General features: G+C 38.1%; 2 protein-coding genes, 1 non-coding gene and 4 pseudogenes across 7 annotated transcripts; 3 read left to right on the forward strand and 4 right to left on the reverse strand.

Annotated features, from left to right (window-relative positions):
• Positions 1 to 9,778: 9,778 nt before the first annotated feature.
• LOC142636037 (F-box/kelch-repeat protein At3g06240-like) lies at positions 9,779 to 11,197 on the reverse strand (annotated as a pseudogene).
• Positions 11,198 to 16,558: 5,361 nt separating this feature from the next.
• On the reverse strand, positions 16,559 to 17,823 carry LOC142634910 (F-box/kelch-repeat protein At3g06240-like; annotated as a pseudogene).
• Positions 17,824 to 17,864: 41 nt separating this feature from the next.
• Positions 17,865 to 21,652, reverse strand: LOC142634911 (cellulose synthase A catalytic subunit 8 [UDP-forming]-like; annotated as a pseudogene).
• A 5,576-nt stretch (positions 21,653 to 27,228) lies between these two features.
• Positions 27,229 to 29,426, forward strand: LOC142637024 (uncharacterized). 5 transcript variants are annotated; one of them, XR_012844501.1, is made up of 6 exons: positions 27,229 to 27,365; positions 27,448 to 27,580; positions 27,668 to 27,714; positions 27,827 to 27,914; positions 28,053 to 28,159; positions 28,722 to 29,426. XR_012844501.1 is itself a non-coding variant. In XM_075811315.1 (5 exons), the coding sequence occupies exons 1-4, from the start codon at positions 27,315 to 27,317 to the stop codon at positions 27,875 to 27,877; spliced, it is 282 nt and encodes a 93-aa protein (XP_075667430.1). In that variant the 5' UTR covers positions 27,229 to 27,314; the 3' UTR covers positions 27,878 to 27,914; positions 28,053 to 28,288. The 5 variants fall into 5 exon arrangements, 2 of the variants coding, with proteins under 2 accessions (XP_075667430.1, XP_075667431.1); XR_012844502.1 differs by having other exon boundaries at positions 27,827 to 27,894; XM_075811315.1 differs by lacking the exon at positions 28,722 to 29,426 and having other exon boundaries at positions 28,053 to 28,288.
• A 10,576-nt stretch (positions 29,427 to 40,002) lies between these two features.
• LOC142634912 (F-box protein CPR1-like) lies at positions 40,003 to 48,277 on the forward strand (annotated as a pseudogene).
• On the reverse strand, positions 48,164 to 48,294 carry LOC142637754 (small nucleolar RNA snoR2/U65). Its single transcript, XR_012844879.1, has one exon. It is a non-coding gene; the product is annotated as a small nucleolar RNA snoR2/U65 (small nucleolar RNA).
• A 16,333-nt stretch (positions 48,295 to 64,627) lies between these two features.
• On the forward strand, positions 64,628 to 66,682 carry LOC142634913 (uncharacterized). Its single transcript, XM_075809151.1, has 4 exons — positions 64,628 to 65,070; positions 65,305 to 65,582; positions 66,015 to 66,239; positions 66,477 to 66,682. Exons 1-4 carry the CDS (start codon positions 64,628 to 64,630, stop codon positions 66,680 to 66,682), a joined length of 1,152 nt encoding a protein of 383 aa, XP_075665266.1.
• The last annotated feature ends 5,407 nt before the right edge of the window (positions 66,683 to 72,089 follow it).

Raw genomic sequence — 72,089 nt, forward strand, 5'->3', positions numbered from 1 at the left:
TATTAATTGACAAAAGCTTATTTGATTAATAATAATACCTTCTAAGATTATTTACATTCCATGGACGTAGTACAACTCGTTCATCTAGGTCAGCTAGCCTATACGACCCTATGCCTGCTATTGAAACAATGCGATAGGGGCCTTCCCAGTTAGGTCCTAGTTTACCCGATGCTGGGTTCTTAGAAGTGCCTACAACTTTCCTTAATACAAGATCACTAGGTGCAAGTGGCCTTAGCTTCACGTGGGCATCATATCCTCGTTTTAGCTTCTGCTGATAATAAGCCAATTGGACCATAGCTGCCTCACGCCGTTCCTCAAGTAAATCAAGATCTTTCTCCAAAAGTACCTGGTTATTCTTGGGGCTAAAAGAACTTGTCTTTAGAGTAGGAAAACCAGATTCTAGTGGTATCACCGCCTCGGCTCCATAAGTCATAGAAAATGGTGTCTCTCCAGTGGACCTGCGCGGTGTGGTCCGATATGTCCACAGAACATGAGGGAGCTCTTCTACCCATCTGCCTTTCGCATCATCCAACCTCTTCTTGAGCCCATTGACTATGACCTTGTTAACGGCCTCGGCCTGCCCATTCCCTCGAGGATAAGCTGGAGTAGAGTATCTATTTATGATACCCATGTCACCATAATATTGCCTAAAGGCGTTGCTGTCAAATTGAACGCCGTTGTCTGAGACAAGAGTGTGCGGTATACCAAATCTAGTAACAATATTTTTCCATATAAATTTCTTGGAATCAACATCTCGGATATTGGCTAATGGCTCAGCTTCAACCCATTTAGTGAAATAGTCTGTTCCCACGAGCAACCATCTTTTGTTGCCAGCAGCTCTCGGAAATGGCCCGACAATGTCCAGGCCCCATTGTGCGAAAGGCCAAGGGCTAAACAGAGGGTTAAGAACCCCTCCAGGTTGGTGGATATTAGGAGCGAACCTCTGACATTGATCACACTTTCTGGCATAGTCCTGAGCCTCCCTCTGCATATTGGGCCACCAATAACCCTGAGTAAGGGCTCTATGAGCTAAGGACCTTCCCCCAGTGTGACTCCCACAAATTCCTTCATGCAATTCCTCCAGTAATGATTCTGTTGATTCAGGGTGTACACACAACAAATACGGTCCTGAAAAGGATCGTTTGTATAGCTTCTGGTCCTCGGACAACCAGAAACGCGGCGCCTTTCGACGTACCTTTTCTGCTTCAACTTTGTCTTCGGGAAGGATGTCATTTTTGAGAAAAGATATGATCGAATCCATCCAACTAGGACCAGGCCTTATTAGATGGACGCGAGGTGCGTTAGCAGCTATAAGAGAAGGTTCTACCAAATCCTCAACGAGAATAACCCTTGGTAGACCTTGAGCCGAGGATGTTGCCAACGTAGCCAAAGAATCTGCATGAGTATTTCCACTCCTAGAGACATGAACTAAGGCAAAGGAGTCGAATTCAACTGGCGACGCTTGACCTGGGCCAAATATTCCTGCATTCTGGAATCTCTAGCCTCCATGGTCCCCATGACTTGGCCGACCACTAATTGAGAGTCCGAGAACACATGGATTTCCTTGCCACCCATCTTATGTACCATTCGCATGCCTACCAAGACTGCTTCATACTCGGCCTCATTATTAGTAGCCGAGAAAGCCAATCTCAAAGATTTTTCAAAGACAATTCCTTCAGGGGACATTAGAACAAGTCCAACGCCAGACCCTTTATGATTAGCAGCCCCATCCACATAAACTTTCCAAACCGAGGGCGATACGGCTGTGATCACACCAACTGATTTTTCACCCATGTGCGCTACCTTTGAAGTTTCTTCTAACAATGGCTCAGCAAACTCTGCCACCAAATCAGCGAGGACCTGACCTTTCACCGAGGTGCGAGGCTTGTACTTAACATCAAAGGCTCCCAAAATGGTTCCCCATTTTGCCACTGCCAGAATAATCAGCACTACGCAACACAGCCTGGAGCGGCAAAGGGTCAAAACAACCACAGTATGAGATTGGAAATAATGAGGAAGTTTGCGCGTGGCGTGGACTACAGCCAGAAGTGCTTTTTCCAAGGGCAAATAGCGCACCTCGGCTTCATTCAAGGACTTACTAACATAGTAGATCGGCCTCTGCACTCCATCTTCATTCCTTATAAGGACTAGACTCACCGCATGAATAGCCACGGCCAGATAAGCGAATAAAACCTCGTCCACCTCAGGGCGAGATAAAATGGGTGGCCGAGATAGATATTGCTTAAGCTGTTGGAAAGCTGACTCACAATCCTCGGTCCACTGAAACCCTTTCCACTTGTTCAACAACTGAAAGAAAGGACGGCACCGGTCAGCTGACCGAGAAATAAATCTGTTCAACGCAGCAATCATTCCGGTCAATTTCTGAATCTCCTTTGGGTTCCGAGGCGGCTGCAAATTTTGAATAGCCCTAACCTGCACTGGGTTCACCTCTATGCCCCTATGAGTGATCATATATCCTAAGAACTTTCCAGATCCCACGCCAAAAGAACACTTGGAGGCGTTAAGGCGCAACTTATACTTCCTCAGCATTTGGAAGGTGTCGGCCAAATCTGTCATGTGCGAAGGTACCGTCTTACTCTTTACCACCATATCATCCACGTATACTTCTATGGTTTTCCCCATTAGATGTTCAAACATTCGGGTCATCATTCTTTGATAAGTAGCCCCAGCATTTTTTAACCCAAATGGCATGACTTTATAATGATAGTTCCCCGTTGGAGTAATGAAAGCAGTCTTTTCCTGATCCTCTAATGCCAAGGGGATTTGGTGGTAACCCTGAAAGGCGTCCAGGAAACTCATCCGAGGATGTCCGACAAGAGCATCTACCAGTTGATCAATCCGTGGCATTGGGAATGAATCTTTAGGACAGGCCTTGTTCAGATCAGTAAAGTCTACACATACTCTCCACTTGCCGTTCTTCTTCTTAACGACAACAGTATGAGCCAACCATTCAAGGTAGAAAACTTCTTTGATAGCCCCCGCCCTTTTGAGTTTAAGAACCTCTTCCTTCACAGCCTCAGAATGTTCTCGGGAAGATCGCCGAGGTGGCTGCCTCCTCGGAACAATGGCCGGATTGACGTTTAGATGATGACAAATAAAGTTCGGATCCACACCTGGAGCCTCATAGGGGTCCCATGCAAAGACATCTAGATTATCCTTCAGAAATTTCAACAACTCCATCTTCTCTTGGTGTGGCAATCGTATGCCAACTTGAAAGAACCTCTCTGGATCGTCGGTTATTACAAACTTCTCTAACTCCTCGCAAACAGCCTCATCTTCTGTCATCGCTCCAGGTGCCTCCGGAGCTGTTAATTGCTATGACTCCTGGATGGGCAAGGTTGATAACTCGACTTCTGACTGACGAAGTACTGCAGCGGAGATGCATTGCCTGGCCACTACCTGACTGCCGAGGATTTCCTCAACATGTTCCCCCGAGGGGAATTTAACCTTAACGTGCAAGGTAGAGGAGACGGCTCCCAGGGCGTGCAGCCATGGCCTGGCGAGGATGGCTGTATATGGAGAGTACGCGTCAACCACAATGAAATCTACTTCAACCGTTTCTGTGCCGGATTGAACGGGTAAACGGATCTGTCCTTTTGGCACAACGGCTCTCCCTTCAAAGCTAATAAGAGGTGAGTCATAAGGAGTTAAATCTTCCAACTCCAACCTTAACCCCTTAAATAGATCAGGGTACATGATATCCGCACCGCTGCCCTGATCTATCATTACCCTCTTCACGTCATAATTACCTATTCTGAGGGTAACCACAAGAGCATCGTCATGGGGCTGGATAGTCCCTACTTTATCCTCCTCGGAGAAACCCAAGACAGGTAAAGTGCTCTTTAATCTCTTCGGCCTGCTACCCACATCCTCGGCCTGCGAATGGGAAACCGCCATAACCCTAGTAGGACCTGAGCCTGTCCTACCAGGTGCAGCGAAGATAACATTAATCGTCCCCAATGCTGGCCGAGATGAACTATTCCTCTGGTTGTTTGAACCAACTTGACTGACTTGCCCAGTGGGCTGACACAAGTGCTGCTTTAACTTTCCCTCACTGACGAGCTGCTCTAGATGGTTCCACAGGGTTCGACAGTTCTCAGTAGTGTGGCCCACATCCTGATGGTACTGACAGAAAAGGTTTTGATTTCTTCTCGCAGGGTCACCTGCCATTTTGCCGGGCCATCTGAAGAAGGGCTCTTTACGAACTTTTTCTAATAACTGATGCACTGGTTCTCGGAACACAGTATTTACAGCCTGGGGTGCTGCCGAGCCGGATTGTCCGAAGTAATCCCTCCTCGGCTTGTTGTTGTGATATCTGTCCGACCTGAAATCCCTTCTCTCCTGCGGGATAACCTTCTCCTTTCCTTTTCCCTGTTGCTGGTCTTCCTCTACCCTTTTATATTCATCAATACGATCCATAAGACGACGTACGCTGCGGACGGGCTTTTTCGTCAAAGACTTTCTTAGGTCGTGATCAGTAGGGAGGCCTACCTTAAAGGTATTTAGCGCCACCTCATCAAAGTCGCCGTCTATTTCATTAAACATCTCCCAATATCTGTCGGAGTATGCTTTCAGTGTCTCCCCTTCCTTCATGACCATGGATAGCAATGAGTCCAGTGGCCGAGGGACTCTGCTACAAGTAATGAACCGAGAAGCAAACGCCCTAGTTAGTTCCCCAAACGAGCCTACAGACCCCGACTTGAGACCGTTGAACCATCTCATAGCCACAGGTCCCAAGCTGGAGGGGAAGACTTTACACATCAAAGTCTCGTTATGAGAGTGCACTGCCATCCTTTGGTTGAAGTGACTCACGTGCTCCACCGGATCAGTCCGGCCATTATAGATGGTAAACGTGGGCTGGGTGAACCTCCTGGGGAGCCTCCCCCTCTCAATCCTACGTGAAAACGGAGATTTAGAGAGTTGGTGCAACGCCCTACTCATGGTATCGTTGCCTAAACCCCTAGGACGAAACTTCTTACGTCTGCGGATTGGCTGGTCGTTCTCCTCACCAGAGGATGTTGCACTGGTGGGGGAATATGACCTTGAATCGTAGCCATGTCCCCCATCCTTCTCTGAGGAAGAACTAGATGAGGACGGGGAAACCTTACGTTTAGCACGGCGTAACTTCCTCTTCAAACGATTGATTTCCTTCTGCATGGATTTAGAGCCCTCATCGTGGGTAGTGCTACCCCCTCCATGAGTATGGCTAGCCCCTGGATATTCTGTATGGACGCTTCCCTCACGATCCCTACGTTGTTCAAGACGTTCGAAATGATCTTCAGGTTGTGACCCTTGTGACTCTGCATGATGAGAGCCTAAGCCTGCCATAATATCCCTACTACTTCTAGACTAGATTTCCCACAGACGGCGCCAATTGTAAGTGCACAATTGCACCTGGACCCAAGAATAGTTATGGGCTCAGGCCCAATGAGCCTTAAACAATAAGAATTTGTAGAGTGTGGGCTTGAAACCCAGGTTAGAAGTGTATGAGGATGAAATGACAAACTAAAGATTCCAAGTACTTAGAGACAAAAAGGAGTAATGTAAATAGGCCTCCTCGGACGTAAGCCGAAAGCTGTTCTTATATTATATCTCTCTCTCTTTTTCCTTGTTCTTTTTAGGTTACAAAAAGTTCCGTTCTGTTTTCGTTCCAGGTCCCTCCTTAAATACTCCTCTTTTTAATACTTTATCCACGTGTTGCCCCCCAATTCCTCCCTTAGCCTAGATATTTCTTTTCTTAGTGCCTTTGAACAGTAACTAGAAGTTTCCCTTCCACTGTTTAAGTGTCACTTCCTCATTAATGCGGCCAGGGTGGTAGGTGCAGGGTCTTTAATGTGGAGGTAGCAGCCTTTACCTTTGATATTCTTCCAACATCGGCGCTTCTAGGACATTCAAGGGTTCTCTCCCTTTAACCGTTGGTCTTGACCGTATCATTCCCTAATCTTTACCATGAAGTCTCAGGTTCTTTGATATCAGTCCGAGGGGAAAATCATCCTCGGCTGGATCCTAGGATCCTCGGCGTATAGGCCGACCCATAGCACCAACAATCTCTAACCCCAGGGTCAGGTCGGCCTTCTTTAACAAGGCCCAAAAGGCCCACATTCCCACCAGGATCCTTTTGCCCCACACAAGTATTTTGGTAATTTTTTAAGTTTTAGGAGTATTTTGGTAATTTTAATGTTTTAGGGTATTTTGGTTATTTTCTAAGTTTTGGGGGTATTTCAGTCATTTTCTAGAAATTTAGAATTTATGTTGTTTATTTAAATTTTAGATGGGTTTTAGTGGGTATTAGTGAGTTTATCCATTAAGACCCATATAATTAAATAATCTAATGGGTCTTTACCCATTTAACCCAAATATAAATTGAAAATTTCATTCCCTCATTTTCCTTATTTCTTTCTAAATGCATGAGGTTTTAAACTATCCAAGGAATCAAACACAACCATCAAACCCTTAGTTCCAAAATTTTGGAATTGATTATGGACAATGGCAGAATTAAGTATCGTACAAAAGTCAAATTTTCATTCATTAAATTTTTCAATTTTGTATTACAAGTTTCTATCAAGCTTTATACAATCTTATTTGGAAAAAATCATTATGTTAAGAAGTTATTATAAGAAATACAAAAGAGATTTAATCAATGATTCAACAATCTTCTTATGATGTTAGTTTACTAATCTATCAACAAGTATGATATTAATCCTTATGCTTCCATTTAAAGTTCATTTCATATTTTGCTTGTTATTGAATTTTAATGTTATGACCCCCACCCACAAAAGAAATGAACTAACCTGTAGAGGGGAACTGTGGTATTATTGGACCCAGCTATATGGTCCTTAAAGGTGGGGGGACTCAAAAATGTCTTTGAGCTTTTCATCACCCCTGAAGCCAGTAGCCACTATGACCAAATCAGTCTTCAGAAGTTGATCCTCACCATTAACCATAAAAACTTCTTTGCAGAAGCTGAAGCTTGTACCTTTTTTCAAAACGATGCTTCCCTCTTCAACTTTGTCATAGAATTTTTTTTAGCATTATCCAGTTTAAACAAGATCTGAATTGTTGAAGGAAACTATGCTTTGGTACCATTCCTAACTTTGCCAACCGAAGCTTCTTTTTTATATAACTTTCAATAAATTTGGAGAATGTCCATCTCTATTATATGATAAAAGGTTTTTGAGCTTCAACTCTTAGGAGAGAATTGTTGCCAGGAGACTCAACATAAAAACAAAAAAAACAACAAAAAACTTCACCAGGCTTATGAATTGATAGCTCCGCAAATCGATTAAGGTATAACAAAGGTAAAGGTACACCCCATGGAAAGAAATCAGGAACAATCCAATGTTCGGTCTTGTATAGTACAGTGCATAGATGGTCAATGAGTGTAAACCAATGAAAACAATATGTATAAATCTGAGTAATGGAGCAGAGAATTAAAAATACTTTTCATGCGTATGCCTCAATGAAAACAATATGTATAAAACTTCATTCTAGTGATACTGGAGATAAAGACAACTGATGTGTTTTTTCTTGTTTCCTTGCAGGTACATATTATATATTTTTCAGTTAATACTTAATCATAGTATTTGTCTTAATCTGATTTCACAGAAAATAAATGCAGGATTGGTGCTTCCCTATGTTGTTTGTGGAGAGTGAACGCATCTCGGTCCAGAGAATATTGTAAATTCAAGATAGGAGTTGCCAAAATCTGGTTTATAAGTTTCTAAAAAACCAATTGCATTGGTAGTTTATGGTCAAAATGTCCATCTCTACATGTTTTTTTTTTTTTTTTGTGGGACTAAGCAAAACCAAAAGCTACAAAGGAAAGCAAAAAGAAAAGAAAACAAAAAAAATATAACTAACTACAAAAGAGGAGAGAACAAAGAAAAGAATGGAGAGAATCACTAATTGTGAGTCCCCAAGCTCTAGACCAGTCAAAACAAGATCCACTAAAGGAAGCAAGCAATTGATCTCTAAAACAATCTGCGTCCTCAAAAGTTTGCCAATTACGTTCCTTCTAGATAGACCATAATAAGCACAATGGAACTAGATTCTAAATGTCAAATGAGTGTTTTCCGAATTAATTCCAACATCTAAAAAGTAGATCCGGCGTTGTTTGTGGTAAGACCCAAAAAATGCTACAACATCAGACTTACAATTTCATGATACCGGATTGGTATCACTTTTAGTATGGACAATTCAACAGGAGGACTAAAATTATGGTTCTGAGATATTAATCCTCATAATTTTCCAAGGGATCCGATTAACTAGTGCTGAAGTGCATTGGTCCTTTGTGACATGGAGATGATTCATATGACTCACATGCATGAGCCAAAATCTCTATTCCCTTTATTGTTGGGTCTCAAACTTTTCACATACTATTCTTGAACATACATTTAAGTACTTTTAATGGGGTGGAGATGGAGATGGTTCATATGTTCCTCAGTACTACAAAAAGCACAAGGCATAGAAATTTTGAAGTTGCAGGATATGATTGAAGGCTTGTATCTTGTATGTAACACTTCACTGCCAGGACATTCCAGTGCATTCCCACTTCCTTAGAGGCTAATCTATAGGATTTAACTATAACAATCATTGCCATAGACTAGAAGATAAAGCCAATTATCACTTAAGAAACCAGTAATACTCCAATCATTGTGTGTAACTTTATAAAGTAGTGGAATAAAGAAATATTAATGAATCAACTTTGATTAGAACATTTGCAAATGTCCTAAGTAACCCATCACTATGTAGAGACTTTCCTCTCAAACTTTGCAAATAATTTTAAACCCAAAGACCATACCGTGTAATGCATACAACAATATATCGATTTGAAAAGCAAAGCACTGACCAACCAACACTATGAAGGGTAAAGCAGTAAACGTATGTACAACATTCACAGTTACCAACATCAAGTACAAAATATTCAGAGGAACATATAAAACTTTGAAATACACTTATCAAAAAGAAAGAGAAGTCAGTTAGATTTAAACAATGAAACAAAGACATTACATAAATCAGGAGAAAGGTCCAATGATAGTCAAAAAACCAGTAAATGAAACATGTTGCAAGGGAATTCCAAAGATAAGAAAAGATTAATGGAATGCAATGCACAAATCATTATTATAGGGCATTTTGCATATTATTCAATCAAAATAACGCCGCTTAGCTGTAGATAACTTGGGCTCTGTCAACCCCAAGCAACCAGCACTTGTACCAGAAACAGGCACACTGGCTAAAGTGCCCATACAACCAACCAGTTAGTCACATGCTCCAACAATTGAAAAGATGCACTAATTCTAATATCTGCTACACTACTAAGCTTGCATAATACTGCCCTTATCAACATAAACGTGTGCCTAAGTAATTACAACAGGTATTGTATTAGTTCATAGTTAATAAAAGCAAGTTGTTATTACATAGTCACAACTTAATACAGCCCCAGAGCAGCTCTTAGGCTCAGGCAGCACCACATCAAAGCACACAGCAACACAGCAGTAGCTCAAGGATTTAGACTGCAGAAATATGAGACAGAATATGAGAATCCTAACAAGCATTAAGTTTTGATATAAATCAAGAATAAAATTCACCGACATTACATCAGTACTTTTCTGCCTACATCAAAACAAAATGATACAAAGGAAACGAAATGATAATGGTCTCAAATTTACAACACTTTACATAAGAATCCTATGATTTTTTTTTTTGGTGATAGGTATAGCAAAATCCTATGATTATCGATCACTAATGATTTCACTTCTTATCCAGATAGCTCAGTTGCTCCATCAAGTAACACAAGGCTTTCGATGTAAGTATTAGCTATAAGTTCAACATTTTGGATACCAAGATCCTTCTCATGTAAATTTTCAGGGTCAAGTGAAACAATCATGTAGTAGTCAGTGTGTAGCCACCACATTTTGTAATCCTTACGACTCGGGCCAGTGTCCCTCTCAACTTCCTTTCTAACTAGCAGTTCACCATGACTGTTGCAACCGAAGAACTGTAAATCGAAAACTTCTTCAAACCGGACAAAAAAGAGTTTACTCCATGATTTATGGACACCATACTCCCTCATCACCCAAATGAAGCATGACTGGCAATCCGACATCATTAAGTATTCATTGTAGTTGTAGTTGTCGTTGTCATTGATGTTGTCGTCAATCAAGTGGCAACCAAATGTAATGAAGGCCAGTTTCCCCTTGAACTCCATTAGACTATTTGGTTCCGGCACTACTAGACCTTGTGGTAGTAGTTGTCGTCCGTAAGGGAGTGCTATCTCTCCAAATTTATCATTATTGACATTAAATGACAAAATCATGTAATGATATGTGATTGCTTCACCATTACTAACAGCTCCCAACCAATGCAAAGCTCCACTAACAAATGTGGTAGGCCAATCTTTGATACAGGAGACCCTAACGTCTTTTCTAAATGAGATTCCAACCCTTCTCCAAGAGTTGGAGTTTAATGTGTAAACCTCAGCCTCATCCTCCTTCTCAATCTCAATCTCAACTTCACGATCAAGAAGAAGATCAAGCTAGGTGGGATGACGCATATAAGAGATCTTTACAACCTTGTAATCATTTGTCTCGGACTGATAAGCAAATTCAGTAGAAACCCAAATAAATCTTGTTAAGGAAAAATCAGGCAACCTCTTAAATTTTCTGATGCTGGGGTTCCACAGATCTATAGCATGGGCAATAGTGGAACTGCATCCATATTGAGCGACACAAACTAAGCCATTTCAGGAACTGACTATTTGAAAAGAAGATAAATGAAAAGCAGAGGGAACTGGATTCTTGGAAATCTCATTAAACGTGGTGCTGTCATGAGCAACCATGTAGCAGATTGGGGTGTTGCTTTTAGAAAGCCGAGAAGAAACAGTAGTAGGCATGTATACATCATCATCTCCAAAGTCTCTCAGGTCGTAAGAAGGATAAGAAACATCAGGAGGCATGTGTATGAGATAAGCGTGATCATGAAGATGATGATGATGATGATGAAGATGGGTGGAGATAAAATTAGGAGTGGTGAGTGAGGAGTACTAGGTTTTGGACAAGCACCTGAATCTTATCACTGATTTGACAGGTAGGTTTGCGAAGATATTGAGTACGAGGTGGTCTGGGAGATAGTCCTTCCTTTGTTGGAGGATTGTACAAGGTTTTCTTGTTTGAGACATTGTGACTTTGTTTGGCGGAGGAGAAGGGTAAAGATGTTGTGTTTTATTTATATTTATATTACTATTCAGGGCTTTCTTTGTTTGGACCAATTTTTTTTTTGTTTTTTTTTGTTTTTTCAGAATAGCCCCATACATCAAACTTATCACGTTTTAAAATAATAGGGTCAATTTAGTACATTAATATTACTCAAGTAACTCAACCCCCTAATTCAAGTTCTCATCTACCCACTCCACACCCTCCATTCAGATTTCCAATTTTTCTTTTCCACCTCTTCTTATGTGCCTTCCCCTTGCATGCTTATTTCTCTCTCAATTGCAAAACTGCACACTTCAAACTTCTCCCTCCAAAAGTTAACTGATGGTTGTAGTGTGGAACCTATTATGAGATTCAAGTTTGCAAAAGCCAAACCTTAGAATTATGGATTACCCCATCTAAAAGGTATGATGTTTTTATTGTGATTTTTTTTGGTGGTAAACTACTGGTATTTTATGAATGCTGATTTTGTGTGCCATTTGTTTGTTTGTTTTTATTTTTTATTGAGTTTATAATATAGGGTTTTGCTTTGATGGAATTTTTTTCTTGGATTTTCACATTGACCTTCGGTTCAGCAATCAACATGTAAATCTTGAATTTTTTTTTTCCTTTCAAGTTTTACTTATTTTCTTACAAATCTGAGATTCATGGAGAAAATGAGAGCTTTGTAGTTCTAAGACTGAGATTCAAATTATTAATATTTACCCAGAAAAATTAGGAGAGCCTCTGAACACGAGCGTGAGCGCATGTTCAGAGACTAGTATATATGTGTGTGTGTGTGTGTGTGTGTGTGTGTGTGTGTATATATATATAAGTTGGAAGAGATGAGTAAAAGGAAATTATGGGTTTTAATGCGTTTTGCCTCTTGGGCCTTGGCTTGTTAATATGTTTAAGCATTGGTTATGGGTCTTATGGTAGTCCACTTGTTTTGTTCTCCCAAAACAACTTCATGGATTATCTCCCAAGAAGAAGAAGAAAAAAAAAAAAAAAAAAAAAAACCTCTTAGCTGTGCTTTAGCTTAGGCTCTTATTCTCCTTAAAAAGAAGAAGAAGAAGAAGAACTAAAGAGGGTTAGTGAACTGTGTCATATAACAAGATTTCATTGGGTATAAATTGTCACAAAACTTAGAGCAATTGCATTAGTCATGGTAAAATACACAAAGTGATGAAATTTATACAATATGGTACAAAAAACATAGTATCAGTCTTTGTAAATATAGAAGGTTGCTATAATAATCGTGTATATTTACACAATTAGAGCATTCACATCAATTCGTGTAAATTTTCCGTCTATTTTAACATAATAACTACTAGTTTGTATTGTTGCTTGCTTGTAAAATGTTGGTGAACTTTATTTTTTTCTTTTTTCCTCATATATGTCAAGTTGTGTACTTCACAGCAGGTAAAAAACCCAAAGAGTAAAACCTCTTCTTTCTAATCTAATGGGACAAAACTGATAGACCACCCAGTTCCCTAAAAAAAAAAAAAAGAGCCATATTTTTTCATCACGTATGTCCTTTAATTAGTTTTAGTAATATAGACATGATTTGATTGTGATCTAATTTTAACGTATTGTGGCATTTAATTTCTCTCTCTTGAAACAGAATCTTTTGCTTCTCTCATTTTGTAATTACTTGATGGAAGAAGCACTACAATGGTAAAACTTGCAATTTCATCCTTTAGTATTATCAAAGATGATATTAAGTATTTAACATCCACTCTGCTTGCCACATGTGTGATGTGTCCTCTGTCATGGATGCTTGTCTGATATGTGCATTTTGAATGAAGGCATGCATAGAGAACAGTAGCACCAAACCTATTTGTTAATTAAAAAATTTAAAGTATTCAAATTGTTCCCTACTTCGATCCTATTCGGTCTATTTAGTCCATTTTATTCTATTTTGGTCTATTTTAGTCAAATCCTGTCAAATTAGGTCCACTTTGGTCTATTTTGTTTTACTTCAGTCCAATATGGTCTCATTCCATCCATTTTGGTCCATTTCAGCCATGTCTGTCTCATTCAATCCATTTCGGTTTATTTCGGTCCATTTTGGACTAATTGAGCATTAAATTGATTTTTTTTTTTTGAGATGCTAAATTGATTCTTTTTGTACGTAGCATTTTTAGTTTTTGGCTCGAAAATTCTTTTTTTTTCTTCTTTTTTTTTTTTGAGTTGAAAAGAGAAAAGTATGAAATTTTATTCTATTAAACTCTTTAATTTTTAGCTAAAAATATTTAAAAAAAAAAGAGACATTAGAAATTACAATATAGACCCTAAAAAAATCAATAAATTGATAAATATTCAAAAAGATTAACTTAAAATTCTTTTTTTTTTGTTCAAGACAAAAATTACCTTACAATTCAAGTTAATTGTAATCAAGCCCTTCTTGCTAAGCTTGATTGGCAGGTATTGCAAGCCAAAAATACTTGAAAAACAATAATTTCCTCTCTTCTCCGTTAATGCAAAACTCTTCATATATTTGGAAAAGTATTTGCAAAATCAAACCTCTCTTAAAGCAAGGAACTTGTTATTTAATTGGTACAGGAGCTACTGTAAAAGTCTGGGAGAATCCCTAGTCCTGGATACCTTTCATATATACTCTTCTTGCCACACAAATGCAGCCACAAGTTTCTTCTTAGGTAACTTGGGTAAGTGAAAAAATTGATCCAGCTAGTGGTCTATGGGACTATGCCAAACTTCACCAAATTATCACCCCTCAAACTATGCAGATCACTTGATATGGTTTCCAAATTCTAGTGGGAAGTTTTCTACAAAGTCTGCATACTTGACTGATTACAAAGCAAGGTTTTTTTTTATCAACTGGCCCTCTCTCTTCATCACATTGGAAAGCTCTTTGGAAGTTGAAAATCCCTGAAAGGCTTAAATACCTTCTTTGGAAAATTTCATGGGAAATTCTTCCCACAAAATCTACTTTAAATGCAAGATTTGTGCTTCAGATACTGAGATACATCCTTTCCTAGATGTTGTAATCCTATGGAAACTCATGAGCATATCTTCTTTCTTTGTCCTTATGCAGTGATTCTTTGGCGTAGCTCACAATGGCCTCTTAGTTTTGCAGAGACAAGCTCCCAACCAATGTCAAATTGGATTAAAATGATTTTACATCCAGCCAAATTCTTGGGAATTGAAAAATCCAATGAATCCTCCTTTACACTCTTTGCTTCCATCTTATGTGACAATATATGGAGATCCAGGAACTCATTGCTGCACAATGGTGTTGATATTCAACCAATGGAACTAGCACAACATATAAATAAAAGTTTTCTATCTCATCAAACAGCATGGGACTACTTGCAACAGAAGTATTCAAATGGTATTTCATGGTGTCCTCCCCCATGGGCTGGTATAAATTTAATTTTGATGCTACCATTAGAGATAATGGCTCCTTCTTGGCTGTTGTTGCAGAAATTGGGAAGGTGGAGTTTCATATTGCTTGGACAGGTTGTGAAACACCAATAAGTATTCTATGGGCAAAATGTAAAGCGGTCACGCTAGTTGTATCTGAAGCATCTAGACTTAACTTCAACTATATATTGTTTGAAGGGGATTCCCAGCTCACAGTGAAGGCAATCAATCAAAAAATCCATCCGGATTGGGAGATTGTAATTTGTAAATATAGTTCATGATATTAGAACTATGCTCAACTCTTTTGTCACTTGGTCTTTTTCCTTCTCCCCAAGACAATTTAATTCTCTTGCTCATAATCTAGCTTATGGGCATCATCTTGTAATGCCTGGGTCTATTCCCATCTCCTCCATAGCCTCTTGGGTTTTTGTTGAAGAGTGAGATGTGCTAGTCCCTTTTGGTTCTTGTCCTTGTATTTATCATTTTTTCTTCTTCTAATGAAATAATTTATTCAGCAAAACAAAAAAAGTGATAGAATTTGTAAATAAGACTTCCTAAAAATTAGAGATTTTCTGAATTTGTTAAGTTATTAGTTCGTTAAAATAATTCAGTTGTATTGAACTAATATCAGCTGTATTTTTTAATCAAATGCATTGTAGTCACCTTGAATTTGTCTAAATTTCTCTACTAGATAAAAGTCCAGTTCATAATAGATTTCAAATGAAGAATTTGACTTAACGAATCTATCGCAGAAGTATTTTACTTTTGGTTGCATCGTCACTTCCTAGTTTCAATTCATTAGAAATTCTCTTTTTTCTTTTTAAAGCAAAAATTTCCTGCAATTTGTACGGCGTGCATTGACATTTTTTTAAGAAGAGTTCCCAAATTCTGCTGCATTCAATAAGCTTGTTTAAACACATTGTAACTACTGTATATGACTACTATTTTTGCCATTTTTGCAACAGTTGAAAAGATCCAAGTTGAAGATGATTAAGCCAATCATGCAGCAAAACAGAAGATGATGATACAGCTGAAGCAAGGAAAGTTAAATTAGCCAATAATGTGTAGAAATAATTCATTTTCGAAAAAAAAATTACAAAACTAGCAACTCTAAAATTCTCAAGAGTCAATAGAGTTCACTGTCACTAACATCAAGAACAAAATATTCAGAGGAACAGATAAAACTTTGAAATACACTTACAAAAAGAAAGAGAGTTCAGTCAGATTTAAACAATGAAGTAAAGACATTACATAAATTAAAAAGAAAGGTCCAAAGATAGTAAAAAAGAGCAGTAAATGAAACATGTTGCAAAGGAATTCCAAAGAGAAGAAAAACTTGATGGAATGCAATGCACAAAGCATTAAAGTGCATTGCGCATATTATTCAATCAAAATAACACCGCTCAGCTGTTGATGACTCGTGCTCTCTCAACCCAGGGCAACCAGCACTGGTACCTGAAACAGGCACACTGGCTTAAGTGCCCGTACCACCAGCAACACTTCTAACAACCTACAAATTAGTCACATGCTCTAATATTAATATCTTCTACACTACTAAGCTAGCATAATCCTGCCCTTATCAGCATACACATGTGCCTAAGTAATTACAACCGGCTTGAATTAGTTCATACAAGCAAGCTTTTATTACACAGTCACTACTTAACACAGCACCAGAGCATCTTTTAGGATCAGGCAGCATCAGATCAAAGCACACAGCAGCACAGCAGTAGCTCTAGGATTCAGACAACACCCAATCACAGCACACATATGAGACATAATATGAGATTCCTTAAAAGCATTAAGGTTTGATACAAATCAAGAATAAAATTCAACTACATTACATCAATACTTTTCTGCCTACCTCAAATCAAAATGACACCATAGGAAACAACATGATAATGGTCTCATTTGTATCACACTTAATAACAACTTCCTATGATTATCGCTAATGATTTCACTTCTTATCCAGATAGCTCAGCTGCTCCATCAAGAAACACAAGACTTTCCATGAAAGTAGTAGCTAAATGTGAAACATTTCGGATACCAAGATCCTTCTCATGTAAAGTTTCAGGGTCAAGTGAAACAATCACCAACTCAATCCACTTCTGATCGGCATTGGATTTGACCACAACTTCCTTTCTAACTAGCAGTTCACCACAACCGTTGCAACCATAGAAATGTACATAGCAAGCATTTTCAAAATGGACAAAAAAAAGTCTACTCCATGATTCATGTACACCATATTCCCCCATCACCCAAATGAAGCATGACTTATGAGTATGCGACTTCATAAAATCAATGTATTCTTCGACATTGATGCAGTTGGATGTGATGTAATCAAATGTAATGAAGGCCAGTTTCCCCTTGAACACCATTAGATCATGTGGTACTGCCACTAGACCTTGTGGTATCAGTTGTTGTCCATCAGGGAGTGCTATCTCTCCAAATTTATCATTATTGACATCAAATGACAAAATCATGTCACGATTTGCGAGTTGCACTCCACCTTTAACTTCTCCCAACCAATGCAAAGCCCCATTAACAAACGTGGCAGGCCAGCAATTGCCACTGTTGAACGCAACATTGTTTCCCAATGACATTTCAACCCTTCTCCAAGAGTTAGAGCTTAATGTGTAAACCTCAACCCCATGGTGGTTTGATGCACGCATTTGAGTGATCTTTACAACCTTGTAGTCATTGGTCTCGGACTGATAAGCAAATCCAGTAGAAACCCAATGATATTGGGTTTAGGATCAGGCAACCTCTTATATTTTCTAATGCTGGGGTTCCACAAATATATAGCATCAGCAATAGGGGAACTGTGTCCATATTGAGCGAGACACACTAGGCCATTGCAGGAACCGACTATTTGCAGAGAAAATAAATGAAAAGCAGAGGGAGTTGAGTACTCGGAAATACTATTAAACGTGCTGCTGTCGCGAGCAACCGTGAAGACTGGACCGTTGGAAGGAGAAGAAGCCGTACGAGTAGGCAAGTGTATGAGATGAGCGTGATAATGATCTAAGTTGTTGTTGTTAAGATTAAGACTAAGGTAGGTGGAGATGAAATGAGGAATGGTGATTGAGGAGTCCCAAGTTTTTGAAACGCACCTGAATCTTATGACTGATTTGACAGGTAGGTTTGCCAAGATGTTAAGTATGATGTCTTTGACCGGTAGGTTTGCTAAGAGAGCCGATTTTGCTATTACACTTATATATCCTTCCATTTACTTTTCTTCCCTCCAAAACCTTTTATCAAATACAGAAGTTAAACAGGAATGAAAGAAATGCAAACCATTTCATGAGCCTCATCTTCTAAACCATCAAGTTGGTCAATCTCCTCCTCCTCTTCCTCCTCAAAATCATCTTCCAAAATGCTTCATCTAGGTTCCAATGAACCTAGTGATTCAAGAGTCCATCTGTAGGCAAACAAAAAGACATCAAACACGCATTTTCAAAGAGTCATGGAAGGCAAAGGAAGACAGAAAATTACAGCAGGAAACCTATGTAGGAGATCAAATTCACAAATACATGCCTAGTAAATACCATTAGGCACCATGTAAAAGCATTTTTCTAAGAAGATCTGTAAAAACATTAATGGACTAATAGTTGCTAAGATTGTAATTTGGCGAGAGAAAAGAAGAAATGCTATTTACTCAAAAATTATTTTCCATATATATAATTTCAAGTAAATGCCAACGAGATCTTCAAGTAATGGCCTTAAGCTTCAAAGTTTACAGGCCAAGAATTAGTTTGAGAAAAAGCCTTGTTTTATTCTATATACTGAATGCTTCCTGAAATGTAAGATATTAAACATCTAAATGTTACACTATTAATTGAAATTTTATACAAAAAATATAGCTAGAAGCTACATTTACCTGAATCATTCCTGTGCGGTCATTACTGTCATTCCCTGGCCAAGGTCTTCCATCTTGCACAGTCTTCTGGTTTTTTCTGAGCCTTCGCTACTAAAGCATTAATGCGCACTCTAAACTCTTCATAATCTCTCTGTAGCAAAATAGAACCAATTTTGAGACTGATTAGTTCTAGAGACACAATAATACATAAGTTTGCCAACAATAACACTTAAGAGAGGCAGAATCTGCTGGCCATAAGTTTAATGTGGATTGAATCAAAATCCTTAATTAAGATGTCAAAGCGGAATTAGTAATTGAGAAGTTGTAGCTAGACAGCATTTGAGTTGCTTACCTTTATTGCTCTTCGTTCTTTCACAAAAGAAGGTTGCACTTTATCCTTCAAATAGTCAAACTTCTGTGCAAAGTAGAACTCAGGTGTACGTGGTTCAATAGCATTTTTTTTTTTTGCAGAATGGTACCCACTTTCTTGCAAAGTCAGCCGTTCCAACAAGAGATTCAAATGAAAGCACGGAAGCTCACTTTATCCACGGGGTGGTCCATTGCAAGGATGGAAAGCACAGTTTTGGCAGTGATCAATGGTGGTTCTTTCATTGGATCAACAGTGCTCACAAAGACATCCACAGAAGTGAGCTGGGAGGGTTCACCTTCTCTTTCAAACTGATATGTTAGTGAGTTTAACCATCCCATGTATGTATTTTGGTTCAAAATTTAGCTTTCATATTTTTGTTCTAAGTGTTCATCAATGAATAGGTCCATTTATATTTTAGTTGGAAGTTTTACTCAATACATATTCTCTTCTTATGCAACCTTACATGTTAAATTACCTGCAGATTCAGCCTAAGCCTACATAAATGACACCTGTGATTGGGGGCCAAGATATAAGCACAGAGTTGAGATCAACTTCAGAAACATCAGTTGACAATGTTTGTAACCAGGTTTAATTAAAAAAATGACAAGACGCTATTGAACCCGCTTTGTACATGCATAAAATCTTATTGCACTAGTAAACACTTTCAAAAAATTATAGCTTGCATCTTTGACATTGAAAGCCACAAGTATGTATACCTTGCAGACAGTTTGTCGATATATGTCTCCCTATTGATTACCTATATAACAATATTGCCCCCTCTACAATATATTCATAGGTGTTAGGAAAATTTTGATTGCCTATATAACTATATTTAAGATTTGGTTACGCCTACATTACAGACTCCTCAAACCAGAGTCTGATATTAAAAAAAAAAAAAAAACAATTCTGCTGGTGCCTTCAGCCTTGTACACGTTGATATCACAAGCATTTGATCAATACATGTGAAGACTGAAGAGATGTGCACTTTGTGACTATTTTTTTTTTTTTTTTAAATTCAGACAAGTGGTATCTCTGTGCCCTGCCAATCCCTGGGATGTGGCTTCACTTGTTGCCTCAGTATTTAATAATTGTTGCAGTTAGATTTCATCTCATATTGTCAATTTATTTCTTGATAGATTGTTCTAGCTTGTAGTTTCTTAGTTTCTCTTGATGGTCTTCTGCAGTTTCCTTTGTTGCTGATTACAACAGAGAAACTGTAGCTGTGATTGGCTTGGTATAATTACTTATGAAATTTAGCAATTTATGTGTAACGTTGTTGGTTGCAGCTATGTACTCCTAGCTAGAGGATTTTAAAAAGTAAAAAGTCAATATTTGTCTAGACACCAAAAAAAAAAAAAAAAAGACATTAGGACTTCCTTTGCCAATTTTAAATGCATATGAATATGATCATCACTCTCTCTGAATCTCTGAATGATGCTTGTTTTGCCTCCCATTTGTTTTTAAACTTTTAATAATGTAGCCTTGCTGCTTAGACAGGCAATCTGTGTTGGCTTTCTCCTCTGTTTCCTTCCTCTCAATCTCAATTCAACTGTTGACAAGAGACGGTTTCCAATTTATGTAAACCTTGAATCTTGTTGTAATACCCCCAATTTGATTGATTGTGTGATGTGTGTGTGGGTGTATTCACAATTCTAGTTACTTGCATTGCTGCCACCGCTCTAAAACTTCAACTCCTCTTTAGGCTCAGGTCGAGTAAATTTGAGAGCTTCAACCATTATACTTGCACCTCTTTGTGACGGGTGAGTGGGCTTGGCAAATCTCCCCAACCCAAGGTTCCTTAAAAATACACGATGGGTTCAAAATAAAGCCCAATATCCAGCCCATAAACAACTTGACTATTTAAGTATGCCTAATCCTGTCCTTATTTTATTTATTAAATAAAATTTAGTTACAATTCTTTAGATGTAATTATTTTAGATTTCAAAGTTAAATTCAAATACATGGTTATGCTGTCCAAATGAAGAAAAAACATTTTTAGCTTCTCCATGGATTGAGATTCGAGGAGGTTGGAGGTTTGGATGGTGATGATCTGGTCATTATATTCATGTGCTTTGCATCCGAGGCATTCAAGCTGCTACCTACTATACCTTTTTCTTTAATTACATGGGCTTCATTTACATCATTACATGTTTGCTTCTACTTGGGTCTAGACTGGGATTGTAATTAGCTTCATCTCTTGTAATTTAATTACAGGCTCTAGTTGGTTGCTGATAAATTCAAAATGTAGTAGAAATACTCAAGGGAACCCAACAACAAAACAACAACAACAAAAAAGAAAGAAAAAAATACCAACCAACCAACCAAGAAAGAAAGTAACGGGGTTTTTAGTATGCGTATGATTCATTCATCGCAATTTGTTAAAACAAAAAATACATAACTCTTTTTTTTAATTATCATGTCAAAGATTGGAGTATTATTCATTACAGTTTTTCTCATTCCTTTCTTTTTGTTTGGCCTAACATCACAGATTCACAAGATCCAATTATCATCTTTAACCAAGGAGGAAAAATTAACATATTATATATATTTGCTAGAGTGGAGTGGGTTTAGCATTGGTATCAAGTACGAAAAATATTCATGGTTATTTTAGTAGAAGAACCTACTTTTTTTATTTTACATGACATTTTTTTTAAAAACACCAACATAAGCTTATCTATTTTATACTACATTAAAAAAAATATTTATTTATCAATTCTCTCTATCTCTCTCTCTCTCATTGTGTATACTACATTAAAAAATTACATTCTCATAATCTTCTCCTTTATCATTATCCACAAACACATTGAATACATTAGTTGAAACATCCATCAAATTAATACAACCAGATCAAAGGAAAAAGTATATTGCATAAACAAATAGTTTTGCTTACAACCAAACTAGATAAATGGAAGTTACAGAAACAATAATGAATTATAATTTAAACTCAAGATATAAAAAAGGGGGGAAAATTTTACCCTCTCAATTTTACTGGTGCATGCAACAATTTCTAAATTGAAAAAAAAAAAAACTTGTACAAAATTTGAAATGTTTGTTTTTTAAATTTATATATATACATATATAACTTGGTGCTTGCCTTTGTAAGTTTGTAGTGAGGATAGTGGAGCTTGAAGTAGTGAAAAGGGTGCAATTTGAGAGCTTGGATCCCAACAACACCTCCACCTCAGTTTTCTTAACCTGATGAGACTGTGCAACAAGTATTAAAGGCAACACAAAAAAGAAGAAGAAAAAGAAAGAATTTATAGTGACCCAACAAATCACCTAACTCATTCCTAATGATAAGGAGGAGAATTGGCAACAAAATGAGTTTCTGCTACTGAGAATCATCATCATCATCAACAACAGCAAGCAAGTTCAACCCGAGAGCAAAACATTAAGCTAGATGGGTATTTTTGAGAGGCGTGGATGATGAGACCAAGCAAGTCCAGAGTCTAGACCCAGAGGGTATTGTCAGTAGCTACGGGCCAACAAGAGAGGGTTCAGGCCCTTCGGAGTGTGGGCTTGTTATGCTTGGGCCTATGGCACTAGATTTTTGTAGGCTTGCACTTATTGTTTATTGCCCTCATAAGCATGAATAGGATGTTAAGAGCTGACCCACCCATCGGAAGCTACCCACAACGAATTAAAAAACAATATAAGTTTTACATTGGTAATCATTGTGGTCTCAATTAAATTTGAGAGTGCACTGTTCATTCATGACAAATATTTTGGTATTTACCATTGTTATTAATACCGTTTCGGACCCCGTTTCAGTTTGTCTAGTGGAATGGAATATTTCGGTACCGGCCGATTTCGGTGTACGTTTTAAGGTGTTTCGGGTTCCTAAAAATTAAATTATATATATTCTTGTAAAACATAAAATTGTCAATTCTAATAAATAAATAACTAAATTTCAAATAATACAAATCATTTAGTCTTAACTCTTAAGTCTTAAACATCAATATAACATCTATTTAACATCACACAATAAAAAGATTTAGAAGACAATAACTAAATATCAAATAATACAAAACATTTAGTCTTAACTCTTATGTCTTAAACTTCAATACAACATCAAATAATAAGAAGATTTATAACAAGTCATTACTCATTACATAAGCCCATAATAATTAATAACTAATAAGCCAACAAAATTTATAACATAATATTAGCCATCAAATAATAATTTTTTTTTTCTTCCATAGGCCAAATCAAGTACCGGCCGGAATTCACATCTCGGCCGGAATTGGCCGGAATGGTCGGAATGGACCGGAATGGCCCGAAATTTGGCCCGAGGTGGAACGTTAAGTATCTCGGTACCGGTTTGCATACCGGAACGAAAAATTCCGGCCGTTCCGGCCGGAACGGAACGAAATCAATAACAATGGTATTTACAACCTCTCATGTAAGATGTTTTATAGTGTTTAAGGCATTTGACACACCTAATGTTGTGCATTGGCATTGGGAATTGTAAACCCCCAAATTGTAAATTTATAGCATCTAAATCCTAAAAGTGTGCATTATTTAGTACTCTAATGATGCGGCTTTCGTGGGTTCCAATTAGCTCAACTGATAAAGTCTTTGATAGTTGAATAAAAGATCTGGAGTTTAATCCCCGTTTACACTAAAAATTGATTGGTCTCTTGGTCTGATGATAAAGAATAATCGTCTGGAGCGAACGCCATATGTTGAAACTCTTAAAAAAAAATGATGCGGCCTTCGAATTTTATGCTTGAATAAGTTTGTTGTTCACCAAATTAAGATATAAATAATGATAGATTTCTAACATTTTCTTTTCAATATGCACCGTAGCTTCGCCATGCACATTGCACAGTATTTAATTGGGAGGGAGGGAGCACCAATCACAATAATAAATTGGGTGACTAATTTATGTTTTAATTTTGGGGGACCAAATATAATTTTTTGACCTATAATTTAAGAGTAAAAAAAAAAAAGAAAAAAAGAAGAAGAGAGTTAAATATATTTGTTTTGGACTCATGATACGCTGGAAGGTAAAAGATTAAAAAGGGAAAAAAGTAAAATGAAAAATGAAATTACGAGTTGAGACTTGAGACTTGAGATGAAATAACCGCACCTTATTCTACATTCTCAACCAAAGTGGCGGACATTTTTCTCAATATCCTCACTCTTACACTTAAAACACAATGCTAGTAAACAAGGATCTTCTTACAGTTAATGGTACTTCTCATGAGGAAACACTAGCAGGCTGTTGTTCAAACAAAGCAACATTGAGAGGGCGTTTGGATTCAGCTACTGCGTTTCCACGTTTCAGTTTTCACGTTTTGGTTTTTTTTTTTTTTTTTTCTCTGCCGCGGGGACAAGCGCGCAGTGCGCGCACTGTGCGTGCACTGTGCGCGTACTGTGTGTGCACTGTGCGCGCACTGTTCATGTACTTTTTTAGCAATTTTTTATTAAAAATGGGTCCCGCAGTACTATTTACACATTTAAAAATTATTTTGCTACATTATTTTCAGTTTTCAGTTTTCAACAATAAGTTTTATCCAAACGGACCCTGAAAGTTCAAAAAGCGTGTAAAACACATTTGAATGTTTAGACCCACAAATTACAAATTACTAATTCAAGCTTATAAACAAACAATGTATGTGCAGAAAATGTAAATAAGCTAAAACAAAATTGATAACATAATCTAAACCAAATAAAATCACATCCACAGCAAAAGTTAAATGACAAAGATTAAGGGAAGAGAGATGCAAACACAAGGACAACACAACGATGTGTTATCGAAGAGGAAATCGAAGCCCTCGGCGTAAAACCTCTCCGCCGCCCTCCAAGTGGTCAATAATTCACTAAAGAATGTAGTTGGGATACATGGACAACAGAAGACCCTCCAAGCCTAATCCACCCAATGTACCTAAGCCTTCCAAGCTCCTACTCCAACGAGGTTGCGCCGAACCTATTTCTTATTTAGCTTACCGGATTCTGCTACAGCCTATAGCATCAACCAATGTGAAATTGGTCCCTTCTTAACTCCTTCCCAAAGCATCAAACAGTCTTCTCACAGATATGAGTATGGTGAGAAAAGGTGTTGGTAATGTACCTCTCAAGGATGTAACAATGGAGAGGAAGAGAGTAGAGGAATTTGAAGAGTCTCTATGTGAAGATTGTGGATGAGTCAATCTTATTTTTCTCTAGGGTTTCTCTCTCAAAATTCTCTAGAGAAGCTTTCTATATTTCGTGGGTATAAGGGGTATTTATACTGGAGTGAGAAAGGAATGCGAAGAGTCAGGTTTTTCCAAACAGGACTGGCTGGCGACTTGGCCTCGCGACTTGACTGAGTTGCGAGTTCAAGCTGCGAGCAAACAGAATGGCCAGACTGGACTTTTTGTCTTGTAGTGCTCTAGTTAGCGTGACTGTTCAACTTTTCAGCACGCTTCACTGGTGTGCATCATCTGGCGGCTTGCAAGCCGCGAGCCACCTGCGAGATCCAACCGTGAGTCCTTGCTACTCTACACAATCTGGAGCATTTCTTCACACTCTTTCACACACTATCTTTACATGAATCCCACCTAAATACAAGGTTTCTAAGTGCTGAATTACAAGCAAATTGGCACGGAATAAAGCCAACAAAATGGTTGATAAGTTTCAACCTTACAAACATTTTGGCTATAGCCTTGAGTAACCACACCTCATTCTACGTTATCAACCCTAGTGGCAGACATTTACTCAATATCCAACCCAACAGACATCTATCCTTATCAACACAACTCAAGCTCAACTTTATTTTAGCCTAATATAGCTCGGATAGGTTGGGTTCATTTGGTTGGTTTGATCAAAGAATCAAAATGTCTCACACCAAGAATAAAATTTAATTGTTAGAAAATGTCTGAATTCCTATATGGATTTGGTTAACGATTGGGCTTTCCTTAGTGTAGAAGGAAAGTTGACTTGATTTCCTTTTTTGGATTTTCTTTATGTGGAAGGAAAGTATATTCCTTGTCAAAAAAGTAACTAATATTTCTTGTTCACCTAGGAATGGGATTAGTGGCCTTGGCCCAAGAGTCCTCCCATGAGCGAAGAAGAGAAGTGAACTGTATTGATATCTTGGGTCAAAGGATACATTGATCCAATAAATTTTTCATTCCCTAACTCACTAATCCACCAAAAATTGCTCATGTGATTCTTATCATAGTTTACAAACCACGTAGAAACTCAAAACAAGTTAGAAAACAACGTAAGTTAGAATTGCTTGAGTAACAAGTTTGATCAAACACTACAAAAAACGCGCTTTTGGGCCACGTTTTTTAGCCGCGTTTTTCGAAAACGCCGCTACAGACAGGGGTTTTGAACCACGTTTATGAAAAACGCAGCTCCAGGAAACACGTATAGCCGCGTTTAGTAAACGCGGCTATAGACCCGCACTGAAGCCGCGTTCTTCGGTGTTGAGGCTGCGTTTGGCTGGTAGGATTTCAGCCGCGTTTTTAGAAACGCGGCTGTAGGGATTTTTTTTTTCTTGTTTTTCATTATTTCTGGAGCGGCGTTTAAGAAACGCAGCTCCAGACATGTTGAAGCTGCGTTTCATTAAACGCAGCTCCTAAATGTTGAAGCTGCGTTGAATGAAACGCAGCTCCAAAATTTAGTATAAATAAAAAAAAAAAAATTCTATCCCTAAATCAGATCGCAAAAAACCTTAAGTGTCTTCTCCTTCCTCAATCAAAACCCACCATACCCACAAACCAACGAGATCTCCTTCCTCAGACCCTATTTCTCACGTTCCCCTTCTCCTCTCTGCCTTCTCCTTCCTCAATCAAAACCCACCATACCCACAAACTAAAACCTGATAAACACAAAACCCAATCTCTGCCTAAATCATCTCCACCCGCTCTCTGTCACTCACCTGCCTAAACCCAAACTCTATTCGAAGCTCTTCTCAAGGCCTCACCGACTCCTCTTCCAAATCCAACCCATCCAACGGCCTCCCTCGTCTTTCAATCTCCGCCGTCGATTGGCCTCGCTTTCAAGTTCGCCGAGTTGGAATGCGTCTCCAAGGTTGCTTCCCTTCTATCCTTCAACGACTCTCTTTCTCTTTTTTTACCCAAAACCAATAAGAGTTTATGTTGATTTCAGTTATTCATTAATCAATTGAAGCGAAATTTTTTTAACTCTTTTAATGTTATGATTATGAACACGGAAAAGAATCTAAACACAACATATATGTTCTTCTTGCTTGGATTGTGATTATAATGTATTTAATCTGATGGTATGCCAAATGGTGAGAAGCGTAGATGGAGTTCTAGAATTATATAAATATTATATTTGGAATTCTAGGATTTCTAGGATTTGGTGAAGGTATCTATAACAATTATTTGGAATCATTTAACTTTGATCTTATAGGTTTTGTTATGCTATCTGTGTCTCATTGATTTTCATTAGGATTATTTCCCACTGTTTTGTTTCGTTGTCTGAGTAACTGTTGGCTTGCAAAGAACAAAAAGCAAGGGAGTTTGGAATTCACATGTATACTTGTCTGTTTGAAGAGTTCATAGATATTTACTCAAAACAGGAAGTAAGCAGTTTCAAAATAATCTAGTTTGTTAAATGATGAAAAATATGTATTTTGGGAAATCTTTGTGGTGGTTTCTTTGCAGGTTCTAGGCGCACTAGTTACTCATTTTGGATCAGGCGTTACTTTTGAAGTTCAGTCTGCTTTGGAGACTATGACTCTGCTGGCCTCCTCCAAATATGCACAAGATTTGATTCCTCTTTCTTCTCATCTAACTGGTGCCTTGTTTGTTCTAGATTCATGTGCATTTTTTGAAGTCATTTGTTTCCAAGATTTCTTGATGTGTTCTTTGTTCTGAAACTCAGGTATTTTGGATTACTTGGATGGATACAGTGTTGAAAATCTGTACAAGGTATTTCATGGTATTGTGGGCATTCTTATATAAGTGGTTCTACATGACATTGTTTCACTGGCTTTCCTATTTGTGCAAGTTAATGAGGCTTTTAGCCATTTGGCACTTTCAGCTTGATCAAGTGCAGATTCATATGGATCTTCCATTGCAAATAAACTATTGATGATAGTAAGGAAGCAGGTACTGTAAAAGCCTTTTTGGTAAGTAATGTATACATTAATTTTTTAAAAAAATTTTGATGAATTTTGGAATCTTTGTTTTGGTTGTATTCATTGTCTTTATACTGTTACTGTTACTTGTAAAGCAATTTGATTTGTTCTGCCCCTCCCACTGAGTAGGTAAGCAACCAGATCCGAGGTACAAGAAGATGAGCTTAATTGGAACTCTACATATAGTTTCCTGCTTTGGAGATGCAAATAGAGTTTGCTGTGCGTCTGCATCTCAGGTTGGACCTAGTAGTAATTCAATTAGAAATCTTCCATGGGTGATGGCGCCTTGTGTTAATGGATTAGTTTGTTGCTCAGTGTTCTATGAATTTTGTTATGATTATTATAATAGAGTGTTTGCATTCAAATGTATGTTGTTTTCATTGCTAAAATATTTCAATGAGCTGATGATTTTTAAATTTTCTTGTTTGTGAATGATTTCTTTGAGACGCAATCAGCATTAATTTCTTAGGTTTTGTCATGATCTGTATCTTACGAATATATTCTAGATTGTGCATTCACCATTCCTGAACATCATTTCACACAGAAGTCAAACTGAAAAAGAGGCCTTGGAACTCTTAAAAACATCTCTGGACTCTTGCAAACAGTCGTCCTTACCTTTGATTTTATTTAATGATGAATTGACTGTAATGTTAGATAACCGAACTCTTCATCCATCAATTATGGAATGGTAAGTTTAAGTTTAACAACCTGATACTGGTACTTTTATACTACATAGCAATATGGAAAAATAAACTTGTAATTATGTTTTACTTTTTAAAACTTGTCTTTATGTTGTAGGGTTGGGAAACATTTAGGAGAGTATGAATCTGTTTTCTTGTCTGATATTGAAGGTGGAAAATTTCCTTTTAAGGAACCAGGAACCATAATTTGGTTTAGAAGGTGAGTTTTGTAATGTGATGCAGTGTGAAATCCTGTTTAACTTGTAAAAAATTTATGCTGGGCTACCTATTAAAGTATCTTTGTGCTGGTGAATTGTTGATGAACTTGGATGGTGATACATCTCCTGTTTGTTTGAACATTTTGCCATTGTCTTCCTCTTCGATGCAGTAATATTTTTTGCCATATTCTCCCATATTGTACTAGTCAAAACTTGTCTAAATGACTGAATGTAGTTGAAATATTTTTGAATGCTGGTCATCTTCTTTACATATTCTTCCTGCTAACTTCCTTATACTATCCACTGTAAGGCATGCTCCTTTGGAAGTGAGAAGAGTAATACTCAATGGGATAAATAATATGTCAATCATCAGATTGAGGGGTTGACAAATCAAGGATCCCTTTGAGGAATTGACGCATTGCTTGGCTTCCCTTTGCACCTTCCTTCCTCAAAGGTTAGAACCAAAAATGAATTTTTTGTTTAATAATAATTTTGACACCATCTATTTAGAATACTCTTCTTCAGAGATTCAATCGCTTTTGTCTTGATCAAGGATTCAAATATCGTATAATACATAAAAGTTTAGGGAAGGGTTTAAAAGCCTAAAAATGATTGGATGAAGCCTTTGAAGCTATCCTTGTAGTCTTGAATTTTCATCTTTCTTTTTTATACCTTAACAAAATTTATTTGTTAAAGGAATAAGACTCGCCAAATTGAAACTTTTGTTTTACATAAAATCGCCTATACAAGAAGTAGAGCGTGGGCCAGGTATCATCACTAGGGTAGTAACTTTAACCCAGGAAAAAGCACACCCTAGATGATAATGTCAAAGGCTTGTAATTGCTTGCTAGGGTGACAGATCTTGAAAAATCTAGGTACCATGTAAAGCAGAGTTCTTATTTATTTAATTTTTTTTAAAGAATGATTTTTAATATAAACAACAACAACAGCAACTACAACAACAATAAAGCCTAAGTCCAGAATATTTTGGGATTTGACCATGGATTCTTCACAGATTAATAAGGGTCAACCACTTGTATTCTTGTTTGTCATTTTATTCTATTTAAAGTCGTACGCTCTATTACTTTCATAATTTATTTTTTACTATTTTTAGACAATAGTTTTCCTTACTTTTTTTTGTTCCCTCAACTTGAAAGAATTATTTTTAATATAGCTTTATATATTTTCCAAAAACAAGAAGATTATGGAAGTACCTTTTCATGCTTGAAAAGTTAATGTTGCAAGTGAAGGCTGCGTAATTGCTTTGGAACAAATCCAATTGCCAACTTTTAGAATTAACTTTCTGCCAGTACTAGAAAGGGCCCTTTTATATATATATATATATATATATATATATATATATATATATATATATATATTACTCAATGTACTAGAAAGAATAGATGTAGTGATGAATAAAATATTGAATATTGAGGTATTTTGGCCTTCTTTCTTTTCTCATTTCATTTCTCTTTGGTATTTTGTTACTATTTGTTCACAAAGGACTAAATGAGTGTATTTTAAAAATTTTGAATTTGAAAAAGAACTTTTTAAATTCAAGAGCTAAAATAGACGCTGAACCAAAATCTAGGGACCAAATGTATATTTTTGCGATTTATTTATTTCTTTCTTGTTCTTGGACTTTGGCAATCAGAGTTTTAGAAAAAGTTTGAGTGGCTTTGGCAGAGTGAAAAAGGGTATTGTTTGAGCTGTTCAATTGTGCTTTAATAAATTTAGACAGACAATAGCAGGCAACTTCATCATTCTCTTTTGAAGAGCTTCTGTTGCATTTTTTTTTTTTTTTGGTAGGTATTATTAGTTATGATGCCGAAAAGATGATGTAATACTTCTTCCTAATTGTGCATGAAAATTAAGCAGTAGCTCTTGAAAATTTGTGATTCCGTATAGTATATTTTTCTTATGATTGTTGCGTTGATTGAAGTTCGTGATTGGGCTTCATGTGGACAGGTTTTTGGGCTGGAAAATAGGCAGAAGAGGCTAGGAGTCACCGTGAGGGCAGAGTGCTAATGAAGATACAAAGTGCCTAGGTTAAAGAAGGGCTTCATGTATTAGTATTACGTTGTTTTTATTTTTTATTTTCTAAAAGAAAGTAAAAGCTTTTTAATCAACCACAAATCGTGCAATACCAACATTGCCCCTTTTTGAGCTTTCTCTATACCTATTTGGCTGCTTCATGCCCTGTTAAATTGGCTTTGTGACATGATGAACAAGCTTCTGGAAGTGGTTGTATTAATCCATGAGCCACATTGTTAAATTTAATTGTTCTTGAGATAGATAACACATTTGTGACATGTTGGAAACTTGCTGCTGTTGGATGCTTGTGTTGTGTTGGAACTTGTTTATTTTGGATGGTTGTGTTGTGTTGGAAACTTGCTGCTGTTGGATGGTTGTGTTGTGTTGGAAACTTGTGTTGTGTTGGAACTTGTTTATTTTGGATGGTTGTGTTGGAACTTGTTTATTTTGGATGGTTGTGTTGTGTTGGAAACTTGTGATAGCAGGGAAAAATTCTTCAGTTCTGATAACAGGGAAAAAACAGCCAAAAAAGAGGGCAAGGAAAAAAAAAAAAAAGAGAAGATATAGCCGCGTTTTAAAAACGCGGCTATAGTTTCTATGCAAGGTTGGCAAACGAACTGACAGAGGGCTATAGCCGCGTTTTTTATAAACGCGGCTATAGTCTGCAGCCTGTAGCTGCGTTAATAACCGCGGCTCAAGCGGGTCTGTAGCCGCGTTTTCCAAAAACGCGACTATAGACCTGACGCCTATAGCCGTGGTTCAAAAACGCGGCTACAGACCCCGCGGGTCTGTTGCTGCGCCGCTTAGGCCGCGTTTACAAACGCGGCTCTAGAAAACGCGGCTATAGGATATAGCCGCGTTTTCGGGGTCTATAGCCGCGTTTTCGGGGTCTATAGCCGCGTTTTTGAAACGCGGCTATAGACCCCGTTTTTTGTAGTGAAAGTTTCCCTCTTGCCCTTAGTCTTGTGAGAGAGGAGCTTTTCATGCCGTTGTACCATGCACCTGCTTCCAAACTCATGTTATTAATTAATTAGCCCTTTGTGTAACGTACCATATAAATATAAATATAAATATAATGTGAAAACTGAAAGTCCCTTTAATATTTTACGATGGTAAACTTGATGAGCTCTCAAATCTCATTAGTTAAAAATAATGTAACGTTTTCATTAACGTTACATGCCAAATTTTTTTCTTTTTGTTTTTGGAGAAAAAACGTTACATACCAACTTAAACAAACTTCCCCGTTCAGTCTAAACGAAGAAAATCTTATAACTTAAAAGAGTTAAGAGTAATTGAAAATTTGAAATCAACTCCTCACATCAAAAAAAGAAGTTTTCTATATTATACTATAGGATTGGTGCTACTGCGTGCATGTCTCTTCCAGTGCTCCCCACCATTCCAATCTTGCCCCTCCTGCCCCAATCTAGCTCCCTATCATGACCATAATCCTTTCCATCTCCTAGGCGGCAACAATCTCGGTCTCTATCCCTGTCCCTATCCCTGTCTCCGTATGTCCCTCTCTCTCTATCCCTATCTCTTTCTCATCCATACCCACATTTGCTATCATAATCCGCCATATTCTCTACCATAGTATCGCTACCTCTAAAACAGGAATAACAAAATGAATAATATAGAAAACTAATATAACTTTTTAAGGATTGATGATGTGGTAAATTCATTACTTAAAATAGCACAGAGAAAAATGCAGCAGTAAAAGAAGGTAAAACCCAAGGGAAAAAGCACTGCATAGGGACTTCTACAAAATTCAAGGTAAAACCAATATGCTAACACACGCGGATAATTATTAATTAAAGAAACCATCATATTAAAAATAAAAAACATGAATCTTATGTTTTTATCCATATTTTCATTTCAGCATCCAAATGCTCTTATATACTTCATGAGAAACTCCAACCCAATAAAAAAGATTAAAAAAAAACTATAAAATCAAAACTATATTATTAGTTAGCCAAAGTTTGAAACTATTTTGCTATCTAACAAATCGAGTCCAAAAGACACGATTTTGGAATGCTAAATCAACTACATTGAACTCGATTTCAACATTGTTTGTAGCTGATGTGGATACTTGGTCCACGTAGGCATAGAACTTGAGTCCAGAGGACTCGATTTAGTTTTGCTTAACTGCAGATGAACCCACAGACCCAAACCCAAACACAGAGATCAAAATGCAGTAAAAAAGGCAAAACCCAGATGCAGAGATCAGCAAAACCCAGAGATCAAAACGCAAAGATCAACAACCTGAGATCAAAACGCCGATCAACAACGAAGAAGAAAGAAGCAATGGTGCAAAACACAGCAAACCAGAGAAGCAATAATGAAGCAACCCGGGGGCGGTGAAAGCTTCAGGCAACGGAGTGGAGAAGATGATGCAAAACCTAGGTTTCTTACCGCCGCTCCAGTGGAGGAGAAGAACATGTTGGAGTGGAGAGTGGGTTTGATTGTTTTGGGTTTTGTATTTGGTTTTGTTCATGGGTTTTTGGGGCTTGGAAGTGGAGAATAGCTCGCATCAGAAGAAAAAAAAGGAAAGGAAGAACAAGGTTCAAGCAAAACTAAATCGAGTCCTACGGACTCGATTTGTAGATCAACTGAACTCGAGTCCGTTTGACTTGAGTTCTAAGTCTACGTGGACAAATTTCCACGTCAGCTGTAGCTTGATGTTGAAATCGAGTTTAATGTACTTGATTTAACAATCCAAAATCAAGTTTTTTACACTCGAGCTGTTAGATACGAAATTAGTTTCAAACATTGGCTAACTAATAATATAGTTTGGATTTTATAGTTATTTTGAAAAAAAAATCTCAATAAAACAAAGCCCTCTAATTGAGTTGAGCTTCTATCAAAATTTTTTTCTAAATCTAAGCAACCCAAAGAAAGAATAATATTCCTTGTCATTTCTTTCATACCATGTTCAGAAGCATGAAATTGGATGCAAAGAATAGAAATCATGGTTGCCAATTTCTTAAAATTCCAAATTTCCAATACCAAAACCCTTAAATTTCCACCATTGGTAATGGTGGTCTAGGATGCAAAATGCTGTCTTATACCGTTCTTCTGGATGGATTCCTAATTGCCAAAATCCTGCTTTAAGATCAAACTTTAAGAACACCTTAGCATTTGAAAGGTGCTGGAAAAGAGTACTTTTGTTTGGCAAAGGGAATTTGTCGTCTGCAAGAAAATGATTAAGATCTTGGTAATTGATTACCAATCTAAGCTTTCCTCGAACTTGCTCAGCATGCTTGTTGACATAAAAAGCTTCACACGCCTATAGGGAGGTTATGGGTTCAATGAGGCCTTCTGAAAGAAGAGTAGATAACTCTTGCTTAGCCAAGGACAAATGTTCTGGTTTCATTCCTCTATGACTGGCTTTTGTGGGGTTAACATCTTCATTCTTTTTTAAGGGTAGAGTTATGAAGAAAGACGGATTTTTCCACAAAGGGTTTGGATTTTTAAGGAGGAATTCAGAGTGAGTGGTTGCACAACATTCATTGATAATCTGAAGTCTCAAAGAGTCAAAGGAGTGAACTGTGAATAATTGGGGCACTTGGGTCTAGGTGAGAAGATGTTGTGTATGTAGAAGTCCTTTTGATGACCATCTGAGACTAGGTATTTGATGAAGGAGATCAAGCCCAGATTCATGCAGATGATACTCCCTTCTCAGACGTAGAATCACTCTTCTCACTGGATGATGATTACTCTCCCCAAGCCTTGATAGTTATGGCTTATTCTACCTTAGAAGATGATTCAGATTTAGATAAAGATGGTGATTCAGACCTAGAAATCTGAACCATTTATACATCTCAGCCTCTTATAGCCCCCCTAATTGGCCCTACACCCATAGCCCAAGTGCACATCCTCCTTGACACTTACTCCAGACCCATTCCAGTAATAACCTTGTTTGACACAGGAACAGCATCAACAATTCTCCATCCCAAGATATTACCTGAAAACTTTTGGCTACCCCATCATCAGATGTTTAGAGTAGCTAATGGTGAAACATTTCTAATCGCCCAGAAAAGTAAAACATTTTCTTTTTCTTTATTTTTTAAGTTAATATGAATGCCAAGTAGGATTTCAAACATTTTGAATACCAAATTAACCTCTAATGAATTGTGTTTCTCTTTGATTAGGGTTTTTGAAGAAGAGAAAGAAACACTGGAAGAGGGCTTAAGAAAGATGACTTGTATAGATGCATGAGGTCTTTATTCTCTTGTCATGGAAATGTGACTAAATTACTAAAATTAGTACAAGTAAAAGAATAAAAATCAAATGTAACGTTGAATTAGTATTATACTTTTCTACTCACCAAATGCAATATGCTATAAAGTCATTATATATATAAAAAGATGGAGTATTTAAACTTCAGTCATTTTATATTTAAAAAAGTAAACGTGGAAGGTTGTGACTTGCAATTGGTAGAACATTAAAAAAAAAAAATGATATGTCCATAATGTTTTCATAATATATTTTAAGTGATAGGCTGTTATTGACTGTTACTAGTGGGTAAAAAAGTAATTTAAGTGTTTAATTAAAATTAGAACTAAAAAAAAAAAACTAACCATCTAAGATTCGTTAAGAAAATATTATGGACGTAGTATTTAAAAAATAAAAAAAAAATTAAATGACTTTTTTTTTTTTTTTTAATGAAGTTAGACAGGAAACAAATACTAAGAAAAACACACACAAGTATCTAGAGTTTTTTCTCCAACAAAAAATGTATCTAAGTTTATACCTCTGAATCAATAAATTATTGGCTGAGTATATTTTTTTTTCTTTCAAAAAAATGTGCATTATAATTTATGATTCAATATTCAATATTTTTTTAGTATGTACGCTTGTGACACTCACTTAGATATTCAATTTCTTAGGTGTTATACGTTAAGTCCTGTAGTTAAATTCAAACACGAGGCGGTATTGACTATTGACTAATGAAACATAAACAATGTTATTTTTTTCAAAATATAAACTCAATGTAACCATATATTAAATCTAATTAAAAAACTTAATGTATTTCACTTATATATAAAAAAAATTAAAAAAAAAACACATAAACCCCATCTTTTATGTCCAATAAGAACGTAGTCCAAAATTGAGGAAATGGAGATTGAAATAGATTCTAGGGACTCCAAAATCCAAATAGGGACAAGGAGAGACCCAACTAACAAGCAAGATATAATGGGCTAAGTAGTTGAAAGAAGACAATACATCGGAGGCATGCACAACCCAAAAATCTAAATTGCATTTATACTGGAGGATTTTAAATCAAGGCATTTGATAAATAAAAACAAAAACAACAACCAAACATTGTTACTAAAATTTAACAACACATGATAATTTGAGTTTTAAAGATTTTACTAACAGTTAAAAGAAAATCTGATATTATAGATTTGATGAAATGATATCTTACATGTAATCATTTTAAATTCACATATTAATAAAGCTTAAATAGTATAATAGATACAGCCAAAATTTTCATATATGAAAAAAACAAGAATAAAAACAAAAACAGTCATTTCATACTCTATTAAGTCATTTAAACTCCCACAAAAAAAAAAAAAAAAGTCATTTAAACTAAGAAAAAATTGAAAATCAAATCTTTATCTTTACGCACGTCTATCATGCACATCTATCCAAAGGATTTTTTTTTTAAACCACAAAACCAATAATGAATACACACTGTTATGGACAGAAAAAATATATTGAGTTAAGTTTATTCGAGACAACCAATCTACTAAGAGAAAGAGAGACCTATTGTACGTTAAATAGGAGTTGAATTTAAATGTTAAATGCAACACAACTTTGAAATTAAAAATGCAATCCTATCTACTTTATTTGAATTCAACTTGAAAACAAATGTCTCTTTATCTTCTTATACTGATATGAGCTAAAATCACCAGTACCAAAGACAAGTAAACTTGGAAATACAAGGAAGAGAACTTGAATCCAGTAATCCTTCTTCTTCAGCCCTCAACTCTTTGCTCTTCACATTGTATATAAACAACTTGCAGCAAAATAGTATCATGATTTCTACCGAACAAGACTTGACATGCATCTTGGTATATTGCAAGAGGTAAAAAATTATCATGAATGAAACTCTTCAAAGTTTTGGGCTTGCAGATCATCGACGAAAGGCTTAATGCATATTGCTTGATCCAAATAGGTTTAAGTTTAACCCAATCCCTCAAGATCCAAAAATCAAACCTATCCTTGGAGCTTGGATTAGCATAACAAAGAAATCCATTGAAAGTTAATAACTTGCAGTTGAGTCTTTTCTTGTTGCACATGTTGGGTTTGGATGGCAACTTAATTATTTCCCTAAGCTTCTCACTTGATATGTCTAATGATGATACATATTGCATCCTATTTGTTTCATATTTTTCCATCCAATTCAACGCCCCGTTACACACAACTCCATCAAAATTTTGATGGGCTTGTGTGTGATGGGGATGAATCGGAAAGTTAAACACGAAAGAAAAGCTCAATTCCCTCCAAGCAGGAGCTTCATCATCGTTACTATCCATAACATCAATATATATATATAAAAGTAGAGACCTCATGTGGAGTGCATGAGGCCCTGCCACGTGGCGCTTGATATGAGTATTTTTTCGCTTAGCCTTTCCCTCCATTCTTTTTATCAATGATTAGTTTAAGCCATAAATGCAAAAAAATTAAAAGATTTGGTTTCACTCCCTTTTCTAACTTCTTGAACTCTTATACTTTTAATTTCATTAATTTAAAGAATGAAAAGTTTTCTCTATTCAATATTAGTTTTCATATTCTTTTATATATTCTAGTATCGCAAAATATTAAAAGGCCAAAAGAAAAGTAGGACTGGAGAGATAGAGGGACAAAGTGTGAGATTACTGTTAAAAAGAGTATGAAATTGGCTTTGGTTTCAGGTGCATATGATCTAAACTTCTTAACAACACTATCAAAGTTGTAGAGACCTCATGCGGAGTGCATAAGGCCCTGCCATGTGGCGCTTGATATGAGTACTTTTTTGTTTAGCCTTTCACGTCCCTTATTTTTATCGATGATTAGTTTAAGCCATAAATGAAAAAAATTAAAATATTTGGTTCTACTTCCTTTTCCAACTTCTTGAACTCTTCCATTTTTAAGTTCATTAATTTAAAAAATGAAAGGTTTTCTCCATTCAATATTAGTTTTCATGTTCTTTTATATATTCCAGTATCACAAAATATCAAAAGGCCAAAAGAAAAGTGGGACTAGAGAGATAGAGGGACAAACTGTGAGATTAGTGTAAAAAAGAGTATGAAATTGGCTTTGGTTTCAAGTGCATATGATCTAAACTTCTTAACAACACTATCAAAGCTTGATACAATACTTTAACAACATATGGGGTTTCTAAAAGGTATGTGTTTTTTTGTATTTATTTATATTTTTGGAAAGTGTTTAATTTTTGTAAGTGATTAAGGTACTCATATGTAAGTAAAATTAAACATGAGATATGAAATAGTATAATTTTATATTTCTATGTTCAATTATTGCTTTATTTTTAATCTCTTGGCATGTATATTTAGTTTTGCGAATTAGAAATTATAAACCTTAAATCTTAAATGTTTAGTCTTCAAAAGTTCACATGTTTTCTTTAAAAAAAAAAAATACTTCTAAAAAAAAAAAAGGAAATAATAAAAAATTTATATTGGAAATGTCAAATGTAAGAACAAAATATACATATACATTTAATCAAACAAAAAGGGCACATATAGTGGCATTTTTAGAGTTTAATTAAATATGATTACTTATGGATCTATTGTGTTATAACTTTTTTTTTTTTCATTCATTATTTTAGTGAAGTATAATACATAATTGAAATTAATTTTTCAAACATTATAACACATATGAGTATTATAAAATAACTAATATCGAATACGCGCATCACGCATCGCGCGGGACATCCACTAGTATATATAACACTTGACTATATTCTTACTCAAACAAAAGCAAACTATCTTGTACTCTTGGATGGAAACATCATATACCAATGAATAGAATTTCCTTGAACTTGAACTCGAACTCGTTAGTGGCACATGAGGGATGGTGCTCATCTGGCCAGTGCTATATAGGATTACAGACACGGAGATTGCCATTATTAATAGATTTTTTAGGCATTATAAGCCCATCATAGGCATCTTCAATATCAAAATAATTGAACCAGAAATTGTCAGATATTATAAGCAAAAAATTTAAAGTGATATATACTTACTTACATTAATGGTTTTAAAAATTGGACTGACTGGTCCGATTGGTTCAACTGGGAACCAGCCTTTAATCCAGTCTGATTATGGGTAAAAACCAAAAATAACATAAACTGAAAATTTGAAAATCAGCCGGTTTAATTGGAGAACCGGAAACCGGCATGGTCGAACCGGTTACTGACCGGTTGGGATTTTTTGTCCTTTTCCCGGCATAAAACTACGTAGTTTTGGCCAGAAACCTAAAAACTAACCCCGTCCTAAGTCCTAAACCCTCTCACACTCTCATCTCAAGCTCTCTGCCTCACTCTCACTTAACTCAAGCTCATTCTCTCTGAATATCCCTCACTCTCTCTGCCTCTGTTACCTTGTTCAGCAGCCTTCAATCCTCAGGTTTCCGGTCAATAACACTAGAGTCCCCTCTCTCTCTCTCTTCGGTTTGTCCCATTGGAGAAGACAACAACAGTTCGTCAGTTCCATAAAGATTGGATCTTTGGAGTCACTTTGCTCAGGTACAAAAAGCCAAGCCCAGTTCTTGGTTTCTTGAAGTCTTGATCTTTTCTTGGTGAAACTTAGTTTCGATGGATTTTTTTTGAGTATAACTAGGATAATGTTGGAATCTTTATTATGGGGTTTTGATACTCTGTTCCTTTTCTCTTTGCTTTATCATTTTTTTCCGGGATAGAAAATCAATGATTAGATAATGGACTAATCAATGATCTTTGGAGTCACTTTGCGCTCCATTCTCTACTGACTGGGTTTCTCTCTCTCACACACACAGACAAACACAAACACATTTTTCTCGCACTATCCTACTAAAAACGAAAAACCAGAATCTGGGTTGTTTGGTTATTTTCGATTCAGTACCTATTTCTCAGTGTTACTGTCTTTTACTTTACAGTATCTTCAAGCAATGTCAGACAGCTTATCTTCTGAAGAAGTCTCCAAATCGATGTGGGACTCTCTACCTCCAGAAATCATAACTGATGTTTTCCTACGCTTGCTGGTAAAATCCATCATAACTTGCACATGCGTTTCCAAAACATGGAAATATCTCATCCAAAACCCCACCTTCATTTCCAACCATCTCCACCACTCCTCCAACAACAACAACAAGAACAAACACCCCCTACTCCTCTTCAGGCTCTGCTCTTTGGTGCTCGCCGGAGCAACTGTTGGAGAAATTGAAAAAGAACAATACGTTTTGCATTTTGACAACCAGGATTTCAACGAGTACACCAGGTTTGATGACTTCCCTTTTCATGGTCAAAGCTATCATCCAATATTTCATGTAGTGGGTACTTGTAATGGCCTCATCTTCCTTGCTGATGATTTATATGGGTACCATTTTAAATTTTTTCTCTGGAACCCTTGTGTTAGAAAGTTTGTCAAACTTCCTAAACCCAATATTACCTGCTTTTCACATGGCGGCTACAACGCCTCTGTTGGGTTTGGATTTGATTCCAAAACCAATGACTATAAGGTGGTGAGGTTTGTGACTCTTGAACAAAAAGGCCAAAAGGGTAAGTCTCCTCTGGAGGTGGAGGTTTATTCACTCTCCGCTGGAAAATGGAGAATGGTTACTGCTTTGCCTCCTATAGGTGCTGCACATGATTGTGAGCCGGAGGCTTTTGTCAATGGGGCTCTGCATTGGCTTGCTTTGAGGAAGACTGGGAACAAATTTCTTAATTTTGTTATGGTGTTTGATTTGGGGGAAGAGGTCTTCCGTGAGATAGCGCTGCCAAAACTTTCAGATCAAAATGGAGATGAGTATTCGATGGGGTATTCTATTTCAGTATATGGGAATTCCCTTGCTCTGTTTCAACTGGGGTTTACTCACTGCCTCGGTATATGGGTGATGAAAGATTATGCGGATCCGTCATCATGGACCAAAATTATAAGTTTGGCTGATGAAGGTCTCATAGAGGGCATACCAAGGTCACATTGAATGCATAGGGCAATAGGTTTTAGGAAGAGTGGTGAGGTTATTCTGGAAATGTTTGGAGGAGACCTCGTCTCACAAGACCTTGAGACCCAAGAGACTAAGGATCTTAGGATTCGTGGATGTGGATATGGATATACATTTGTTGATTCTTATGTTGAGAGCCTAGTTTTACTTGACAAACCCAACCAACTAAGGAAAAGACAGAAAAGAAAGAGGAACAACAACAGGCAAGATAAATTTTATTGCCAAGCTTATTTAATTTTTTTTTTTTTATGGTTTTCCATTTCGTTCTTCATATATACTTGGCTTTGATTATGAGTTTGATATGAATGTAATTCTATAAATTCTTATTGTTGATTGATTACCTTAATTGAGTGGCTTTATTTTTAGAATAGATAGCTTATCAAAGTTGTGGTTGTTTTTGGTTATATTGAGAAAACAAAGTGGTTTGTGTTGGTTATGAACTTTTAGCATGCTTATTTATCAATTGGTTGAAGATATACGGACTGTGTGAGTATCATGTTTCCTGCCACTTATAACATTATGAAGATAGATGTACTCAACTTATTCTTTCTTGATAATGTTACAGTGGCCTCTTTTAACTTCATGTTTTCACACTTGTACTAAATGTTCTTTGTGTTCTACTGGGATTATTAAAAAAATTCTTAATTTATCAATTATGATCTGTATATGCTAAAGATAATGCTTGTACATTTTAAATCTTCTACTACCTTAGATGCCTATCTTCTTACCACAAACATTCCCATAGAGCCATGTTCATTGAGAAGGCTGCTCACCAGTTGTCATTGCTTGCTTTGGTGTTAGGATCTTGGATATTGGGTAGTTAAGAGTAGGAAAATTAAGGCGATGGCTAGATTCGAGGGTAGCGTTGCCTCCTAAGATACCTATAAAAAAAAAAGTGTTGCCTCCTAAGATATGAGAGAGAGAATGAAAGACTAAAAGGTAAAACTGCTTTATTCATTTATTGATCATTATACAGCAATACAATTAAGCAGATCAATTGTTAACTACTTAATCAGCTGTAACAACTAATTGACTACCTCAAACACCCCTAACAACAACCAGCTGACATCATTGTTTCTACTAGTAACAGCTTATCACTTGACTTCTTTAACACCTGTACATTTGCACGTATACCTGTAAGACATGCATCCCAACATAGCACAGCAAGTACATATCATAATACTACTAACTTCTAATTTCAGCTTAGTGTTACCTCTGAACAATGACCCCAATGCATCAACTTCTTAATGTTTAGATACACATCAAGTTCCTAACCTTTGGGTGGTTAAGAATTGAAAATGAATTTTTTATGATTCTCCTCTTCTTCTTCTTCTTCTTCTTCTTCTTCTTTTCCCTCCCTTCCCCTGGATAGGTAAATATATATATATTTTTTGATAAGTAAGATGTTTATTGATATAAAAAATGTAACACCCTAGTACACAGGGAGTGTACAAGGGTTAAACAGTCAAGAACAAAAATTACAAGAATCTAAGAAATCAAGAAATGATAAAAATGTTTGGTTTTGCAAAGCAGTCAACCAATCTCTAAGGGTTCTAAAGAAAAATAGCTTCAAGTCTGAAATTGATCTCTCCTTATCTTCAAAGCACCTGCTATTTCTCTCTCTCCAAAGACACCACAATAAGCAATGTGGAACAGTCATCCATATATGCCCATTTCGATGACTACCAAACCTGCCTTGCCAACACGCTAATAGCCCCACTACAGATTGTGGCATCACCCAGCTAACTCCAAACAATCCAAACACCATTGCCCACATATCCATTGCAACCGGACAATGGAGAAAAAGATGATCAACCGATTCACCATTGCACTTGCACATGTAACACCAATCCAATATCCAAATCTTCCTTTTTCGTAAATTGTCAATCGTTAAGCACTTCCCCAAAGCACGGTCAAACAAAGAAAGCAACACGAGAAGGAATTTTCTGTTTCCATCTACTCTTCCAAGGAAAGCAACAATCATTGGAGCCCACTAAGAGACTATAATAATTTTTAACCATAAAACCCTTCTTTCTATCAAGTTTCCAAGACATCTTATCCTCACCAACTCCTTTCACCGAAGCACCATAAATAGTATCCATAAAACCAGCCAATGCCTCTGATTCCCGAGCATGCACACCCCTAAAGAAACTTACATCCCAAAAGAGAACTCCATTATCAAGCTTCATAAGCTCAGCCACACTAGCCTCCTTGTCTCTGCAAAATCTATACAATTCCGGATAACTGACTGCAAGGGAAGTCTCACCACACCAATGGTCTTGCCAGAATTTCACTCTTGACCCATCCCCAACATCAAATAGAATATAGCGAGAAAAAGAAGGCCATCCCTGATGAATATTTTTCCATAAACCCACACCATATGGACCATTAACAGGCCTAGTACACCAGCCACCCCCTTCACAGCCATATTTCACCTCTATCACTTGCCTCCAAAAGGCAGTCCTCTCCATCCCAAATCTCCATAGCCACTTTCCAAGCAAAGCTTCATTAAAAAGTCTTATCTTCCTTATCCCAAGGCCCCTGAAGCAATGGGACTGCATACATTAGCCCATTTAACTAAATGGAATTTTGGTTCATCTCCAATGCCACCCCATAAGAAATTTCTCTGTAGTTTCTCAATTCGGTTAGCCACAGCAACATGAATAGGGAATAGAGATAGGAAATAAGTAGGTAAGTTAGATAGAGTGCTTTTAATTAAAGTGACTCTACCTCCCTTTGATAAGTACAGACGTTTCCATCCTACTAATCTCCATTCCATCTTTTCCAGAATTGGGTTCCAGATTGCCTTATCCTTGCATTTGGCTCCTAAAGGAAGACCCAAATACTTCATTGGAAGAGTACCTTGTTTACAGCCAAGAACAGTCAACAATAAGTCCAAATTATGCACCATACCAACAGGAACCAATTCTGACTTGCCCAAATTTATCCTTAAGCCAGAAACCACCTCGAACCAAATGAGGATCATACGGAGAAACAGAATCTGGTCCAAATCAGCACCACAAAAAATCAAAGTATCATCTGCAAAGAGAAGGTGAGACACCACCAATGATCTTCCCTCTACAGAACCCACCCTAAAGCCTGACATGTGACCATCATGGGCAGCCTTGTCCAACATCCTCCCAAGGGCTTCCATAACCAATACAAATAACAAAGGGGATAATGGATCTCCTTGTCGTAACCCCCTGGAACTCTCAAAAAACCCACAGGGAGAGCCATTTATCAGAATAGAGAAACGAACTGTAGATATACAAAAGAAAATCCACTGACGCCATTTAGCAGAGAAACCACCCTTTTCTAACAACTGCATAAGAAATCTCCAGTTTACATGATCAAAGGCCTTCTCAACATCTAATTTGCAAAGTAATCCTGGCAAATCAGATTTCAATCTACTGTCAAGGCTCTCATTAGCAATAAGTACAGGGTCAAGAATCTGCCTGTTTCTCACAAAAGCATTTTGAGATGCTGAGATTATATCTTCCATGACTGTGCGAAGCCTATTGGCTAAGACCTTAGCAATGATTTTATAAACGCCCCCAACAAGACTAATGGGGCGAAAATCTTTAACTTCAATTGCTGCATTTTTTTTAGGGATGAGAGTAATGAATGTTGCATTCAAACTCTTCTCAAACTAACCTTTAACATAAAAATGATTAAAAACAGCCATAAGATCAGGTTTAAGAATTCCCCAACAAGCTTGGAAGAAAGCCATAGGAAATCCATCTGGACTAGGCGATTTGTCACCATTAAAATTCTTTATTACCTCAAAAATTTCTGCCTCATCAAAGGGTCTATCCAACCAATCTGCATTATCACCAGATATCCTTGGAAATATCAATACTTCTGGAAATGGTCTATCAACTTGCTCCTCAGAGTATAGTTTCTTATAGAATTGAGTAATACAATTAGCAATCATGCCTTGATCAGAAGACAAATTTCCATCTACCATAAGGCTCTCAATGCCATTATTTCTTCTATGGGAATTAGCCATTCTATGGAAAAATTTGGTATTTGCATCCCCCTCCCTCAATTGCAACATCCTAGACTTCTGCCTCCAACTAATCTCTTCTAAGAGAGTGAGCTTTTCTATACCCGTACGGAGATTATTTTGTTCTATCTTTTCCTCAGCTGTTAAAGGCTGAATCTCTTCTCTAACATCCAAATCATTTAATTTGTTCCATAGATGCTGTTTCTTAATAGTGACATTACCAAACTCCTCTTCGTTCCACTTTTTTAGATCCAATTTCAAAGCTGCCAACTTCTTAGCTAGAATAAAACTAGGATTGCCTTGGAACAAGTAAGATGCCCACCAAACCTTCACTTTATCAACAAAATTCTCCAGCTTCAACCACATATTCTCAAAACGAAAAGGGGTTTTCCCTCTCCGATGACTTCCCCCCTCCAACAAAATTGGAAAATGATCTGAAAGAACTCTTGAAAGCCTTTTTTGGGAGAACAACGTGAAGTGATCTGCCAAAAGTGGAGAGAAAAGAAATCGGTCTATTCTAGAAGCGGAGGAAGTATTAGACCAAGTATAAAGGCCCCCATCCATAGCTATATCCATCAACCCATGGAGAGAGATAAAATCTGAAAATTCATACATAGCCCGAGTACAGCTTTCAGCCCCTAATCTTTCCGAAGGGAAGCGGATTATATTGAAGTCGCCTCCTAGACACCATGGCACATCCCACCAACTAATTAGCCCTGCCAACTCCTCCCACATTTTCCTCCGCCTCTTGTTTAAATTAGGCCTATAGACACCTGTAAACGCCCACTCAAATTGATCCCCAACTTTTTTAAATTTACACGAAACAGAAAAATACCCCACTACTTCCTCTAATTTTTCCACCACCCTTCGATCCCACATCAAAACAATACCCCCAGAAGCACCTTCAGAACCCAGGTAAAGCCAATCAACATATGGGCAGCCCCATATACTTCGAACAATTCCTCTAGTGATCCACTCAAGTTTGGTCTCCTGCAAACATACTATATCAGCCCTCCATGATCGCAATAAATTACGAATCTGAAGCCTCTTCTCAACCCGATTCAAACCTCTGACATTCCAAGTAATTATCTTCAACTTCATTTAGAAACAGATAGTGCCCGCACCCTACTAGTACCATTCCGCCTAGAAGAAGTAGAACCATAATTAACTGAACTGAATAGACCTTTTAGCTCTCTGATACCTCTCACTCCTGAACTCTTCAAGTCACGTGCTTTAATCTCCAAAGCAGCCCTACGTTGCAATTCAGCCTCAACAACTAGCAAGAAATTTGTTGCTTGATTTTCCAACCCTTTTAATGATACGCCCAGGAAATTATCAAACCCATTGAATTTACTTTGAAACCAGTCAGAGTAAGATTCCCTCTTTACTGGACTCTTCAGTCCTACAAATTCCTTTTCTTCCATGCCCAATGGTAAAGAAAAGGCCAGCAGTTCCACGGCTATAGGTGACAAACCCCCTTCGTTAGGCAACTTAGCAACCTCCGAATATGTGTCCGAAACCCAGTCCTCCACAATTACTTCATCCCCTTCAAACTGAGCTGATGACACCTCCAAAGGGTCTGAACACTTCAATGGAACCAAAGCCAGCTGTTTTTGCATTTCTAGAACCTCTGTGACTTCACTCGGTGGCAGAGAAATTTGTATCGGAACCGCCACTCTCCTTCCATCTCTCAATTCAAGCACCCACTGATCTGAATTCCCCCATTTCTTGATAACATTGCCGGAATGCTCCTGAAGTAACAATCGGATGTCTCGCTGCAAAGTGTCTTCGCCATCAGAGGTGGTTGCTTGCTCATCGGCCTCGTCGGAGCCAAGAGACTCAGTATCAGCCCCGTCAGAGCCAGGAATCCCCGTATCGACATCAATATCGGCGTCATCGGCGAGCTTCAATGACTGGGCTATCGTCGGAAAGCTACAAGGATCAACTTGAGGGTGCATCGGCGTAGCAAGCACTGCGATACTGCTTCGGGATTCTCTCTCATTACTTACCGTAACCGAAGGTACAGAACTCCCAGAGTGTTGGGTCTCTCCAGTTGATAAAGAACGAAGATGGGTTTGTGTCGGTTTGGGCCGCCAGACTTGTATGGGTTTGGGCTTGGGCTTTGGTTTGAAGGGAGCTATAGACTTCATAGAAGGGTTGGGCTTTATAACCTCCTGGACGTTGGACCACTGGACCTGCCATCTACCATCCGGCCCACACTCCAAACCCATGGAGATCTCCAGCGATACAGTTCTGCCATTTATATCGTGGACTTCAAACGGAAGTTTAGCCTCAGACCTCGCAAGATCTTTTTCAGCATTCAATTCACGACAATCATGGGTATGATTGCGCAAGTTTGTTGTGTTTGAATTTTGAAAATTTGGCAGTAATGACTTTCCTTTCTTGCTACCACCATGCCCTCTCCGATCAGTCTCCGCCGTTGCCATCAAGAGAGACTTGGACTTCTCCACTGTCTGCTCCAAGACAGCTTGTGGTTGGGTGCTGATTTTCGACTCAGGAACAATGACTTTCCGCAAGTGTAGCCCAAACCCTCTCCACCCACTACCCAATTTACCTTCTGGCACCACGATAAAGCCTTTCCGCCGGCCATGGACAAGTTCCGAGATCATAAAAAATCTGCCATGAGGATTGGAACCTAATTGCAAGATAAATACCTTGACACCCTCTCTAAATGTCCGTGCAAAATTTCCAGTAATTACATTAGAGATGAGATCCTCCACAATAGTTAGCAGACGTTTTGCACCCTCTTTGCCCATGAAAACTGATCGGAGAGAATCTCGGTTTCTCTCAAAAATGCGTAACATAAAATAAATTCCTCCCTCCTCAACAGAGAACTCAAAGGTCTTGGACTCCACGAAAAAGAAAATGGAACCTCCCATATCAACAGAGTAAAAACCACAATTTTGTGACTAATCCGAGGTAGCCAGGCCTCAAATTTTGTGACTAATCCGAGGTAGCCAGGCCTCCAATTGGATCTCTGAAGTGTTGGCAAATAGGTTCAGAATTTTCTAAATTACGGGGAAAGTATCTCTTAATAACTGAGAAAATTCAAATTATACTAAAAAATAAGAAGAATAAAAATGTAATTGCAGAAAACAGATTTGTGGACCAATGTTATATAAGATCCACAGGTTCTTCTGGAGATGCAAAACACAGAATCGCTCTTGGTCCAAACACTCCATACTTAGGTAAAATCCTCTTCTTGAACTAATATTTTTTATCTTTTGTTCCTTGGCTTAATTTGAGTATTTTTATCCCAATAACGTAGTAATGCTTAGATGTATTGCTTTGTTGACTCCATTTCCTTCCTTTGTTTTTTTTTTTCTCTCTCTCTTCATCTTTTGTGAATGAGTTAGTATTTTCTATTACACAATTATATGAAGTAGATGCAAAACAGTGTCTGCCATGCTTGCGTTGTGTGTGTGTGTGTTAAATTTATGCTTTCTTAGTGATAAGATAGTAGTTATGTCTATGTAATGGGTGTAAAGGTATTTATGGAAACTACCTATAAATCTGTTCTTTAATCTTAGGATATTTACATTGATAGGGTGGCATTGCATCTTACATTTCACCATTTAATAAGGGCTTTGCTGGATACATTCAAACTGCAACATATATCACTGTTACTAGAAGTGATTTTTTACTGTTGATGGAAAAATCAATCTTTGGTTCCTAGGAGTGGTTTTTTACTGTTGCAATGAGATCTGCGATGGCGATGCTTAGTGAAAAAGGCAATGATATCCGTGATAATTTGTTAGTGTTGCATGGCGAGAGATGGTGGTTTAGTCGTGGTTTTTGGTTATATTTTTTCTTCTTATGAAGATTGCTAACTTTTGCAGCTAGTTTCTTTCACATTTCCCTCATTTGGGTGGTTGTTTCTCTGCTTTGTAACTTTTCCTTATTTGGAGGCAGTGGAAGCCTTTCCTTATAGATATCCCGCTCATCCCTTGTCAAGGTGAAACTCAATCCAAAATCCTAACACCACTCCCAAAAAAAAATTCTACCAAGAAGCTAAGTTGGCAACTTTTCTTATGTGATTTATAAGCCAAAAATCTTTTCATCATACACTGTGATAATGTTCTTACTTGGTTCTTTAGATCAAAGTTATTGACGTAGGACAACCACAATAGTATAATAGAGAAGAAAAATGATAGAGTAAACCTTAGGAGTCAGCACCTAAGGGCTGCTTGGAATCAACACCAAGCAAACTGGAGTCGGCACCAGTGTAAAAAGAAAACAAACGTTTTTTTTATATTTCTCAAAAGCTGTGTTACAATAATCAAAAAAGTGTTTAAATAGCTACAACACAAAACCCTAACAACACAAAACCCTAATTATTAAATGTTCGGGCTTGCTTAATCTCAAGCCCAATAACTAATAGGCTCCATCCATAAGGCCACAGGTTGGGCCGTCTTCTTTTTGTTCTTCCTCCCATATGTGTGTATAATTGGGGGCCTATATCTCGTGTCCGCACCAACTCCCCCCGGGTGAGAGGAACTCGACCCCGTCGAGTGGAAAGCTGAAGAGCTCTGATAGTACTCCAGTAAGTCAGGATCCAGTCGCTGTAGCTCATCTCTAGTAATCCATGTGCAATCGGAATCTGGTCGCCCGCGCCACCGAACTAGGAAACGGTGAACTCCTCCATCCCTGGTAGAAACAATTTGCTCATCTAAATTAGCATCAATAGATTCTTTATGTGCATAGGGCAAATTTAAGGGTAAAGGGGTAGGCATAGGGGCATCAATAGGATTAAGTAAAGGCTCATCAAAAGGAGTATCAGGAATAGCTGTAGGGCTTTTATAAGCAACTAGATCCTCAATATTAAAGGAGGAGCTAATACCATAATCATGAGGGAGGTCAATGACATATGCATTTGGGCCCATTCGTTTCAATACCTTGAACGGACCGGCACTACGAGCCTGCAATTTCTTAACGGTCCCAGAGGGAAACCGTTCAGGTCGGATCCGAATCATGACATAATCTCCTACCTGAAACTCTGCATGACGCCGATGAGTATCAGCATGAATTTTATATTGAGAATTACTTACCTGAATTTTTTTGTGAATCTCAGTATGCAAATCATGAACATGTCGTGCGAATGCCTCAGCAGATTTAGAAATCCTAACATGTGGGGACATGGACAAAAGATCTAAGGGCTTCCTAGGTGTATATCCATGCACAACCTCAAAAGGACTAACACCTATAGACCTATTGACAGAGCTATTATATGCAAGTTGGGCTATAGGAAGAATTGAATCCCAATTCCGATTGGCTTCACCCACTAGACACCGAAGGAGGTTCCCTAGGCTACGATTAACTACCTCAGTTTGACCATCAGTTTGAGGATGAAATGTCGTGGAAAATTTCAATTTGGTGCCTACTAAATGCCACAAGGTCTTCCAAAAATAACTCATGAAGCGAACATCCCTATCTGACACTATGGTTTTGGGGAGACCATAAACCTTGACAATCTCATCAAAGTAAAGTTTTGCAATTTTAGAAGCGTCAGAAGTCTTAGAACATGGTAGGAAATGAGCCATCTTAGAGAAGCGATCAACAACTACTAGGATAGAATCATGCTTCCTAAAGGTGCGGGGCAAACCTAGCACAAAGTCCATACTCACGTCCTGCCATGGGCGATCTGGCACAGGTAAAGGCGTGTACAGACCAGTGTTTTGCTTGCGATGTTTGGCTAGTTGACATGTACGACACTGACCAACTATCTTAGCAATGCCCCTCTTAAGACCAAGCCAATAGAATTGACGTTCCACTTCCTCAATTGTCTTATCTCGGCCAAAATGACCTGCAAGGCCTCTTGCATGTATCTCCCAAACTAGAAAATCTCTCATTGACGACCGAGGGATACACAACTTATTGGCTTTGAACAAGTAACCATCTTGAAGGGTATAATCATCCAAGACGGGATGTGAAGCATTACTTAGGCTAGTGTAGAGCTCCCCAAAATCTTGGCATGATTGATAGTCATCCTTAAGTCGTTCAAACCCAGTGACCTTAACATGACTGATAGCAAAGACACTCTTCGACTCAGTGCATCAGCAGCCTTATTCTCAACTCCCGCTCTATGTTTCACCACAAAGTAGTAGTGTTGCAGAAATTCAACCCAACTACCGTGCCTAAAATTTAGCTTCTTTTGGGAATTGAAATAACGCAAAGCTTCATGATCAGAGTAGATAATAAACTCTTGAGACAACAAGTAATGACGCCAATGCCAAAGAGCTCGTACAATGTTATAAAATTCTTTGTCATACGTGGAGTACTTCTGCTTAGCATCATTCAACTTTTCACTGAAATAGGCAATTGGGTGACGCTCTTGACTAAGGACTCCCCCTATGCCAATACTTGAGGCATCACATTCCACTTCAAAAGGCTTGGTGAAATCAGGGAGACGCATGACAGGTGCCTCAGTCATCTTTAGTTTCACCTCCTTGAAGGCTTTAGTAGCAGCCTTTGTCTAAGTAAACTCCCCATGTTTCAAGCAGTCAGTGATGGGAGACATAATGGTACTAAATCCTTTGATGAATCGACGATAAAAGGAAGCGAGTCCATGAAAGCTTCGAATCTCATGTATAGTTTTGGGCTCGGGCCAATCCATAATTGCTTGAACTTTCTGGGGGTCGGCAGAAACTCCTTCAGATGACACTATGAAACCTAGGAAGACAACTTTATCTGTAAAGAAAGAGCACTTCTTGAGGTTACCATATAAACTCTCCTTCCTAAGGGTTGTGCAAACTTGAGTTAGGTGGTCTAAGTGTTGCTCCCTAGACTTACTATAAATGAGGATATCATCAAAGTACACAACCAGGAATTTTCCCATAAAAGGCTTGAGCACTTGAGTCATCACTCTCATAAAGGTACTAGGAGCATTGGACAATCCAAAAGGCATAACCATCCACTCATATAAACCATCTTTCGTCTTGAAGGCAGTTTTCCACTCATCACCAGGACGAACCCTAATTTGATGATAGCCACTTTTCAAGTCTATCTTGGAGAAGATCGTTGCTCCAACCATCATATCCAACATGTTATCCAACCGAGGGATAGGAAAACGATACTTCACAGTGATCTTGTTGATGGCACGACTATCAACACACATCCTCCAAGTCCCATCTTTCTTTGGAGTTAAGAGTGCAGGGACTGCACAAGGGCTCATGCTCTCACGAACAAAACCCTTCCTAAGTAGTTCTTCTACTTGTCTTTGCAACTCGGCATGTTCTGCAGGGCTCATCCTATAATGGGGCAAGTTAGGTAGGGTCGCTCCGGGCACAAAATCTATGGCGTGTTGGATATCACGCATGGGCGGTAATTGATCGGGGAGTTCCTCAAGGAAAACATCCTTAAATTCCTGGAGCACGGACCTCACTTCTTCAGGTTGCTCCTCACAGGTCTCTCCATGAAGTTCCCTAGCAACTAAGACAAACACAATGGATTCCTGAACTGCTACCCTCTCAAATGCCTTTGGGCTTATGATGTTCAGACCTTTCGCCTTCGGTACTTCTGGCTTCTTGCTCATGTCGATTGGCTTGGGTTTCAAAGGATTAAACACAATCTTCTTGCCTCCAAACATAAATGAGCAAGAATTGGATCGCCCATGAAGGGTGACATCCAAATCATAAAGCCAAGGTCTACCTAAGATAATATGCCCTACATCTATGGGAATTACGTCACACCATATTTCTGCCTTGTAGGTGAGGAATTGAAGTGGGACAATACATCTTTCTTTTATGGCTATGGAGGAAGTATCCACCCAAGAAACTTTATATGGGTTAGGGTGTGGGATCAATTTCAAGCCTAGGCGGGAAACAACGTTAGAGGACACCGCATTAATGCAACTCTCATTATCTATAATAACCTTGCACGTTTTGTCTCCACACTTAGTGTAAGTCTAGAAGATGGCACTTCTTCGCCAATCATTAGTTTCCCTTTGTTCTATCAAAGCACACCTTACCACATTCACTCTAGGGACACCAAAAACAGCCTGGGAATCATCAACCTGAGGGGAGATGGCTCTAATGCACATGAGGTAGCTGGGATCATCTTCCCATTCGGCCTCAACATCTTGGACTTCTTCAGCATTTGGGTCATACACTAGCTCTTCAACACTTTCTACCTTTTCATCATCCTCTTGAATGACAAGGGTCCTAGAGGGACATCTAGCTGCGACATGTCCAATCCCATTGCATTTGAAGCATTGGAGGCGAGAGCCTAATTTTGAGGGCTCATTGATCACACCTTTTCTCTTGTCCTCTTTTTGTATCGGGATGTTATTGGGGTTGACCTTAGGGGGTAAGGCAAGTTTAGGTTTGCTACCAAAAGGGTGAGGGTTGGGAGGAATGCTTCGAAGCTTAGAACGTCGCCAAAAGATAGATTTGGATGCTAACTCACAATTCCTAGCAAGGTCATAGGCTTCTCTTAAGGTGGTGATTCCTCGAGTGATAATCTCGCCTAGTAGGTTAGCATTTAAACCTTTCTTGAACCTATTGAGTGTGACAACTTCTTCCTCAACTATTCGAATTCGCCTCTGGAATTCCTTGAATTTCTCTATGTATTCGGTCACAGGAGCAGTGCCTTGCCTTAGGCGATCCCATTCTTTAAGGAGGGAGCTCCTATAAGTTGGAAGAAGATAATTCCTCGAGAGGGCGTCCTTCATCTCCATCCAATCAATAATGGGGGGCTCACGTCGTCGCCTAAGGGTTTCCTCAAGGTCCTCCCAGAAAAAATCAGCTCTCCCAATTAACTTCATTCTAGCATACCTCACTTTCCTATTCTTAGCCCAATGGTAATAGTCAAAGAATTTCTCCATTTGACGTAACGAATCAGTGAAAACCCATGGGTCTAGGCAGCCATCAAAGGTGTGTGTTTCTCTCATTTCCTTAAACATCCTATCATCATAATCCCTAGGACCATAGTGATTATAGTGATTAGGTTCAAAGTGTGGAGCTCTATTAAAGTGACCATTATTATATTGCCCATGCATGTTATCTCCTTCATGGTTAGTGGTCTCTCTTTGAGATGTTTCAATTCGCTCTACCCTATCCAACAAATCACGGACACTCTTAGCTAGGTCTCCTATGGTCTGCTCTAAAGAGGGCCTAGATTCGGAAGTGGATTGATGTTCAGGGTTTGACATGACGCGACCACTACGTAGATGCATGCAACACAATATTTATGAATGCAGTTGAGATTCTCAAAAATTCAAGTAATCAATTCTCAATGTAAAATTAAAGGTCAAGCAAAGTGCATGTAGAGACTAGATCGATGAATCAAAGGAAGGAATTGCAGACAAATAGTGACAGTGTTCACAGTATTACGAGATAGCCCAAATAAACATCAAATTCCAAGAAGCTCCACAAAAAGAATAAGATATTTCAAAGAAATTGTTTTTTTTTTTTTTTTTTTTGGAATTTTAGAGTGGGTACTAAAAGAGGACACAAACAGTAAAACGATTAATCTGAGCACAAATTGGATACGATAATGGAATATGGTGGGATATGCACATAAAAAACATAAAGATAATATTTTTTTAATGAGATAAAATTGAATCCACCAAAAAAATAGAGTCAGAATTGTACCCTAGTCAGTGGTTCCACGTATTGCATTAGGTAGCCACGGTCTGCTCTTCAAGTAATGAATTGACTTGGACTGAGGAACCTGTGAGAACAATTAAAGCCCAATACAAGCAATGGGCTGTCACAGCAATAGTCTTTTTTTTTTTTTTTTTTTCAAAATAAAATTACATTGTGCTATGGACTTGGGACATTACAGGCTTTAAAATAACTCAAAACGACAGACTCTAAAGAACTCAACCCACATACTGAAAAAGAAAAACAAGAAAAACCACAGAAACTAAAAGAGAGCAGAATCTCTAGAAGAAAATTTTGCTCGGCAATGGGCTCGCGGCGTTAGGGACCAACGACTGTGGCGGCGCAAAGACGAGGAGGACAGCGGCAGCTCCAATCGTGGAGTGGCGGCTGCTGTCTCGGGTCTTGGCATCGGAGTGTGTCGGCGTCCTCAGCGGCGATGGTCGACGTCTTCAGCGGTGGTGGTCGAGGGTGGTAATGGGTTCGGCGGCTGGTGGCTGTTGGGTTTCGCGGCGGTTGGTGTTGGCGGCTGGGTCCGTGGGTCTCTGCTCCTTCAGCTTTTTTTTTTTTTTTTTGGGTGTCGGCGGCTGGGTCTGTGGGTCTCTCTGCTCCTTCCTCTTTTTTTTTTTTTTTTTTTGATTTTGTGGGTGTTGGTGGCTGGGTCCGTGGGTCTCTGCTCCTTCCTTTTTTTCTTTTTTTTTTTGTGGACTGTGGGTTCTGAGATCAGAGGTGGGCACGGATGGTGGTCACCGGCTTGGGAGGCGCCGCTGGCTTCTCTGTTGGTTTGGGGGTGAGAAACTCATGTGGGGCTTGGGGGAATACACGGATTGCAGGGGCTGGCTTGGGCTTGTTTAAAATCTCATGGGGCAAAAACTTGAAAGGTACTGTCATTGTTTGCTTGCTCTTTTGTTTTTGATGGTTTCGCTTTGATGTGGTTGTCTACGGTTGTGTTGAATGGACCAGAAGTCTGCTCTGATACCAAAACTGACGTAGGACAACCACAATAGTATAATAGAGAAGAAAAATGATAGAGTAAACCTTAGGAGTCAGCACCTAAGGGCTGCTTGGAATTAGCACCAAGCAAACTGGAGTCGGCATCAGTGTAAAAAGAAAACAAACGTTTTTTTATATTTCTCAAAAGCTGTGTTACAATAATCAAAAAAGTGTTTAAATAGCTATAACACAAAACCCTAACAACACAAAACTCTAATTATTAAATGTTCGGGTTTGCTTAATCTCAAGCCCAATAACTAATAGGCTCCATCCATAAGGCCACAGGTTGGGCCGTCTTCTTTTTGTTCTTCCTCCCATATGTGTGTATAATTGGGGGCCTATATCTCGTGTCCGCACCAGTTATCCCTCAGAGAATGGTTAAAATATTTCTCTTAGAGAAAGAGGACATTGATGTTGTGAATGAAGAGAACACAAAGTGATCAATTATTGTTGAGCAAGGGACAACACCCTGCACACAAGACATTGAACACTTAGGGATGTACTATTAAAAAGGGGTGGGAAAAAAAAACCCTTAACTAGCATCCAGAGATGTATTACTTAGAGTCTTAGAGCATGTTGATGGATGATACAAACCTTGTCTCATAGTCGTAAAAGTGATTTGTGGTTATCTAGTTGGCTTTAGCTTTAGCTTGAAATTATTTGTTTTGGTTGTAATTAACAGTTGATTTCACATCGTATTTGTGTTCTTTCTATTACTATGAACTTTGCAATATTTCTACTCTTGTATTTTCTTTTGGAACACAGTCTTCTCCTTACAATTGTCCATGGTTAAGTAGCAAGAAATCTTCTTATTATATAATTGTTGTCATGGGAACCTTCATAGATCATTTGCCCCAGTCCCCCATCCCCATTGTTGCTAATGTTCATGTGGTAAAGGCTTGGATTATCTCTTAATTTGTATATCTCGCAACCACAAATCTAGTGTTTATTTTTCTACATGATTACTAAACTAATTAGTATTATTTTACCTTCTTATGTTAAATCACGAACAAGAATGCTCTTACAGTTTTTAAATTCTTGCAGGACCTTTTCAAATCATGCTTGATGATGAGTCGTCCATAAGTAACAAACTTTAACTCAGGGAAAGAAAAGATTCAACAAAGCATTTTGATGGTGTTTTGTTTCTTAGTATAGGCATTAGTTTTTATGTCAAAATGGATTGTAGTAGCTATTATGTGCATTTACTTTGTTAAACTCATTTGGGCCACACCACTCTTATGTTTGGAATTCTGGATGATATGTAGTTTGGTTTCAGTTTGTTTATAAAAATGATAAAGCGCTAAACTGTCTCCCATGCTTGCATTGTGCCTGTTTGCGAACATGTATTTGTGTGTCAAATTTCTTCTATCTTAGTGTGTTAAATTTCTTCTTTATAGTGAATGAACTAGATAACGGTTATATCTATGTAATGGAGTTATAAGTTTCTATGGAAATTATCTTTAAATTTGTTTTTTTTAATCTTAGGATATTTATATTTAAGATGACAGGAAGGAGGGGGTGTATTTTTACCATCTAATAAGGGTTGTATCTATGTAATGGGTTTAAAGGTATCTATGGAATGACTTTACCAGAGCTTTATGGATTTAGAAAGGACTTTAGTGGAACTGAAATTGTTTTTCTTTAGAACTTTATTGGATTGGATGTTAGCTATAGGAAGTCACTCTTAATTTTTGGTTTGTGATTGGATAGATGTTTGTTATTTGAGTGTTTGATTGTTTTCGGTCCCAAGTTGTATACAACCTGGAGACTTGGGTGATCATTTTTTTGTTTCAATAAATTCCATTATATATATATAAAGATTGATTTTCTTATATAAGTTCTTTTAATGAACCTATAACTGGTGAATTGGATTCCAAATTAGTGGCACTACCAGTATGGACTGTTAAGTCTCATGTAGAAGAAGGTTTTAAGAAGAAATTTTAGTAACAATCAAGATTAAATCAAAGAAAAAGATAACATACGCTTTTTTATAATAGACATTAGTAGCCATAGAATCATAATCCTTTATCTTACATATAACAATTAGATTCTAACCATCCAACTTCATTAAAAGTCACTTGCTAGTGACATGACATTTTGAAATACTAAATACATAATAATAAATAAAATATAACATAGAGAAATAAAAGATAAGGGACTAATGGTTTCTTTTTTAAAAAATAAAAAAGTTCTTTTAGGCTTACGTTTCTCTACATCAGTTGTGAGTTGTCTTCCTTCATGTATGTACTATTTGTAGTGGTTAGTCCTTCTATTGTTGGTTGATTAACTTCTTATCTCATAATCTTCTTGGTTTATTTGCGTTACTTTTGGTTACATCTTTCCTTTTTTTCTCATGTTACAGCTTTTTTCCAATATCATGTGGTTCTTGTTGCTTGTAATGTGCTTGTTTGGATACCTTATTTGTTTTTCCTACCAAGTGCTTCATTATCTAGCTTGCAGACATTAGAAGAAAATATAGGAGGATCTTTTTGTCTTCTTGCACTTTATTTGGAGTTTCATGCTTCCAATCCAATAATATTTTATTAATTTTCAGATATTTGTGCACCAATGCATCTTTTGGTGATTTATTCTTGATTAAGCTTGAAACTTATCTATTTGGCTTAGAAATTAAAGGCTCTTAAAGAAGACCTTAAAAAGTGGAATAAGGAAGTTTTTGGTGATTTGGCTTTTAAGAAGAAGAGTTTGTTGTCTGAATTATTGGGTTTGGATGCCAAGGAAGATAACTTGGGCCTTTCGCTTGAGGATCAAGCTCGCCGTACTCAGATTAAAGGTGAGATTGAAGTTTTAACTTCCATGGAAGAGACTTTTTGGAGACAAAAGTCCCGGGCTTTGTATGTGAAGGAAGGAGATAACAATACACTCTTCTTTCATAGATTAGCAAATTCTTATAGAAGAGCTAATCTTATTAGTAGTGTTGAGGTGGATGGTGTATTATATGAGGACGAACCTGCTGTGAGGTCTCAGGTGGTCCAACTTTATTAGGATCTTTATACTGAGACTGACACGTGGCATCCAACTGTGGATGGGTTGGATTTCGCTAGTATTGGGGAGGATGATAGGTTGTCCCTTGAGAGGGAGTTCTCGAAAGAAGAAGTCTCCCAGGTGCTGGTTGAGATGGAGGGGGATAGAGCCCCTGGTCCAAATGGATTCATCATGGCATTTTTTCACAAATGTTGGAGGGTGGTGGAGGCTAATGTGATGGCTGTTTTCAAGCATTTTCACAGGTATTCAGCTTTTGAAAGGTCTCTTAATGCTTCTTTCCTTGCTCTAATTCCTAAGAAATCTAATGCTGTCAATATTAAGGACTTTCGGTCTATTAGCTTGGTGGGCAGTGTTTACAAGCTGATGTCTAAGGTGTTGGCGAATAGGCTGAGGGTGGTGTTAGATAGGTTGATCTCGGAGACCCAAAATTCCTTTGTTGGTGGAAGACAAATTTTGGACTCTGTGTTAATTGCAAATGAATGCCTGGATAGTAGACTGAAATGTAATTCCCCGGGTGTAGTTTGTAAATTGGATATAGAAAAAGCCTATGATCATGTTAATTGGGATGCCCTTCTTTATTTGTTGGATAGGATGGGTTTTGGGACAAAGTGGAGGGAGTGGATTAAGGCTTGTATTTCTATTGTTCGATTCTTGGTTCTTGTGAACGGCTCTCCTTCAGACTTTTTTGGAAGCTCTCGTGGGTTGAGACAAGGGGACCCGTTGTCCCCTCTCCTGTTTCTCTTGATTATGGAAGTTTTATCTTGGATCCTTAAGAAAACTGAGGAAAGTGGGCTGCTTCGTGGTTTTCATGTGGGTCTAGTTAACTCTATCGGGGTTCGCATATCACATTTGCTTTTTGCAAATGATACTATTCTATTTTGTGATGCTTCTAGAGATCAGTTGTTGGCTATTAGACTGGCTTTGTCTTGCTTCCAAGCCTTTACTGGTCTAAAGGTTAATGTGGGGAAGAGTGAGATTGTCCCGGTAGGGGTGGTTGGCAATATTGATGATTTGGCTAATATTCTTAGTTGTAGGGTGGGTTGCCTACCTATGAAATACTTGGGCATGCCTTTGGGCACCCCTTACAAGACTAGATTCATTTGGAACCCTATTTTGGAGAGGATGGAGAAGAAGCTGTTAGGTTGGAAGCGTCTTTATTTGTCTAAGGGTGGTAGACTTACTCTTTTGAAGAGTACTCTCTCTAGTCTTCCCACATACTATCTATCCTTATTTACCATCCTAGTAGCCGTGGCTGACAGATTGGAGCGTATTCAGAGAAGATTTTTGTGGGGGTCTTCGGAGGAGCATTCCAAACATTCTTTGGTGGCTTGGGAGAAGGTGTGTTCTCCTCTAGAGATGGGCGGTTTGGGGGTTAGGAAGTTAGTTCACTTCAACCAAGCTCTTTTAGGGAAATGGTTATGGAGGTTTGGCCTTGAAGGAACTAGACTTTGGCGGAGGGTTATTTCCACCAAATATGGTGAGCGTCAAAGGGGATGGACGACTAAAGAGTGTAGAAGGGCCCATGGGTGTGGCCTTTGGCATGGTATTAAGATCGGGTGGGAGAGGCTCTCCAAACACTTGGCTTTTGTGGTGGGTGATGGTTCCCGCATTTGTTTTTGGCATGATAGGTGGGTTGGGGATACCTCCCTTAAAATGCTATATCCTTAGCTATATGCGTGTTCCAGTGACAAGGAAGCTTGTATTTTAGATTTGTTGGATAATCAGGTGGATGGGAGTAGTAGATATTGGAATGTGAGATTTTATAGGAATTTACATGGGAGTGGGAAGTTTGATATTCGGTCTTTCTATTACAAGATCAGGGGTACTTCCCATTCTTGCTTCCCTTGGAAGGAGATTTGGAAAGTCAAGGTTCCTAAGAGGGTGGCTTTCTTCTTGTGGACCGCTGCCCATGGTCGGATTCCTACCTTGGATAATTTGATGCTCCGGGGCCTCCCTTTGGTGAATAGGTGCTGTATGTGCTGCGGATCGGTGGAATCTGTGGACCATCTTCTCATCCATTGTCTTGTAGCTTATTCTTTGTGGGTGCATATGTTGCAAGCTTTTGGGATCCAATGGGTCATGCTAGGTTCAGTGGAGTGTTTGGTGGCCTGTTGGAGTAATTGGTTGGGGAAATTTTCTTCGGACATTTGGAATATGGTTCTTGGCTGTTTGATGTGGGTTGTTTGGTTGGAAAGAAACCGGCGATCTTTTGAGGATCTGGAGAGAACGCTTGAACAATTACAAGCTCTCAGCCGAAATACTCTTTTTGATTAGGCTAGGTGCTGGGGTTCTTCTAATTGTTCTTTTGTTTTGGAGTTTCTTTCCTCCCTTAGAAGTGCCCCTTAAGCTGCCCTCCCTTTCTTCTTTTTTGTTGTTTTTGTTTAGGTTTTTTGTGTTCACCATCATGAACACCTGTATTTGTAGTTTTTGTTCTTTCATGATGAATACAAGTCTTATTACTAATAAAAAAAAAAGAATTCAGAACATTATAGCATAATAGATAATTATATAACAAATGTGATTGGTGAATATTAATTTGGTATTTTACTTATCAAAATTTTATATAGTATTTTAAAATGTTTTTTGTGTTATATTTCAGAATCTAGAACTCAGCTTGAAGCTCTTTGTCATGTGAGAGTTTAATGCTTTTAATGAAATGAGTCCTTTTACTCCATGCAATGTTTTATTTTGTAGCTGTTCTGAAAATTTAATACTCATTATGTTAATTTCCCGATTGAAGTGTTATGCTCCAATCACCACAGATATATATTCTTTTAGGTTCATGAATTGGCTTCTTCTCTTTCCTTTTTGTTGTTATCGTTTGTTGCTGTTGTTTTACCCCATTTAGGTAATGGTTGAGAGCAAAACTTGCTTACCTTATAAACTTAAGCACAATAGGAGAACTAGGCTTTCATGAATTAAGAGTTCAGGAACCCCTAGTAAAGTCCGGGTTACATTCCTTTAGGTTATAGTGCTTCCCTGTAATTGGCCTGATGAAATGCATCACCATTGGTAGGTAAATCTTTGATTTTTTTCTTTCAAGCAGCAAGATGATACTGATACCTAAATTCTTGTTAGTGTCCCAGAAAAATAAATGATCTCTCTATTTATTTGGAACACCTAATAAATCATGCTTGCCCAGGCTGGCATGAGAACACAGGTGTGACTGGAATTCCAGGTTCTGTAAGTAAAGCTATTCTCAGGAGAATGCTCATTAGTCTCCATAGTCACCCAAGGAGATATTGGGTTTCAGAGTCTTGTGTCATAGACTTTTAGACTATGTCACTAATCAAAAAGTTCTGGCTTAGTTTGCTAGGATGGATTCGTGGATGAGCATGTTACCATCCAATGAGATTTGGTTAAAGCTACTTGAATCTCTTATTAATTATAATATACAAGTCCTCTGGAGTAATGTCTTAAGTTTCTTCAGGTGTCATCAAAGATCAAAGATATTGAGGTGAAATGAGTGGTGGTTTATGCTTAAATTGATGGGAGCAATATATGAATCTTGTCATGACTCACAAAAACATCTTGGTGATTGTGTGGGGTTAGTTAAATTATTAAACTATATGTGTCCAAAATTAAATGAATTTATTTATTTATTTATTTTTTAAAATGTACTTGGCAGGGTATGACCTATAAATTGTCATGCCTTTGGCATTGATGAAGATCCTGGACTTAAAAGGTAAGCTTAATGGTTTATGAAGTGCATAACTTGCGCTCCCTAAGGCCTCGTTTCCTTGAGTTAGCAGGTCTCTTAGACATCTCATTGTCCTTCACTCTGAGGCATTCCTGCTCCAGGATGCGAAAAAGAGCCAAACATTGAGCTTCATATTTCACAATAGGAAAACCTACCATTTTATAGAATTTTTTCATTAACTTGGACACCCAATCCGAGGGTGGGCCAGACTTAGACATCTATGTTCCCTCTATAGAATCCTGAGCCAGCAAACCCACGCTAAGATCATTAGGAACCCACTGAGACAGAGGTTCACATTCCAACATACAATTATCTCTTCCTCCACTGCCACACCCACTGTCAACCATCTGAAATTCCTCACCTGATTCCACCTTTTATACATGTGCTTCCCCTTCCCCAAACTCAGCTTCCATCCCATTACCCTAGTCTAACAAAGGATAACAACTATTTAGCACCACCAGCCGCCCACTCCCTGCCAGTTCTGAGCTTACCACCATGTTCTCGGTGGACCCAGAATCCCCAAACCCAAAATCTTGAGTAGCCTCGGCACCGGGCCTTATGAGCCCAGAAAAAGCCACGCTGGCGTTGAGAATACCAAGATCGATGCTACAACTTGTCTCAGAATCATTTCCAGTCACTGGGTCTCCACAAACACTCATCGACCTCAGCTCAACACCCCTTGAACTTGCACCCTGTTGTCTCTCTAGCAGAAGCTGGATCTCCAACGGCTTCTGTAACTGAGACCCTAGCACTTGAGCTATGGGATCAGATTTAGAGCCCTGGCAGTGGGCTGGCTTTAAGATCTTTGGGCTTTGGCGAGGCCTCCAAATTAAATTGGGCTTGGCTGAAATAAAAGGGCTAGAGGGAAAATCATTAAGTCTAGTGGGCTTTAAAGGATTAATAGGTTTTGGGCCCACTTCATTGACCTCAGACCACATAATAGCCCAATTCCCATCTAACCCACGTTCCAATCGCATAAAAAGATCCAAGGCCAGCATTGATTTTATCCCGTCACCCTCAATTTCCTTTACCGTTGACAAAACTTGCACCCCGAGGAGCTCCCTCTGTCCCAGAGTAATTGCCTTGTAGGAATCACGGTAATCACAACTAAGAGGAGTGGTAGATGACTTTGTTTGGGCTTGTACAGGTGTGTATGGCCCAAATGATAATGGTTAGCGGCCTACTTTGTGGGAGGAGCTATCTCAGGTGCGCGCCAGGTGGCTTATGGCATGGTGTCTAGTAGGTGATTTTAATATTATCAGGTACCATAGTGAGAGGCTTGGCTGTGAGTCTTTTAGCCCTGCTATGTTCGCATTCTTGGTTTTATAGAGAATAATTCTTTAATTGATTTATTATTAGAGGGGGCCTCCTATACTTGGTTTAGAGATTCTGGCATTCCCTTTATGTCAAGAATTGACAAGGCTTTGGTTTCTCTTGATTGGAAGGAGCACTTTGAGAATGTATCCCAACGAGTGCTCCCTCATGTTTTTTCAGATCATTGTCCTTTTTTGTTGGAAGCTAGTGTTGTTCGAAGCGGTCGAAGTGCCTTTAAATTTGAAAACATGTGGTTGAAAGCTGAGGGTTTTATTGATAGAATTAAGCAATGGTGGGATGGCTACAGTTTTGAGGGCTCTCTAAGTTTCATCTTAGCTCAAAAATTGAAGGCTCTGAAAGCAGACTTAAAAAAGTGGAACAGGGAGGAGTTTGGTGACTTGGCTTTTAGAAAGAAGAACATGCTGATTGAGCTGATGGGTTTAGATGTGAGAGAGGAGTTAGTGGGCCTTTCAAATGAGGATCAAACTCGACGCCTTTAACTCAAAGGGGACATAGAGCAGTTGGCTTCTCTTGAGGAGACTTCCTGAAGGCAAAAGTCTCAGGCCTTGTTTGTGAAGGAGGGAGATAATAATACTCGGTTCTTTCATAGATTAGCAAACTCTCATAGAAATGCTAATCAAATTAAAAGGATTGAGGTGGAGGTGCTCTTTTTGAGGATGAGCTTGATGTGCGCTCTCAGATAGTTCTCTTTTATCAAGGGTTGTATAAGGAAACTGAGGTGGGGCGTCCTACTATGGATAGGTTAGAATTTGCTTGTATTGAAGAGGAGGAGCGATTATCCTTAGAGAAGGAGTTCACGAAGGAGGAAGTCATCCAAGTTTTAAGGGAGATGGAGGGTGATAAAGCCCCTAGTCCTGATGACTTTACCATGGCTTTCTTTCAAAAATGTGGAGTGTTGTGGAAAAGGATGTAATGGATTTTTTTGGTAATTTCCATCAACCCTCTGCGTTTGAAAGGTCTTTGAATGCTTCGTTCCTCAATTTAATTCCTAAGAAGTGTAATACCGCTAACATTAAGGACTTTCGCCCTATCAGCTTGGTGGGTAGTGTGTATAAGTTGCTGTCCAAGGTGTTGGCTGATAGGTTGAGGGTGGTTTTGGATAAGCTCATATCTGAGACCCAAAATTCGTTCGTTGGCGGAAGGCAGATTCTGGATTCAATGTTTATTGCAAATGAATGCCTGGATAGCAGGTTGAAAAGCAGAATTCTGGGTGTGGCTTGCAAGTTGGATATTGAAAAAGCATATGACCATGTGAATTGGGAGGCCTTGGTTTATTTGTTGGGTCAGATGGGTTTTGGGTTGAAATGGAGAGGGTGGATTAAGATTTGCGTTTGTCTGTTCGTTTTTCAGTCCTGGTAAATGGTTCTCCTGAAGGTTTTTTTGGAAGCTCTTGTGGGTTGAGACAAGGGGACTCACTATCCCCGCTGTTGTTTCTTTTGATAATGGAAGTTTTAAGTAGACTCTTGAAGAAGACCGATGAGTGTAATCTTATTCAGGGTTCTCATGTGGGAGCTGTGAATTCTATAAGGGGTGAGTATTTCCCATTTGTTATTTGCTGATGACACTATCTTATTTTGTGATGCCTCTAGGGAACAACTGATGTCCATAAGGTTGGTGTTGTCTTGTTTCCAAGCTTTTACGGGTTTGAAGGTCAATGTAGGGAAAAACGAGATTGTCCCTGTTGGAGAGGCGAATAATTTAGATGATTTGGCTAATATTCTCCATTGTAGAGTGGGTAGTTTGCCTATAAAATATTTGGGAATGCCTTTGGGAACTTCTTTTAAGACAGCCTCGATTTGGAATCCTATTTTGAAGAAAATGGAAAAGAAGTTTTTTGGGTGGAAGCGTCTCTATTTATCTAAGGGAGGTAGGCTCATGTTACTTAAGAGTACTCTCTCAAGTCTCCCGACGTATTTTTTTTTATCTCTTTTTACTATTCTTAAAGCTTTGGTAGCTAGATTAGAGAGAATTCAAAGGAATTTCCTTTGGGGGTCTTTTGAGGGGTGCTTCAAATATCCTTTGGTGGCTTGGGATAAGGTATGTTTACCTGTGGAGATGGGTGGCTTGGAGTTAAGAAATGTGGTGCCATTTAATCAAGCTCTTTTAGGGAAATGGTTGTGGACATATGGTCATGAAGCTACCCACCTATGGCGGCGAGTTATCTCCTCTAAATATAGCGAGGGTCAAGGGGGGTGAAGTACTAATGTTTGCAGGAGGTCTCATGGGTGTGGCCTATAGAGAAGCATTAACGAAGGATGGGAGAGCTTTTCTAAGCATCTGTCTTTTCTAGTGGGTGAAGGCACTCGTGTCCGCTTTTGGCATGATAGGTTGATTGGTGACGTTACTCTAAAAGATCTCTATCCTGAGCTCTATGTATGTTCAGCGGTCAAGGATGCTTGTATCTTTGAGGTTTTGTGGATTCTAGAAGGGGGTACTGTTAGAGTGTGGAATGTAACGTTTTATAGAGCTTTTGAAGATTGGGAGTTGGCTGCATCGTATTCTCTACTTCAGCTTATCCAATCTCGTATTCCTTAGGGTAATAGGAGAGATACCCTTTACTAGCGGTCTAAAGGGATGGTAAGTTTGACACTCGGTTTTACTACCTTGCGATCCGGGGTGCTACGAATTCTTTGTTTCCTTGGAAGGGGGTTTGGAAATCAAAGATTCCTAAGCGAGTGGCGTTCTTTTTGTGGACTGCTGCTCATGGTCGGACCCTCACTTTTGATAATCTAATGTTTAAGGGTTGCTCTTTGGCTAATAGGTGTTGTATGTGTTGCTGTGATGGGGAGTCAGTTAACCACCTTCTCCTTCATTGTCCTGTTATCCATTCCCTATGGACTTTTATGCTTTAGGCCTTTGGTATTCTTTGGGTCATGCCAGGGTTGGTGGTGGGTTTATTACCTTGCTGGCATTAGTGGCATGGGAAGCATAACTCAGACATTTGGAACTTGGTTCCAGGGTGCTTAATGTGGATCGTGTGATTGGAATGTAATCGTCGATCCTTTTAGGAAAAAGAGAAGACGTTGGATAAGTTAAAACTTTTATGCCTTCGTAGTTTCTTGGAGTGGTCTCGTTGTTGGGGTTTTTCTGATTGTTCTTCTCTCTCTGAGTTTTTGTCCTACCTTAGCTTAGTCTCCTGACTACCCTCTGTTTATTGTTCTGTTTGTTCTTTTTTTTTTTTTTTTTTTTTTTCTTTTTTTTCCCTGTTGTTCATCATCATGAACTTCTTGTTTGTCTCTTTTGTCCATCATTTATAAAAGTTTTCTGATTACCTATCAAAAAAAAAAAAAAAAAATTGCTACAAACAAGGAGTCTTGAAAAAGTTTTCCATTTATCCTATCTCCCTTACGAAGAAAGCAAACATGATCAACTTTCTAGTTGAAGGAAAATGGTATCCTTGCTTTTCTCTGGAAGTTTAGATGGCTCCTAATCCAGTTGTTTCAACTTTCCTCTTTATAGTTACTTATCAAAAAAGAAAGGAAAAAAAAAAAAAAAAAAGGAAAGAAAGAAAAATTCACTTTAGTGTTTCCTATGTTCTGATCAGATCTAGACATTTCTTTTTATGCATGAATGCACATATAAACCAAATAACCAATGCTCTTAGAGCCCCTGTTAACTTTTCCTATAGTTATATGTGCTGCTCTTCTAGGTAGTCTGTTTTTCGTCATTTTTGTTCCTTTTTATTTTCATTAATTTTTTTTTGTTAGGTGGGATTGATATCCTTTCTTATTTTGTTTGCTGAGAGCTTTAGTAGGCAATCTGAATTTATTGGAACCTTGTCATCTCACCAGGTTTCTTTTCTTCTAAACGGAAATTGGAAAGAAGTGAGGATTGATCTAGTAATGATTGTAATGTTGTCATTGGATTTTAAAGCAAGAATGAGCAAAACTCTATATGAAAGATATTCCATGGCCAGCGTAATGTAGATGTTCCATACTTACATCCATGTCGTGTAGAAATTGTCCATCAATTTATCAGCAATGGCCTTGAGCTATAAAAGGCTATTATATGTGGGGAAGTTTCTAAGGCAAATTTTGTTATGCTGAACCATTCATAGTATTCGTAGCCTAATAAAGAGAAAAATTCCTTTATTTATTTTATTTCTTAAAAAAAAAAATGTTGGGATGAATAACGATGAGAATAGCCTATATATTCCTGTAATCAATAGTTTACAATTATGAATAGTATTTGCATTATAGATTCCATATTGCAATAATTCAATCTTTCAACAACTATGGAGTCATTAAATTTGGTAATGGTTTGCTGAAGTTTGAGCAAATCATTTTTGGCTTAATTGATACCTCTTCGTAATTAGTGTTATGCAGAATGTGAGGTTATGGGCTTGTTTGGTAAGAGATTAATAGTACCATTGTTTAAGTTTTGTGAAAATACGTATGAGTAAAAAGTGTGAAAATATGTGTTGTGGTGTTTAAATAACATTTTTTGTTGTTTAAACACCGTTACTAAACTGGGCCTATATGCTCAAGATTCATCAGTTGTGTAATTTATTAATAAAGACAATGGTTAGATGCAATGCTATCTGGGTGTGGTTTTCAATACAGGTGGTTGGGCTATGGTGCCACCATGAATGGAGAGAAAAAAGAAAAGAAAAGAAATTAATTAGCTATAAAACTATTTTTAATTAAATTTATTTAATTACTTTTTAGTTAATTTTTCTATTAAATGCTTGCATTTCTTGTCCATCAATGGAATGGTAACACAAGGTTTCAAGGTCTGAGATGGGCATTTATCAAAGTTCAAATATGATAATAATAATAATAATAAAGGTAAAGATAATAATAAAGATAATAATAATAATTGTGCGTCCTAAGACTAGGCTGGTGGGCCTCGCAGGGATTTGAGCTCACAATCTATTTGTATAGTAGGCTTCTGGATTTCCTATAAAGGGTGGTGTTATGCCCGGTAGGCCCGTGCATTGGGCTTCCTTCCCCTACTTCTCACTGTCTCTCCCCTCTCTTTCTCGGGGGGAACTGACACCGCTTTCAGTCTCTAGTCTTTTCTCTCTTTGAAATTGCCAACCCCTTTCACTGATTCTTCTTCGTCTATTTATAGCCAAATTTAGTTGAATGGCCATGATTATTCTTCTGATGGGTGAAGGGAGGGGTCCAATACTATTACCCTTAAGTGGGGGTTTAGTTGGGAGTGGGAGAAAATGAGTGGCATTGGAACTGGCTCCACCGCTGGGTTTGATGCTCGGCAGGAGCGTTCCCTAAGCAATGGAAAGGAGGTCCAATACCGTTTAATCTAGGTGAACGTTGGGTGGCGGGAAGGAGAAAATGATAGTGGCACCGGGGCCAACTCTATAGGTAAGTATGTGCTCAGCAGGATACGCCACAGGCTGCTTTGAGCGCTCCTAGCTCGGACCTCTTGGTCGGCACGAGCATTACAACGTGTGGTCGGGTCGGCATTGCACCTTTATAAGAGTTAGTCCTTACGGGCTTTAGGGCAATTGGGCTTGACAGGGGGTAGGGCCCATACAATAATAATAATAATAATAATAATAATAATGAGGAGGAGGGGAATTTGAATCCGGTTCTTCTAATAAAAAAGAGTAGACTATACCGCTTAATTTAAAAACTCTTGATAAGAGGTATAATTTTAAATTAGAAGTACAATGATCAATCTGATTAAAGGGTGTTTTTGCATTTTTCTCTAATACAATTACAAAAAAACTATAAAAAGTGGATCCATCATATTTTCTCTAGTTGTCAGATTGTGACCCTCTTTCTCTCTCTCCCTCTTCAAACTTGTTTGCCCCTCACACAATATTTACAAAAATTGGTGTGAATCAATCTTCAAATTCCTCATCTCCTTCTCTTCCTCCAACAACAACGAGCTTTATTGTGTCATATCTATACAACTACAAACAAATTGTTATGATTTTAACTTTAAAATATTGCTACGTACATATTCTAGGAGCTTTAATGCATGTTGTATAATTTTGAAGTTGTTCAAGTTGATGCACCCTTTGTTCAAACTGGTATATGTATTACCAAATCATCACACAATTTTACTAGCTTAATGCCTTGTTTTTTAGCTTATATGTTGCCAATGGCTATATGAGGTATAGTATATGCTCAAGATCTCTATTATAATTAGGCAAAAAAAGAAGAAAAAAGGTTTACATGTCAAAGCTTAACCAAATGAAACCTTGCGATAATAAATAGTGTAATATTAGGTACATAATATTTTTCACAATTATTAACATTAACATGAATTATGTAAATGGAGCAACGTCACATTTATCAGGGTTAATCACTAACATCACAATTATTATGTGATTGTTTTTATTTTATATATATATATATATATATATATATATATATATATATAATGTTTGTTTTTTTGGCTTTAAAAAAAAAAGTAGTTCTAGTGCCACAACTCGCCATGAGGCAAGTTGTGGTTGGTGGAGGGGTGTCCCCACATGGACTCACCATCACCCTCCACCAACCACAACTCATCGAGGACACTGAATTGTCTGATGATGTGAGAATATCAACCCAAGCGACAATACTGATGGATAAAGAAGCGAGATCTGATCAAGGTTATCCAAGAAGGTGGTTCGAGGAAGACTATGTCCTTGGCTATGTAGAGCCGAGGTAGGTAAGGGTAGATAAGAAGAAAGGCTATGAAATATCTAAGATAAAGTTGCTACCCTCGCATTGAATACTCTGCAACTACCTTTCTGACCACATTAATGGGGAAGTGATGCTTGAGCATCATGGTTCAGCCTGATAGCTACCTCTAAAGATTTCAGAGATGGGTTGATGGGACAAGTATCTAAACTAGTAATCTGATCCATACGTGGAAAATGGGGAGAAGAAGGAGGATGATATAAAAGGGGGAGGGGACATTCAGGAAAGGGAATTGGAGAAAAAATGGAGAAAACACTATACACATTAGTATCCATAATTGTAATCTGTCTTTGAAAGAATGAAAGAGAAGATCCATCATCATCGGCTTGAATCCGATGACAATTTTTGTTACATAAACAATCCAATGTGCACCATGTTACAATCTAGCCCATCATTTTTGTTATTTAACATCACTAGAACCTAGATTTCGAGCCTACTCTCTATAAATTTCATTATATTGGGTTTTTTGGGTCTATCCCATTCCTACTTTTGGGTTTGGGTGCATAAGGCCACAATTTGCACCCAAACCCAAAAGTAAGAATGAGACAGACCCAAAAAGCCTAATACAATGAAATTTATAGAGAGTGGGCTTGAAATCTAGCTTTTAATGATGTTAAATGACAAAAATGATGGGCTAGATTGTAACATGGTGCACATTGGATTGTTTATGTAATAGAAATTGTCCTTGGACTCAAGCCGAGGATGATGGATCTTCTCTTTCACTCTTTCAAAGATAGATTACAATTATGGATGCTAATCTGTATAGTTTTTTCTCCCTTTTTTATCCGATCCCCTTTCCTGAATGTCCCCTCCTACTTTTATATCCTCCTCCTTCTTCTCCCCATCTTTCACGTATGGATCAGATTACTAGTTTAGATACTTGTCCCATCAACCCATCTCTGAAATCTTTAGAGGCAGTTGTAAGGCTGAACCCTAATGCTCAGGCATCACTTCCTCATTAATGCGGCCAGAAAGGTAGCTGCAAAGCATTCAATGTGGGGGTAACACCTTTATCTTATATATTTCATAGCCCTTCTTCTTATCTTCTACATCGGCCATGCCTACCCTTACTTATAGGATCTCCTAGAATGTCACCTTTTGGACGTCAGACAGCCCTTTCCTACCTCGGCTTTACATAGCCTCGGACATACTCTTCCTCGGACCATCTTCTTGGATAACCTTGATTAGATCTCGCTTCTTTATCCATCAGTATTGTCGCTTGGGTTAATATTCCCACATCCTTGGACCATTCAGTGTCCTCAGATTGGGCCTCTGGCCCAACACATATTCCTGGGCCTATTGACCCCACAATAGCCCCTCGAGATTCTCATTTCTGCCACTTTGAGAGGAAAAGAGGATCTCGATATTTGCCACTGTTAATTTGTATTCACCGCACATCTTCCCTGACAATGATGATGTCTCTTGAACTGCCTACTGCACGTTCTTGACGTTTCGGCATGCAGAGCATCCCCTAATTAAATTCTGATAGCTTTTTGTCCCCCATGTTTGACGACGGGATGCACATCCAACGATTGAGGATTGCATAGGAACATAGGCGGGAATTTCCCTGCTTCATAACTCTCGCTGATATAAATATCAACAATTTAAACCATCTTTCTCATTTCAACACTCATACAACGAACTTGCCAACTCTTTCAATCGACACGTGCCCTTACAATTACCAAGAATTAGGCTGAGGTGGCTTTTTCGTCCTAAAG

This window comes from Castanea sativa, chromosome 5 (assembly GCF_040712315.1).
Source record: "Castanea sativa cultivar Marrone di Chiusa Pesio chromosome 5, ASM4071231v1".
In the NCBI taxonomy this organism is placed as follows: domain Eukaryota; kingdom Viridiplantae; phylum Streptophyta; class Magnoliopsida; order Fagales; family Fagaceae; genus Castanea; species Castanea sativa.

Bases quoted from the DNA above. Each gene is read 5' to 3' on its own strand.
- LOC142637024 (XM_075811315.1), top strand. From the start codon at position 27,315: ATGTATACTTGTCTGTTTGAAGAGTTCATAGATATTTACTCAAAACAG. The intron at 27,366-27,447 runs GTAAGCAGTTTC...GTTTCTTTGCAG, and splicing joins ATATTTACTCAAAACAGGAA to GTTCTAGGCGCACTAGTTAC. The intron at 27,581-27,667 runs GTGCCTTGTTTG...TCTGAAACTCAG, and splicing joins TCTTTCTTCTCATCTAACTG to GTATTTTGGATTACTTGGAT.
- LOC142634913 (XM_075809151.1), top strand. From the start codon at position 64,628: ATGGATTTTTTTGGTAATTTCCATCAACCCTCTGCGTTTGAAAGGTCT. The intron at 65,071-65,304 runs GTAAATGGTTCT...TGATGCCTCTAG, and splicing joins CTGTTCGTTTTTCAGTCCTG to GGAACAACTGATGTCCATAA. The intron at 66,240-66,476 runs GTATTCCTTAGG...TTTGGCTAATAG, and splicing joins ACTTCAGCTTATCCAATCTC to GTGTTGTATGTGTTGCTGTG.